The sequence below is a fragment of the Pseudophryne corroboree genome, chromosome 6, assembly GCF_028390025.1.
Source record: "Pseudophryne corroboree isolate aPseCor3 chromosome 6, aPseCor3.hap2, whole genome shotgun sequence".
Lineage (NCBI taxonomy): Eukaryota > Metazoa > Chordata > Amphibia > Anura > Myobatrachidae > Pseudophryne > Pseudophryne corroboree.
In genome coordinates this window covers 63,887,090-63,959,178 of record NC_086449.1, presented here as the reverse complement: position 1 = coordinate 63,959,178, position 72,089 = coordinate 63,887,090, and the positions used below count along the sequence as shown (strand labels likewise).

General features: G+C 46.3%; 1 protein-coding gene across 3 annotated transcripts; it reads right to left on the bottom strand.

Annotated features, from left to right (window-relative positions):
* Positions 1 to 36,174: 36,174 nt before the first annotated feature.
* Positions 36,175 to 67,685, bottom strand: LOC134936145 (gastrula zinc finger protein XlCGF17.1-like). Of its 3 annotated transcripts, none has more exons than XM_063931064.1 (3): positions 67,587 to 67,685; positions 64,864 to 64,971; positions 36,175 to 37,586 (listed from the first exon to the last, which is right to left on the bottom strand). In XM_063931064.1, the coding sequence occupies exon 3, from the start codon at positions 37,403 to 37,405 to the stop codon at positions 36,545 to 36,547; it is 861 nt and encodes a 286-aa protein (XP_063787134.1). In that variant the 5' UTR covers positions 37,406 to 37,586; positions 64,864 to 64,971; positions 67,587 to 67,685; the 3' UTR covers positions 36,175 to 36,544. The 3 variants fall into 3 exon arrangements, 2 of the variants coding, with proteins under 2 accessions (XP_063787134.1, XP_063787135.1); XM_063931065.1 differs by lacking the exon at positions 67,587 to 67,685 and adding an exon at positions 66,606 to 66,723; XR_010180460.1 differs by lacking the exon at positions 36,175 to 37,586 and adding an exon at positions 51,309 to 51,941 and having other exon boundaries at positions 67,587 to 67,681.
* Between the last annotated feature and the right edge of the window lie 4,404 nt (positions 67,686 to 72,089).

The window sequence follows — 72,089 nt, the reverse complement described above, 5'->3', positions numbered from 1 at the left end:
TACAGAGGCAAGATGTCCACCTCATCTTCACCCTCCGATATATCACCGTGTACATCCCCCTCCTCACAGATTATCAATTCGTCCCCACTGGAATCCACCATCTCAGCTCCCTGTGTACTTTGTGGAGGCAATTGCTGCTGGTCAATGTCTCCGCGGAGGAATTGATTATAATTCATTTTAATGAACATCATCTTCTCCACATTTTCTGGATGTAACCTCGTACGCCGATTGCTGACAAGGTGAGCGGCGGCACTAAACACTCTTTCGGAGTACACACTTGTGGGAGGGCAACTTAGGTAGAATAAAGCCAGTTTGTGCAAGGGCCTCCAAATTGCCTCTTTTTCCTGCCAGTATAAGTACGGACTGTGTGACGTGCCTACTTGGATGCGGTCACTCATATAATCCTCCACCATTCTATCAATGTTGAGAGAATCATATGCAGTGACAGTAGACGACATGTCCGTAATCGTTGTCAGGTCCTTCAGTCCGGACCAGATGTCAGCATCAGCAGTCGCTCCAGACTGCCCTGCATCACCGCCAGCGGGTGGGCTCGGAATTCTGAGCCTTTTCCTCGCACCCCCAGTTGCGGGAGAATGTGAAGGAGGAGATGTTGACAGGTCGCGTTCCGCTTGACTTGACAATTTTGTCACCAGCAGGTCTTTCAACCCCAGCAGACCTGTGTCTGCCGGAAAGAGAGATCCAAGGTAGGCTTTAAATCTAGGATCGAGCACGGTGGCCAAAATGTAGTGCTCTGATTTCAACAGATTGACCACCCGTGAATCCTTGTTAAGCGAATTAAGGGCTGCATCCACAAGTCCCACATGCCTAGCGGAATCGCTGCCTTTTAGCTCCTTCTTCAATGCCTCCAGCTTCTTCTGCAAAAGCCTGATGAGGGGAATGACCTGACTCAGGCTGGCAGTGTCTGAACTGACTTCACGTGTGGCAAGTTCAAAGGGCATCAGAACCTTGCACAACGTTGAAATCATTCTCCACTGCACTTGAGACAGGTGCATTCCACCTACTATATCGTGCTCAATTGTATAGGCTTGAATGGCCTTTTGCTGCTCCTCCAACCTCTGAAGCATATAGAGGGTTGAATTCCACCTCGTTACCACTTCTTGCTTCAGATGATGGCAGGGCAGGTTCAGTAGTTTTTGGTGGTGCTCCAGTCTTCTGTACGTGGTGCCTGTACGCCGAAAGTGTCCCGCAATTTTTCTGGCCACCGACAGCATCTCTTGCACGCCCCTGTCGTTTTTTAAAAAATTCTGCACCACCAAATTCAAGGTATGTGCAAAACATGGGACGTGCTGGAATTTGCCCATATTTAATGCACACACAATATTGCTGGCGTTGTCCGATGCCACAAATCCACAGGAGAGTCCAATTGGGGTAAGCCATTCCGCGATGATCTTCCTCAGTTGCCGTAAGAGGTTTTCAGCTGTGTGCGTATTCTGGAAAGCGGTGATACAAAGCGTAGCCTGCCTAGGAAAGAGTTGGCGTTTGCGAGATGCTGCTACTGGTGCCGCCGCTGCTGTTCTTGCGGCGGGAGTCCATACATCTACCCAGTGGGCTGTCACAGTCATATAGTCCTGACCCTGCCCTGCTCCACTTGTCCACATGTCCGTGGTTAAGTGGACATTGGGTACAACTGCATTTTTTAGGACACTGGTGAGTCTTTTTCTGACGTCCGTGTACATTCTCGGTATCGCCTGCCTAGAGAAGTGGAACCTAGATGGTATTTGGTAACGGGGGCACACTGCCTCAATAAATTGTCTAGTTCCCTGTGAACTAACGGCGGATACCGGACGCACGTCTAACACCAACATAGTTGTCAAGGACTCAGTTATCCGCTTTGCAGTAGGATGACTGCTGTGATATTTCATCTTCCTCGCAAAGGACTGTTGAACAGTCAATTGCTTACTGGAAGTAGTACAAGTGGGCTTACGACTTCCCCTCTGGGATGACCATCGACTCCCAGCGGCAACAACAGCAGCGCCAGCAGCAGTAGGCGTTACACGCAAGGATGCATCGGAGGAATCCCAGGCAGGAGAGGACTCGTCAGAATTGCCAGTGACATGGCCTGCAGGACTATTGGCATTCCTGGGGAAGGAGGAAATTGACACTGAGGGAGTTGGTGGGGTGGTTTGCGTGAGCTTGGTTACAAGAGGAAGGGATTTACTGGTCAGTGGACTGCTTCCGCTGTCACCCAAAGTTTTTGAACTTGTCACTGACTTATTATGAATGCGCTGCAGGTGACGTATAAGGGAGGATGTTCCGAGGTGGTTAACGTCCTTACCCCTACTTATTACAGCTTGACAAAGGGAACACACGGCTTGACACCTGTTGTCCGCATTTCTGGTGAAATACCTCCACACCGAAGAGTTGATTTTTTTGGTATTTTCACCTGGCATGTCAACGGCCATATTCCTCCCACGGACAACAGGTGTCTCCCCGGGTGCCTGACTTAAACAAACCACCTCACCATCAGAATCCTCCTGGTCAATTTCCTCCCCAGCGCCAGCAACACCCATATCCTCCTCATCCTGGTGTACTTCAACACTGACATCTTCAATCTGACTATCAGGAACTGGACTGCGGGTGCTCCTTCCAGCACTTGCAGGGGGCGTGCAAATGGTGGAAGGCGCATGCTCTTCACGTCCAGTGTTGGGAAGGTCAGGCATCGCAACCGACACAATTGGACTCTCCTTGTGGATTTGGGATTTCAAAGAACGCACAGTTCTTTGCGGTGCTTTTGCCAGCTTGAGTCTTTTCAGTTTTCTAGCGAGAGGCTGAGTGCTTCCATCCTCATGTGAAGCTGAACCACTAGCCATGAACATAGGCCAGGGCCTCAGCCGTTCCTTGCCACTCCGTGTGGTAAATGGCATATTGGCAAGTTTACGCTTCTCCTCCGACAATTTTATTTTAGGTTTTGGAGTCCTTTTTTTACTGATATTTGGTGTTTTGGTTTTGACATGCTCTGTACTATGCCATTGGGCATCGGCCTTGGCAGACGACGTTGCTGGCATTTCATCGTCTCGGCCATGACTAGTGGCAGCAGCTTCAGCACGAGGTGGAAGTGGATCTTGATCTTTCCCTAATTTTGGAACCTCAACATTTTTGTTCTCCATATTTTAATAGGCACAACTAAAAGGCACCTCAGGTAAACAATGGAGATGGATGGATTGGATACTAGTATACAATTATGGACGGGCTGCCGAGTGCCGACACAGAGGTAGCCACAGCCGTGAACTACCGCACTGTACTGTGTCTGCTGCTAATATATAGACTGGTTGATAAAGAGATAGTATACTCGTAACTAGTATGTATGTATAAAGAAAGAAAAAAAAACCACGGTTAGGTGGTATATACAATTATGGACGGGCTGCCGAGTGCCGACACAGAGGTAGCCACAGCCGTGAACTACTGTACTGTGTCTGCTGCTAATATATAGACTGGTTGATAAAGAGATAGTATACTCGTAACTAGTATGTATGTATAAAGAAAGAAAAAAAAACCACGGTTAGGTGGTATATACAATTATGGACGGGCTGCCGAGTGCCGACACAGAGGTAGCCACAGCCGTGAACTACCGCACTGTACTGTGTCTGCTGCTAATATATAGACTGGTTGATAAAGAGATAGTATACTCGTAACTAGTATGTATGTATAAAGAAAGAAAAAAAAACCACGGTTAGGTGGTATATACAATTATGGACGGGCTGCCGAGTGCCGACACAGAGGTAGCCACAGCCGTGAACTACCGCACTGTACTGTGTCTGCTGCTAATATATAGACTGGTTGATAAAGAGATAGTATACTCGTAACTAGTATGTATGTATAAAGAAAGAAAAAAACCCCACGGTTAGGTGGTATATACAATTATGGACGGGCTGCCGAGTGCCGACACAGAGGTAGCCACAGCCGTGAACTACCGCACTGTACTGTGTCTGCTGCTAATATATAGACTGGTTGATAAAGAGATAGTATACTCGTAACTAGTATGTATGTATAAAGAAAGAAAAAAAAACCACGGTTAGGTGGTATATACAATTATGGACGGGCTGCCGAGTGCCGACACAGAGGTAGCCACAGCCGTGAACTACCGCACTGTACTGTGTCTGCTGCTAATATATAGACTGGTTGATAAAGAGATAGTATACTCGTAACTAGTATGTATGTATAAAGAAAGAAAAAAAAACCACGGTTAGGTCACTGGTATATACAATTATGGACGGGCTGCCGAGTGCCGACACAGAGGTAGCCACAGCCGTGAACTACCGCACTGTACTGTGTCTGCTGCTAATATATAGACTGGTTGATAAAGAGATAGTATACTCGTAACTAGTATGTATGTATAAAGAAAGAAAAAAAAACCACGGTTAGGTCACTGGTATATACAATTATGGACGGGCTGCCGAGTGCCGACACAGAGGTAGCCACAGCCGTGAACTACCGCACTGTACTGTGTCTGCTGCTAATATATAGACTGGTTGATAAAGAGATAGTATACTCGTAACTAGTATGTATGTATAAAGAAAGAAAAAAAAACCACGGTTAGGTGGTATATACAATTATGGACGGGCTGCCGAGTGCCGACACAGAGGTAGCCACAGCCGTGAACTACCGCACTGTACTGTGTCTGCTGCTAATATATAGACTGGTTGATAAAGAGATAGTATACTCGTAACTAGTATGTATGTATAAAGAAAGAAAAAAAAAACACGGTTAGGTGGTATATACAATTATGGACGGGCTGCCGAGTGCCGACACAGAGGTAGCCACAGCCGTGAACTACCGCACTGTACTGTGTCTGCTGCTAATATATAGACTGGTTGATAAAGAGATAGTATACTCGTAACTAGTATGTATGTATAAAGAAAGAAAAAAAAACCACGGTTAGGTCACTGGTATATACAATTATGGACGGGCTGCCGAGTGCCGACACAGAGGTAGCCACAGCCGTGAACTACCGCACTGTACTGTGTCTGCTGCTAATATAGACTGGTTGATAAAGAGATAGTATACTACTAATATTATATACTGGTGGTCAGGTCACTGGTCACTAGTCACACTGGCAGTGGCACTCCTGCAGCAAAAGTGTGAACTGTTTAATTTTAATATAATATTATGTACTCCTGGCTCCTGCTATAACCTATAACTGGCACTGCAGTAGTGCTCCCCAGTCTCCCCCACAATTATAAGCTGTGTGAGCTGAGCAGTCAGACAGATATATAATATATATAGATGATGCAGCACACTGGCCTGAGCCTGAGCAGTGCACACAGATATGGTATGTGACTGACTGAGTCACTGTGTGTATCGCTTTTTTCAGGCAGAGAACGGATATATTAAATAAACTGCACTGTGTGTCTGGTGGTCACTCACTATATAATATATTATGTACTCCTGGCTCCTGCTATAACCTATAACTGGCACTGCAGTAGTGCTCCCCAGTCTCCCCCACAATTATAAGCTGTGTGAGCTGAGCAGTCAGACAGATATATATAATATTATATATAGATAATAGATGATGCAGCACACTGGCCTGAGCCTGAGCAGTGCACACAGATATGGTATGTGACTTAGTCACTGTGTGCTGTGTATCGCTTTTTTCAGGCAGAAAACGGATTATATTATGTACTCCTGGCTCCTGCTATAACCTATAACTGGCACTGCAGTAGTGCTCCCCAGTCTCCCCCACAATTATAAGCTGTGTGAGCTGAGCAGTCAGACAGATATATATAATATTATATATAGATAATAGATGATGCAGCACACTGGCCTGAGCCTGAGCAGTGCACACAGATATGGTATGTGACTGAGTCACTGTGTGCTGTGTATCGCTTTTTTCAGGCAGAGAACGGATTATAAATAAAAGTGGTGGTCACTGGTCACTATCAGCAAAACTCTGCACTGTACACTACTGAGTACTCCTAATGCTCCCCAAAATTAGTAAATCAAGTGTCTCTCTAATCTATTCTAATTCTAAACGGAGAGGACGCCAGCCACGTCCTCTCCCTATCAATCTCAATGCACGTGTGAAAATGGCGGCGACGCGCGGCTCCTTATATAGAATCCGAGTCTCGCGATAGAATCCGAGCCTCGCGAGAATCCGACAGCGTCATGATGACGTTCGGGCGCGCTCGGGTTAACCGAGCAAGGCGGGAAGATCCGAGTCGCTCGGACCCGTGAAAAAAAACATGAAGTTCTGGCAGGTTCGGATTCAGAGAAACCGAACCCGCTCATCTCTATGCAATACATGTATATAGTTATTGCTTAACTTAAGGGTTATTGTTAAGAGCCATCTTTGAATGAGGCTCAGTTTCTTGTTCATACTGTTAACTGGGTATAGTAAGTTATCACGAGTTGTACAGTGTGATTGGTGTGGCTGGTATGAGTCTTACCCTGGATTCCAAATCCTTTCCTTGTAATGTCAGCTCTTCCGGGCACAGTTTCCCTAACTGAGGTCTGGAGGAGGGACATAGAGGGAGGAGCCAGTGCACACCAGATATAGTACCTAATCTTTCTTTTAAGAGTGCCCAGTCTCCTGCGGAGCCCGTCTATTCCCCATGGCCCTTACGGAGTTCCCAGCATCCACTACGGGCTACGAGAAATAGAATTACCGGTGAGTAAATTCTTATTATTACATCACTATTATGCCTCATACACTAATATACACACAGCACTGTAATCCCTGATCACTGATATACTGCATATTACATCACTATTATACCTCATACACTAATATACACACAGCACTGTAATCCCTGATCACTGATATACTGCATATTACATCACTATTATACCTAATACACTAATATACACACAGCACTGTAATCCCTGATCTCTGATATACTGTATATTGCATGACTATTATACCTCATACCCTAATATACACCCAGCACTGTAATCCCTGATCACTGATATACTGCATATTACATCACTATTATACTTCATACACTAATATACACACAGAACTGTAATCTCTGATCTATGTTATACTGCACATTACATCACTATTATACTTCATACACTAATATACACACACCACTGTAATCCCTGATCACTGATATACTGCATATTACATCACTATTATACCTCTTACACTAGTATACACACAGCACTGTAATCCCTGATCTCTTTTATACTGAATATTACATCACTATTATACCTCATACACTAATGTACACACACAGAACTGCAATCCCTGATCACTAATAAACTGCATATTACATCACTATTATACCTCATAAACTAATATACACACAGCACTGTAATCCCTGATCACTGATATACTGCATATTATATCACTATTATACCTCATACACTGTCATATCTATGCAGCAATGTAAACAATGATTTGTATTATATTGAATAATATCACTAGCACCCATCATGTGGCACACACACCTATCCATGTATATTGCTGCATCATTTATCATCACCCTACTTCTTACGCTGCACTTTGCCCATTCAAGGCAATATAATCACCGGTCTGTATTATACTGCATATCCTATCACTATTATGCCTTCTGCACTGTAATATATACACATGCAGCCCTATGATGTCTGGTATGCATTATCCTATGTATATTATAAGGGCACGGTCATGCCCTTATATTAAGTCTGAATCGAACAAACGGAATTCTCCCATAGTGAACTTCTGAGATGGGGGCATGGTGTTTGAGGGGCTACACCTCAAAAGTGACTGGATGTACTGAGCTGAAATTTGGCATGGGCGTGTAGAATCGTCACCCGGTGCTGCATGCCATATTTCAGGGCAAAATAATTAAAAGTGAGGAATTGGGAGTAACCTAAAGTTTCAACTGTCAGGTTTTTTCTGTGACTTCCTGTATGGCTTTTTGACACCGTTTTCCCATATAGTGAATGAGATTTTTTTTGGGAAGACATAACTCAGGATAGAGGACGAATTAAGACTTGGGGTTTGTTTTATTTGATAGATCTTGTCCCAGTGTAGTTCCTTTAGGGGTTAAGGTTTTTCAGAAAGTTATATTTTTTTTACATTTAGTAAAATATGTCCCATTTTAAAGATAGGGCTTTTCAATTTGTTGCGGCCGCGCAATGGCCACCAGCAGGGGGTGTACAAAGAGTAGCTTCACTAAGTTGGGTGTAGGAAGATGGATGATGCTGTACATCTGTCTCTGTCATTGGTGGAAGGCTCTAGTAGCCTATACACTGGCAGTTGGGCACGAGGACAGCCAGCGGTTCCCGAGGTGTGAGGCTGTGAGTTCACTGAGGTTCATGAAGCGGGAGGAAATAGTCGGAGCTGCGCAGCGCTGGGTGAGTTCTGTCAGGCAGCACACCGCTGTGTACCCAGCTTCCCCTTACACTGTGTGTCCAGTTCCCCCCCCTGCTGTGTGTCCGGCCACCCTCCCCTCCCGGCCGCCCCCTCCCTCCCGCTGTGTGCCTGGCCGCCCGCGGACCGCCCCTGGCGGCTGGCTGCGTCTCCTCCCTGCGTCTGTGGTGCAGTGGGCTGCCCGCTGTTGTCGCTCCTGACGGGGTGTGGCTGGCAGTAGGAGGCATCTCGCACAGCCGCTGACCGCCGGTCTCCGTTCCGACTGGGAGCTCCCGTAGTACTGTCTGTCTCCTGCTGTGGACGCCGCCCGCCATCTTGCCCCCCCTGCTGTGTGTATGGCCACTCCTCCCTTCTCCTCCTCCCGCTGTGCCTGGCCCTTCCTCCCGTCCTCCCTGCTGTGTCCCCCCAGCTGTCCCAGCTGTGCCCCCCCCTCCGCCCTCCCTGCTGTGTCCCCCCCCCCGCCCTTCCTGCTGTGTGTCCACCCTCCGCCATCCATGCTGTCCCCCCTCCGCCCTCCCTGCTGTGTGTGTGTGTCCCCTCCGCCCTCCCTGCTGTGTGTGTCCCCCCTCCGCCCTCCCTGCTGTGCCCCCCCTCCACCCTCCCTGCTGTGTGTCCGCCCCCCCGCCCACCCTCACTGCTGTCTGTACGTCCCCCCCGCCCTCCCTGCTGTGTGTCCCCCTCCCTGCTGTGTCCACCCCCCCTCCCTACTGTGTGTCCGGCCCCCTCCCCTTCCTGCTGTGTGTCCGGCCACCCCTCCCTCCCTGCTGTGTGTCCGGCCACCCCTCCCCTGCTGTGTGTCCGCCCCCCCTCCCTGCTGTGTGTCCAGCCAACCTCCCCTCCTCCTGCTGTGTCCGGCCACCCCCCCTCCTCCCTGCTGTGTGTCCGGCTATCCTCCCTCCCTGCTGTGTGTTGACCTCCGGGCTCCGTTCCTCTCCTCACGGCCCGACTGGGAGCTCCCGCAGTACTGAATGTGTCCGGCCACCCTCCCCTCCCCTGCTGTGCATCTGGCCACCCTCCCCTCCTGCTGTGTCTCCTCCACGGGTCTGTGGTGCTGTGGGCTGCCCGCTGTTGTCGCTCCTGACGGGGTGCGGCTGGCAGTATTAGGCATCTCGGACAGCCGCTGACCACCGGGCTCCGTTCCTCCTGACTGGGAGCTTCCGCAGTACTGTCTATGTCTCCTGCTGTGGACGCCGCCCGCCATCTTGCCCCCCCCCGCTGTGTGTCTGGCCACTCCTCCCGCTGTGTCTGGCCACTCCCCCTCCTCCACTGTGTCCGGCCAACCCCCCCCCCCTGCTGTGTGTCCGGCCACCCTCCCCTCCTCTACCATTGTGTGTCCGGCCACCCCCTCTCCTCCATGCTGTTTGTCCGGCCACCCTCCCCTCCCCTGCTGTGTGTCCGGCCACCCTCCCCTCACCTGCTGTGTGTCCAGCCACCCTCCCCTCACCTGATGTGTGTCCAGCCACCCTCCCCTGCTGTGTGTCTGGCCACGCTCCCCTCCCCTGCTGTGTGTCCAGCCACCCTCCCTTCCTCTACCATTGTGTGTCCGGCCACCCCCCTCCTCCATGCTGTTTGTCTGGCCACCCTCCCCTGCTGTGTGTCCGGCCACCCCCCCTCCAATGCTGTGTGTCCGGCCACCCCCCCTCCTCCCTGCTGTGTGTCCGGCCAACCCCCTCCTTCCTGCTGTGTCCGGCCACCCTCCCCTCCCCTGCTGTGTGTCCGGCTACCCTCCCCTCCCCTGCTGTGTGTCCGGCCACCCTCCCCTCCCCTCTCGCTGTGTGTCCAGCCACCCGCTGCACTGCTGGACCATCCCTGGTGGCAGCCTGCGTCTCCTCCCCGGGTCTGTGGTGCTGTGGGCTGCCCGCTGCTGTCGCTCCTGACGGGGTGCGGCTGGCAGTAGGAGTCGTCTCGGACAGCCGCTGACCTCCGTGCTCCGTTCCTCTCCTCACAGCCCGACTGGGAGCTCCAGCAGTACTGTCTATGTGTCCTGCTGTGAACGCCGGATGCCATCCTGCCCCCCCCCCCCCGCTGTGTGTCCGGCCACCATCCCCTCCTCTACCATTGTGTATCCAGCCACACACCCCTGCCGCTGTTTGTCCGGCCACTCCCTCCATCATCTCCTCTCCCGTTGTGTGTCCAGCCACGCACCCTGCTGCTGTCTGTCCGGCCACTCCTCCCACTGTGTGTCCGACCACCCCCCCCCCTTCTGTGTGTCCGGCCACCCTCCCCTCCACTACCATTGTGTGTCCGGCCACACACCCCTGCCGCTGTGTGTAAGGCCACCCCCTCCCTCATCTCCTCTCCCATTGTGCGTCCGACCATCGCCCCCTGCCACTGTGTCCGGCAACCCTCCCCCCCATCTCTCCCATTGTGTGCCCGGCCACCCCCCACCGATGTGTGTCCGGCCACTCCTCGCTCCTCCCACTGTGTGTCCGGCTCCGCTTGCCACCACTGTCGGGATTCTGTGGTCGGGATTCCGCATCTGTATTTTTGACCGCCGGGATCCCGTCCAGTGGGATTTAGTACTGATCCCCTGTGTGTCGATCCCCCGTACAGTCCCCTGCTTGCTTGTTGCCCCCTTCAGTACAGTCCCCTGTGCCCTAAGTGTTGCTTTCCACTATATATAAATATATATATATATATATTTAAATTATATAGGGGTGTGAGGAGAACCACTGATCTGCAGTCATACAAGCAGTGCATACTGACAGGAGTCGTCGAAGAACGCTTACAGCAGAGCCGGTGAAAGGGCGCGCCTGGGATCACTCTAAAGAGGGAATGACCATCGGTGTACTCCTCCATGCCTGTTCCTGCTCCTTTTCACCAGGTGATTGCTGCCCAGATTGTTACAAGTCGCCCCCTGTACAGTCTCCTGCACCCTGTGTGTCATCCCCTCCCCCATGTGTATGGCCCCCCAAACAGTCTCCTGCCTGTCGCTCACCCTGGTAGTCCCCTGTGTGTCTCCCTCACCCATACATTGCCCTGTGTGTCCCCTCCCCATACAGTCCCTTATGCCCAGCGTGTTGTCCCGTACAGTCCCCTGCATGTCACCCCTCCAGTACAGTCCCCTGCGCCCTGCATGCTGCCCCACATACAGTCCCCTGCGCCCTCCTGTACGGTCCCCTGTGCTCTGTGTTTCGCCCCCTTCAGTACAGTTCCCTGCATCCTTCATGTCACCCTGCGTGTCCCTTTCCCCCGGTACTGACCTCTGCACCCTGCATGTCACTTTCCTCCAGTACTCTCCCCTGCGCCCTGCATGTCACCCCCCCTTACAGTCCCCTGCATGTCGCCCCCATTAAGTCCCATGCTCCATGTGTGTCGTCCTCTGTACAATCCCCTGCTCCTTGCGTGTCGCTACCCACATAAAGTCCCCTGTGCCCTGCGTTACACTCCTTTGCACAGTCCCTGTGTGTTGCCTCGCCATGCCTCGCCATACAACCCTCTGCGTGTTGGCCAGCACTGCACCATGTTTGTTGCCCCCCATACAGTTCCTTGTACCCTAGGTGTCGCCCCCCATACAGTCCACTGCTCCCTGTGTGTGTGTCCCCCTACACAGTTCCCTGCAGCCAGCGTGGCCCCCTTTTCAGTACAGTCCTCTGCACCCTGCATGTTGCTTTCCCCATGTCCTGTGCCCTGCGCGTCGTTTTCCCCTGCACTGTTCCCTGTGTGCCACACCCCCCTTACATGTACGGTCCTCTGTGTCCTGAATGTCACTCTACCCTCGTACACTACCCTGCGTGTTGTCCCCCCACCCAGTCCCCTGCCTGTCGCCCCCGTACAGTTCCCTGCATGTTGCTTTCACCCAGTCCTGTACCCTGCATGTCCCTTTCCCCTAGTACAGTCCCCTGCGCCATATGTGTGTCACGCCCACCGTACAGTCCCCTGCGCCCTTCTTGTTGCTCACCCCTGTGCAGTCAGCACCCTGCGTGTCAACCCCTTCAGTACAGTCCCTTGCGCTCTGTGTTGCCCCCTTCAGTACAGTCCCCTTCACACTGCGTGTTCCTTTCCTCTTGTACTGTCCTCTGTGCCCTGCATGTCAACCCCCCTGTACAGTAATCTGAGCCCTGCGTGTCCCCTTTCCATACAGTCCCCTGTGATTATTAGTGTCACCTCCCCCGTATAGTCCCCATGTGCCCTGCATTTCCCCCCTCCCTGTAAAATCCCCTGCGTCCCCCGTGTTGCCTCATGTACAGTCTCATGCGCCCTGCGTGTCAGCCCCCGCACAGTCCCCTGCGTCTTGCATGCCGTTCCCCCGTACAGTCCCCCCTTCAGTACAGTCCCCTGCACCCTGAGTGTCGCTTTCCCCCGGTACTGTCCCATGCACCCTGCATGTCGCCCCCCTTCAGTACAGTCCCCTGCGTGTTGCTTTACCTGGTACTGTCCCCTGCACCCTTCAAGTCACACATACCCCCGTACAGTCCCCTGCATCCTGAAAGTCGCCCTACCCCAGTACATTCCAGTGTATGTTGCCCCACCACCCGTACAGTCCCCTGCACCCTGTCTGTCGCCGCTCCCCCCCTGTACAGTCCCCTGGCTCTGCATGTTGCCCCACTTACAGTACCCTATGTCCTGCATGTTGCCCTCACTGTGCATTCCCCTGTACCCAGCGTGTCGCTTACACCCGGTACTGTCCCCTGCACCTGCGTGTCACCACCCCGTACAGACCCAGCGTCCTGCATCTTGCGTGTCAGCCCTCCCTAACAGTCCCCTGCACCCTGTGTGTCGCCCCCTATACTGCCTTCTTCGCCCTATGTGTCGTCCCCCTGTATAGTCCCCTGTGCCCTGAGTGTTGATCCCCCATACAGTCCTGTGCCTGCGTGCCGCCCCTGCCCAGTCCCCTGCACCTTGCTTGTTGCCCCCTTCAGTACAGTCCCCTGTGCCCTGAGTGTTGCTTTCCACTATATATATATATATATATATAAAATTATATAGGGGTGTGAGGAGAACCACTGATCTGCAGTCATACAAGCAGTGCATGCTGACAGGAGTCGTCGAAGAATGCTTACAGCAGAGCCGGTGACAGGCAGGGGAAAGACAACCTCCCAGCATCTGTGGAAGACAGCGCTCCTCAGGAGTGAGAGCTGATCTAGAGAGCTCGGTATGTGTATGTTGGGAAGGGGGGAGCGGCATTTAACACGCACGCAGCACCTGACACTCATACACGTGCAACACCTGACACACACAAAGGCAGCACCGGACTCACATATACACACATGCACAACATCAGACACACTAATATACACATGCAGCAACTGACACACACATAGAAAGGCAGCACCTGACACATACATAGACAGGCTGCACCTGATACACATATATACACGTGGCATTTACACAGCACCTGACACACACACTCATATACACTCGCAGCACCTATCACACATACACTCGCAGCACCTCACACAAACACACATATACACGCAAAGCACCTGCAACTCACCACATATACACATGCAGCACCTGCCACTCACACACACATACACACAGCACCTGATGCACACGTATACACGCGCAGCACCTGACACACACGTATACACACGCAGCACCTGACACACACACACACACATATACATGCACAGCACCTGTCACACACAGCACCTGACACACACACACATATACACGCGCAGCACCTGACACACACATATACACGCACAACACCTGAAACACACACACGCGGCAACTAATGCATACATAAGCAGCACCAGACACAGGGCCTAATTCTGAGTTGATCGCAGTAGCAAATTTGTTAACAGTTGGGCAAAACCATGTGCACTGCAGGGGTGGCAGATGTAACATGTGCAGAGAGAGTTAGATTTGGGTGGGGTGTATTCAAACTGAAATCTAAAATTGCAGTGTAAAAATAAAGCAGCCAGTATTTACACTGCACAGAAACAGTAAAACCCACCCAAATCTAACTCTCTCTGCACATGTTATATCTGCCCCCCCTGCAGTGCACATGGGCCCTCATTCCGAGTTGTTCGCTCTGTAAATTTCTTCGCATCGCAGCGATTTTCCGCTTAGTGCGCATGCGTAATGTTCGCACTGCGACTGCGCCAAGTAAATTTGCTATGCAGTTAGGAATTTTACTCACAGCTTTTTCATAGTTCTGGTGATCGTAATGTGATTGACAGAAAATGGGTGTTACTGGGCGGGAACTGCCCGTTTTATGGGTGTGTTCGAAAAAACGCTACTGTTTCCGGAAAAAATGCGGGAGTGACCGGAGAAACGGGGGAGTGTCTGGGCGAACGCTGGGTGTGTTTGTGGCGTCAAACCAGGAACGACAAGCACTGAACTGATCGCAGATGCCGAGTAACTCTGAAGCTTCTCCGAAACTGCTAAGAGGTGTGTAATCGCAATATTGCGAATACGTCGGTCGCAATTTTAAGAAGCTAAGATTCACTCCCAGTAGGCGGCGGCTTAGCGTGAGTAAATCTGCTAAAAGCAGCTTGTGAGCGAACAACTCGGAATGAGGGCCATGGTTTTGCCCAATTGCTAACAAACTTGCTGCTGTGATCAACTCAGAATTAGGCCCACAGACAAGCACAGCATCAGACACAAAAATATACACATGCAGAACTTCGTACACACATATACATGCATGTAGCATATAACACACATATTAACGCGCGGCACCTGACACAAACAAGTGGCACCTCACAAAACTGACACACACGTGTACGTACATGTGCGAAACCTGATGTGCACACACGTGTACGTACATGCGCGACACCTGACACGCACACACACATGTCTACGCGCGGCACCTGATGCACACACACGTGTACGTACATGCATGACACCTGACTCACGTGTACGTGCACATGCGACACCTGACGTGCGCGCACACACTTGTACGTACACGCGTGACACCTGACACACACACACACTTGTACGTACACGCGCGATACCTGATACACACACACACACACACACGTGTACGTACACGCGTGACACCTGACACACAAACGTGTACGTACACGCACGACACCTGATACACACGTGTACATACACACGTGACACCTAATACACACACTCGCGACACCTGACACACATGTTCATGTGCATGTTCATGCGCGACACCTGACACACACACAAACGTGTATGTACACGCACGACACCTGACACACACATGTACATACACGCGCGACACCTGACACACGTGTGCATACACGCACGACACCTGACGCGCACACACACATGTCTACGCACAGTACCTGACACACAAACACATGTACGTACATGCGTGACACCTGACTCACGTGTACGTACACGCGCGACACCTATATTTAGCACATCTACGATCAACTCAGAATTACCCCCACACATGGGGGGGAGGAAAGACAGATGGGGGGAAAGACAGTGGCACGGATGGTGTGGAGACAGAGCTGTGTGGATGGGTGGACAGTGCCGTGTGGATGAGGGGGAAACAGCAGCACAGATGTGGGAAGGGTAAGAGCAGTACAGATGGAAAGAAACGGCATGGATGAGGGGAATACAGTCCCAACATCGGAGTGGATAAGTATATTTACCTTCCTTTGGGGGGTGGCAGCTCGGCCTAATTCTTGGGTGGGTTGGATAGGGTAACCCCCCCCCAATAGTGACCCACGAAACTTACCTTCAGGATGACAGCTATATGAATAGGGTAAGAGTGGTGTGTATAGGGGGTAGATTAAGCAGCAAGGATGGGACGGTAGACAGTGCGTGCAGATGGGGGAAATGGTGCAGATGTGTTGAAAACACTGGCACGGATGGGTAGAAAACTGGTGCAGATGGGAGAGAAGACAGTGTGCCATGTATTGGAGGAGGCAGAGTGACGTTGAAGAAGGAAACACTGAGCAGCACAGAGAGAAGGAAACGGTGGTACAGACAAGGCACAGGTGGGTAAAGGCAGATGGTACAGATAAGTTAGTACAGACTAGCACAGATGGGAAAACACAGCAGTAGGGATTGGGGAAGACAGCAGCATGGGGGTGTATAGGGGAAGCAAGTGTAGATGCATAGACAGTAGATGGGGTATTATAGTTTTAGAAATTAACCAAGATATTTTGAGGGAGCTAAATGTGTATACTAAGTGAGATGGATGTATGGAGTGAGAAGGCTGTTGTAACAAGGTGGGATTGTTGTGGTGACCGAATGGGATGGTTGTGGGCACTGTGTGGGATGGGAGCACCACAAAACTGCTCAGACCTTCAGTTGCATAGACTGCCTGGGGTATATTTACTAAGATTCCGATTTTGACCGAGATGCCGTTTTTTCTTCAAAGTGTCATCTCGGTAATTTACTAAACTCAAATCACGGCAGTGATGAGGGCATTCGTATTTTTTTGGAAGTCCAACAAAAAAATTACGAATGAATACACCATCGGTCAAAACGCGGCTGTTTAAGTATGAATCTCGGTCATTTACTAAGAAGTGCAAAGCAAAAAAAAAAAAAAAACACTGCCGTGAAAAATTACAACTCGTAAAAAAGTGCTAAAAAAAAGCAGACCTGCTTTTTTGAGCCGTGATTGGATAGGCATGAACGGATCCATGAGATCCGTGCATGTATATCAGTGGGAAGGGGTGGGAAAGTGCTTATTTAAAAAAAAAATTGTGTGGGGTCCCCCCTCCTAAGCATAACCAGCATCGGGCTCTTTGAGCCGACCCTGGTTGCAGAAATATGGGGGAAAAAATGACAGGGGTTCCCCCATATTTAAGCAACCAGCATCGGGCTCTGCGCCTGGTCCTGGTTCCAAAAATACAGGTGACAAAAAGAGTAGGGGTCCCCCGTATTTTTAAAACCAGCACCGGGCTCCACTAGCTGGACAGATAATGCCACAGCCGGGGGTCACTTTTATATAGTGCCCTGCGGCCGTGGCATCAAAAATCCAACTAGTCACCCCTGGCCGGGGTACCCTGGGGGAGTGGGAACCCCTTCAATCAAGGGGTCCCCCCCCAGCCACCCAAGGGCCAGGGGTGAAGCCCGAGGCTGTCCCCCCCATCCAATGGGCTGCGAATGGGGGGCTGATAGCCTTTGTTGAAAAAGTAAAGATATTGTTTTTAGTAGAAGTACTACAAGTCCCAGCAAGCCTCCCCCGCATGCTGGTACTTGGAGAACCACAAGTACCAGCATGCGGCGGAAAAATGGGCCCGCTGGTACCTATAGTACTATTACTAAAAAAATACCCCCCAAAAAAACAAGACACACACACCTTGAAAGTAAAGTTTTATTACATACATCCACACAAACATACATACATACTTACCTATGGCCCCACGCAGGTCGGTCCTCTTCTCCAGTAGAATCCAAGGGGTACCTGTTGAATAAATTATACTCACCAGCTCCAGAGTCCCAGGCTCCTCGTAGAATCCCTTTGTAATCCACGTACTTGAATAAAAAAAAAAAACGGACACCCGAGCCACGCACTAAAAGGGGACCCATGTTTGCACATGGGTCCCCTTTCCCCGACTGCCAGAAACCCACTCTGACTTCTAAGTGGGTTTCTTCAGCCAATCAGGGAGCGCCACGTTGTAGCACTCTCCTGATCGGCTGTGTGCTCCTGTACTGAGTGACAGGCAGCACGCGGCAGTGTTACAATGTAGCGCCTATGCGCTCCATTGTAACCAATGGTGGGAACTTTCTGCCCTGCGGTTGACTGAAAGTGACCTCACCGCTGAGCAGAAAGTTCCCACCATTGGTTACAATGTAGCGCATAGGCGCTACATTGTAACACTGCCGCGTGCCACCTGTCACTCAGTACAGGAGCACACAGCCGATCAGGAGAGTGCTACAACGTGGCGCTCCCTGATTGGGTGAAGAAACCCACTTAGACAGAAGTCAGAGTGGGTTTCTGGCAGTCGGGGAAAGGGGACCCATGTGCAAACATGGGTCCCCTTTTAGTGCGTGGCTCGGGTGTCCGTTTTTTTTTTTTATTCAAGTACGTGGATTACAAAGGGATTCTACGAGGAGCCTGGGACCCTGGAGCTGGTGAGTATAATTTATTCAACAGGTACCCCTTGGATTCTACTGGAGAAGAGGACCGACCTGCGTGGGGCCATAGGTAAGTATGTATGTATGTTTGTGTGGATGTATGTAATAAAACTTTACTTTCAAGGTGTGTGTGTCTTGTTTTTTTTGGGGGTATTTTTTTAGTAATAGTACTACAGGTACCAGCGGGCCCGTTTTTCCGCCGCATGCTGGTACTTGTGGTTCTCCAAGTACCAGCATGCGGGGGAGGCTTGCTGGGACTTGTAGTACTGCTACTAAAAACAATATCTTTACTTTTTCAACAAAGGCTATCTGGCCCCCATCCGCAGCCCATTGGATGGGGGGGGGACAGCCTCGGGCTTCATCCCTGGCCCTTGGGTAGCTGGGGGGGACCCCTTGATTGAAGGGGTTCCCACTCCCCCAGGGTACCCCGGCCAGGGGTGACTAGTTGGATTTTTGATGCCACTGCCGCAGGGCACTATATAAAAGTGACCCCCGGCTGTGGCATTATCTGTCCAGCTAGTGGAGCCCGGTGCTGGTTTTAAAAATACGGGGGACCCCTACTCTTTTTGTCCCCCGTATTTTTGGAACCAGGACCAGGCGCAGAGCCCGATGCTGGTTGCTTAAATATGGGGGAACCCCTGTCAATTTTTTCCTCATATTTCTGCAACCAGGATCGGCTCAAAGAGCCCGAGGCTGGTTATGCTTAGGAGGGGGGACCCCACGCAATTTTTTTTTGAGATTTTACAGTGTTTAGTTTAAAATAAATAAAAAAATGAACCCCAGCATGGATCACACAGATCCGGCCGAGATTCATTGTAAAAAAGTCGGCAGTGTTTTGCTAATCACTGCCGTAAAAAATGTAAAAAAAACACGAATGACATCGACATCGGAACAAATGAAAATGCAGAATACGACAGCTTAGTAAATTAGTCGTAATCAATTCAAAAAGTTGCAATTTTACACTTTCAATGTCATTCGTGATTGAACTTTGACCTTTTTCTGAAAATTACGAATGTTAGTAAATATACCCCCATGTGTGTATTCCAATGAGCACACAAATCTGTGAATTAGCAGCTCCACCATTGTGTGAGTGACAGCAATCTCACTCTGTGAGAGTGCTGAATCTGCACTTACCCACAGGCTGTGATGGCATACCATATCTGTATTGCGCAAGGAACACGTCCATTAAGGCGTCAGCCTTAATGATCGGAATTTCATTGCTTTTTGTAGTTTGAGTGGAAGAGTTACAACAGGTTTCTGAAATGGGACATGTGAAACCGTAAGGTTTTTGTCTATGGAATATACACATATATATATATATCTGCATATAGTAGTGGAATGAAAGTAAGGGAACCACCAACCTATCAGGGGAGGGGAGATAAAACTAAAGGCCAAGATAGGGTACTGTATGCTGAACATGTCATAAATCATTAAGGAGGGGGTGGGAGGGCAAAGTGTTATAGCTGTGGATGCAGGGCTCTTATGAGGGAAGTGCCAGGAGGAGGGCTGCATAGATTGTGGAGCTTCTACCCTTACAGCAGCTGGAATGCTTTGATCTTAGCTATTTATGACCTTCTCTACATTTGTTTGTCCATTTAATGTTAAGCTCCTGGAAAAATAGAGCTAACCAGGAACTTACTGTACTTGCAAAACCCAATGTGCCTGACTGTATTGAACAGTAAATTGTTGATGCTATACTTAAGGATGGAGTGATAATTAGATCAAGCTTTTAACATATCTTATCTACAGGATAACATATCCATACCCTCCAACATGACCCGCCCCACTAGGTACAAAATGCTCTGTTTCTGGACTTCCCTCTTAATTTATTATTGCCATCGCCTGTGAAGAAACAGTTTTCTTATCATTTAACAAGTTTAACACAGGTGATGGAAATCATAAATTAAGAGGGAAGACCAGAAACAGAGCATTTTGTACCTAGCGGGGCGGGTCATGTTGGATTGTCTGCATATCCAGAAGTAACAGCAATCCTTAACTATTGCAGATAGTACATAGAAATTCTCTCATTCTCTGCCTGAGAGAAACTGCCCACTCCTTTTTGCTGCTCCTTATCCCTGCATCCAGCTCCCACCCCTACCAAGTGCAGCCACACTGCCCTATTGGCCAGCAAGATGCCCTAAGTGTTAGCACAGGGACAGGCTTACTCACCTGTCCCCCTCACTTTTGTGCAGCTGACCCGCAGGCCGCCTCGTGCCCGTCCCCCTTACCAGGCTCCAGTGCCATTGCAGCATCCTTTGCTTACAAAAGCATTCCCCATAACAAAATGCCTTTGGAATATGAGCCATCCTTGTTTTCACTCTAACATGCACTCTGGTCTCAAGTGTACACATAAATGCTTCTACCAATACATCCCTGTGCCTCTGCAAATGCACATGCTGTAACTCTTGTGCACACATGTACATATGTCCGCTTATGTGCACATATATCTCCCTACTAGTGATGTGCACCGGAAATTTTTCGGGTTTTGGTTTTGGGTTCGGTTCCGCGGCCGTATTTTGGGTTCTGACGCGTTTTGGCAAAACCTCACTGAAAATTTTTTGTCGGATTCGGGTGTGTTTTGGATTCAGGTGTTTTTTCAAAAAACCCTAAAAAACAGCTTAAATCATAGAATTTGGGGGTCATTTTGATCCCATAGTATTATTAACCTCAATAACCATAATTTCCACTCATTTCCAGTCTATTCTGAACAACTCACACCTCACAATATTATTTTTAGTCTTAAAATTTGCACCGAGGTCGCTGGATGGCTAAGCTAAGCGATACAAGTGGCCGACACAAACACCTGGCCCATCTAGGAGTGGCTATGTTTTTATTAGAAAAATTGCAACAACAAAACAAAGCAATCAACAAACACGAGAAAAAAAAAATAATTTACATAAACAAGGTGATACCAGCCAAAAGCCATACTTAAATAATATTGTCCAAAGTCTATAGTCCGACTACGATGACATAATATATAAGATTAGTGTATGAAGAGGCAATGTCAAATAAACTCAAAAGTCCACAGCACTGGCAAGATTAATAATAGTTTGTCAAATAGACAGTCAATAGCAATATACAGACCAATATGTACAAAATCAAGCCTTAACACACAACAAAATCCAAACATAGAGAAAGTGAGGTGAGCTTTTAGTCGTATGTTAAAACCATAGCATAAAAAAAACTATAACACAAAATCTACGGGGGGTGAAAGAAAAGAAAGCCAGAAGGATGGAAGGAAGGAAAGACTTCAGCAACCCACTCAAGGGGGTCTCAGATGGCGCCAAAGCCTGGACCAACTGACGGCATCCATCCTCCCTCGATCCATATCCATCATCCTCTTTACCTCGTGAAGAATGGTACTAACCACCTCAGTACAGGGAAGGACTAACCTTCTAAGGGAAACTAGACACCGTGCACTCCAAGTGTGGTACCTGACCGCTAAACTAACTAGGTAAATGGTGACTAAATCAAATCTCCCAAACCTCTTTTTGAACGCCCCATACGCCCACTCAGGGTAACTAAGCCCCGAAAGGCACGGAAGGCGTAAGGCGGCTGAAACGGCTTTGTAAATTTTTACATTAAAGGGACACTCGAGCAAGAAGTGGTCCACAGTCTCCACCACCCCAGGACACTCCTCACGTGGGCAAACACGATCACTGGCACCTCGAAACCCGATCTTTCCCTAACATAAAGCTTCCCTTGAAAAAGAAGTCAGGCAATGTCCCTGAACTTCAGTGGGATCCTCCGAGAATTAATCCGATTCAATCCAGCTGAGTACACATTGCCCGGGCAGTCCCTTAGCGATGGCTGGTCATAAAAATGAGATCGCAAAATGCTCCTCTCCAACTCCCTTCTAGAGAAGCCTTTGACTTCACTCATCAAAATTCCCCATAGCCTTGTCACCTTCAAGCACAAGATGACGTAGATCGGGAGGTATCCGCATTTATCAACTCGGAGGTTTCTCACCTGACCGCCATCTATCCATGACCTGAGGAAGGGGTGCACCCAAACCCTAAAGCCTTCTACCCACCGAGGGGGGGCCTCCAAAAACAGACTCCCAAGATGTAACTTTACAAAAGTGGATGTGAAAAACACCACATGGTTGACCATACCAAGTCCACCCTCTGCCCTCGGTCTGTAGGTGATGCCTCTCTTAAAGAGATTCATCCTGTTCCCCCACAACAACAGGAAGAACAAAGAATAAATCCTGGACCACAAAGATTGAGGCAAACAGCACACATAACTGACATAAAGAAACACCGGGATCAGGTGAGTCTTACACAGGTCAACCCTTTCCCTGAGAGAAAATTTCCATCTTCTCCAGCTCTCTACTTTACGGGCAGCAACTTCCAGCTTACTCACCCAATTTAGAGTGGTATAATCACCACGACTAAACCAAATCCCTAAGATTTTGATTGACGAATTGGCCCGGGGAAGGCTGTCCGGAAGGCTGAACTCCTCACCTTCCTCCCCCATCCAGAAAGCTTCACATTTGTCTTGGTTTATCATGGAGCACGAGGCCCCAGAGTACTCGCAGATAAGGTGTTCCACATCACGTGCCTCAGTCGTAGACGATACGACAATCGTGACGTCATCTGCATAGGCCACCACCTTCAGCAGACACTCCGGCCCCAATTGCACCCCCTCGAGTGCACCACTTTCAACCCTCCTGACGAAAGGGTCGATTGCGAACACATACAGAAGGGAGCTCAAGGGACAACCCTGACGGACACCGGAGTTGACCGCGAAGGCAGGACCTACCCAACCATTGACAAGCGGGAAACTCTTGGCCTGATTATAAATAACGCGAAGCCAATCCACCACCCTCACTGGAAGTCCATACCTTTCAAGCAAGGCCCACAGGTACTCATGATTGACTCTATCGAAAGCCTTAGACTGATCCAATGCCAGCAAGTACTTTCCCCACTTCTCAGCACTACACCGCTCCACAGCCTCCCGGACGCCAAGGACAGCACTAAAGGTGCTACTGCCTTTCACGGTACCATGCTGAGAAGAAGAAAGCAACAGCCCGGAAACTTCCATCAGCCTATTGAAGAGCACCTTTGCCAAAATCTTCCTGTCTGTATTGAGAAGAGCGATGGGGCGCCAGTTCTCAACACGAGATGGATCCTTACCTTTGGACAATAATATGAGGGTGGACAACCTCATGGAGGGAGGGAGCAAACCCTCAGCCAGGCTCTCATCAAAAACCTCCACAAGATGAGGAACCAAGAGGTCCGAAAATGCCTTAAAAAATTCAGATGTTAAGCCATCCGGGCCCGGAGATTTCTTTATAGACAAACCGTCTATGGCCTTCCTGATCTCCTCCGCTGTCACATCACTTCCCAAAGAGTCAAAAGAGGCATCAAGGCACCGAGCCCAGGTGTCTCCCTAAGAAACCTTTCCATCCTCTCTCTGATGAGTGGCTGCTCGGACAAAAGATCGGAGTAGTAGGATCTGATGACCCCCAGAATGCCCTCCCTATCCTCACGAAGGACACCCAGAGAATCAACCAAACCCCGCACCTCCTTCAGATCAACCGACTTTCTACAATTCTGACAGGAATCAGGTGAGTGGTAAGCTCCATAATCCCTCTCCAAAATCAAGGAAGCCATGCGACTGTATTGATATTCCCTCAACCGAGCCTTCACCCGAGAGATCTCCCCACTATCTCCACACTCAGAGATCAAGAAATCAAGTTTCCTTCGCAAGTCATAGTAGGCATTTTGTTTTATCAAGTTTTTCCGGGCTACGAGCCTACGGAAAAACCCCCGAGTACGCTTTTTACACTCCTCCCACCACTCGGATCTACTCCAACCTGCCTCCAAAAGAGTCTCTTGTAGTTGAAAGAAATCTCTAAAGGACTGTCTCACCATCTCCTCCTTCAGGAGCCCCGAATTCAGCCGCCATAGACCCCGCCCTTTCTGAGGGGTTTCCGAAGCATTCAAAGCAAAACTCAGAATACAGTGATCGGAGAACTCTACTAGCTTCACCACAGTAGGCAAAGTTTTCGCGGACTCCTTAACAAAAAACCTATCTATCCTAGACCTACGACTACCACAATAGAAGGTGTAACCCGTGAGGTCTGGAAAATGGCGAACGTGCACATCCACCACATCCACCTGACCAGCCTCCCTAGTCATGCTAGCTAAAAAATTGGAATCATGACCCAGGGTTGTCTTTGTGCCCCCCCTGTCTTTTGGCCTAGTGATAGCATTAAAATCGCCACCAAAGACAATCTGCCGAGCTGAAAAAAGAAACGGTTTTATCTCCGTGAAGAGACATCTCCTGTCCCTTGGGGACTGGGGCCCATAGATGTTAATTAGCCGTAGGTTCTGTCCCTTCAAGTTGATATCCAAAACCATACACCTACCTACCTGTAACTCTACAATCCTGTGCACGGTTACCATACCGGTAAAAAGCACCGCCACCCCACCGTACGGCTCGGCCGCAAGAGACCAGAAAGACGGTCCACGCCTCCATTCACGCTTTGCTCTATATAGAACCGCCAGATCACCAATCCTGGTCTCCTGCAAAAATAAAAAATCAGCCTCAATTGTGCTGAAAAAATCAAAGGCCATAAAACGAGCACGTTCGGACAAACTGGAAGCCACATTAATTGTGGCACATCGTATAGGCTGGGGATCCATGTTTCATTGGATTGTAAGGTAGGACCCAATCACTTTCTCTTTGCTTGCCTACTTGACTCCTCATCGGAGCCATACCTTTTAAAACTAGTCCCCAAGGGAAGAGGATCATCCTCCCCAACAAACACCTCCTCAGTATCTCTCTCACCTGCAGTGGGAGAGACAGAGAGGTCCATGCCCCGAGCCTCCCCCAAAACAGCAGAAATATCTTGGCCCAAATCATCATGAGGAGGACCCGGATCAGGAGGCTCCGCTCCTGGAGAAGCGGGAAAGGGCCTAGGGTCCACAGGGACAGGGGGAGGATCCACGAGATCCTGGGGCAATGAGGAAAGGATTTGAGGGGTACAGGAAGGCATGAAGGAAAAGTCCCCCACATCTTCCCCGACTGAACTCTGAGGTTTCCCATCAGTGTCTGATGTTACCACCGATCTAACTTTTAATGACACATGACCAGAACTATCAACCTCATTACTTCGTCTCCTCCTTTCACTCCTCCTACACCCCTTCCCCTCCACCACGGACGCTACTTCCCCAAAGGAACTCTTAACAGAGGACCTCCTTCTTTGTTTCTTGGGTTTATCTTTTGGGACCTGGACAAGCTGCCCTTCAGATAAGACGATATCACTGTCCTCCACCTCAGACTCTTCCTCAGAGTTAAACTGAAATCTATTAACACAAAAAATACCAGGGTCTGAATCCCTTCTTTTGGCCAACCTTTTCCTTGACTTAGATTCAACCACCTGAAAGCCATCTTTATCCACCTCAGCAGGCACCTTCCTCACCACACTGTTCTTCTCTACCACCGCCCTCACCTCTTGCTTTTCTACAACCTCCCGTCGCTCCTCCTCAAAAAGACGACCCATTTCCCTCTCTAGCTCTTCCCCCATAACCTCAAGGTTATGGGAGGCTTTGGGGCACCTACTATAAGGATGTCCTTCGCACCCACAAAGGTTGCAGGTTACGTTGCCACAATCCCTCGCCACGAGCCCAGTTTTCCCACAGAGGGCACATTTCAGGACAGTACAGTCACTGCTTAGGTGACGAAAGTCTCCGCAGCGGTGACACTGTCTAGGTTGACCAGGATAAAAACATTGGATTTTGTCTCTCCCAATGAAAGCAGCAGAGGGAACATGGCAAGGCACCTGACCATTATGCCTAAGCCTGATCACAGCCGACCAGGCTCCACCCCACACACCTTTCGTGAAATCAATCTTCACCAGAGGAGACAAGATGTCGCAATATCGACTTAACCAATAGCCAATATCTGCAGCAGGGAGGGATTCATTCCTGACCAATACAGTTGCACGGACTCTATCCTGGCGAGTAACAGCCGCCGCTTTATAGCGACAATACGGCTCACACCCCTTCTTTAGCTCCCACTGTTCCCAGAACACCCACATCCCTTGATAAGATATGAAACTAAGGTCGTAGTCAGGGGTCTTTACAGGGTGGATGCAAGCAAAAAGATCAGGGGCATGGAAACCCAATGAGAACACAATTTCCAGGAAATCCCCTTTAGAAGGGGATTCCTCAACCCCTATCCACTTAAGTGAAACCACGTTGCGACGCTTACCAGCCTGATCAGGAGCCGAAAACACCTTTGGAGCAACAATCCTATTGCCACTTGAGACAGCACCCGCATAAGAGGACAAGCCCGGCTTAGGAACTACCTGAGGCGAGGCCTGCCCAACAGAGCCCACAACATTACCTCGCCCCGCACCCTGCCCAACAGATACAGAACTAGCATTTTTATTGGCCAAAGAGGTTCTAATAACGGATATAGCTGGCAAGGATCTCAAAGGTACGCCCAAGCTACCATATAGACCATCAACAATAGCCCACTCCTCTGCAGATAAATCTTCTTTCCTTAACGCCGGAAGACCTTGGGCAAGTCCACACGATGACACTGGACCCACCGACACACTCTTAACACCAGTCTCGGCAACATGTTTTGTTTTAGCCCTAGCCTTAGAGCAAGTGACACCATCAACATTAGTGCCAGTGGCGTCTTTGGCACCACTCACCCCTGCCACCATGCTTGGCTTGCTAACGCCACCACCCGTAGGCAGATTGGGGAGACTCGCCTCAGCAATCTCACCGGCACGCGCCGGACCCACCATGGACGCAACCTGCTTCCCAGCAGAGGAGGTCAGATCTTGGGAGGTCGACCCCGAGCAAGCAACACCAGCCTGAACAGCGACACCTCCCAGACCACCATCCAACCGCTGTTCCACAATCAAAAGAGGAGATGCCTCCTCCACCATAGCAACATTACACTCCAGGCCCTGATCCATCGCAGAATCCACAGCATCTTCACCAGCAGAAGCACCACCATCACACCTTGGATCCTCTTCCTCAGGCACGGTCGATCCACTTGGCTCACACTCAATTTTCTCCTCTTCCTCCAGCTCTTTCTGAAGTGCTAGCATCCTGGCCTCCAAACACATACATTCAAGCTCCAACCTGCGTATGTCCCCCTCCATCCTCTCCCTTTCCCATTTTGGACAAGTGTTCCTCCTCCTCTTCTTCTCCGCAATCAAAATCCCCTTCTTAACAACTAACATTTTCAACTCAGCAATGTCAATACTTGATTCACCAGTGCTAGCAAAGTCCTGCATCTCCATCTCCTTAGTATCCTCATCGATAATTGCCATGCTAGTCCCACAAGAAGATTGGGAGTCGCCAGACGACAAACCCGTCTCACAGACAGACTGCTCTGTCACTTTGTCCTGGACCTCTACAGGCAGGTCAGAGGATACACTCCGGGCACCAGCCGCCCTACACTCCAACTTAATTGTCGCAGGGAGATTACCCCCAATTGCAGCAGATGAGAGTTGTGCTTGCGTTTGTTCGGTGTCAGAGGATACCACATCAAGCAACGATCCTGACTCCACCAAGACATCACACTTCAGCCCCGGCTTCTTTGTTTTTGACACAGAGGCCACAGTGGCTAATTTCTTGACATCACCGATCCCTGAGCTACCCACAATAAACTTTGCAGGGGCTACCACAGGTTTAACAGCTCTGGACCTGGTCACCGGTCCCACGGTAGCATCGGTAGCAGCCACTGACTTTCCCTCACACACCAACAAAGCAGATCTAGATGGCACGGAAAAGTGGGGACTTAAATTCACTGTACAGGGGGTCATCTTCACTAGACACCCCTCAATTTTCAAAGCAACCGAGCCCCCAGTCACTTTTTCCTTAATCATAGATGTCTCATCACCAGTTGGGCACACAGGATTTTTTTTAAGCACAGCAGATGTAGAAATAGGCGCCACTTGAACGTCACCTTCCTTAATCATTGTCACTGATTTATTGGCAGCCGAACTTAACATGGGGGGAACCACTTTAGTAACACCTGTTGGCATGGATGGAACATTACTAGCATGGGGCTTTATTCCCTGATTGTCCTTATCACCATCCAAAACCTCCTCCACCTCCTTTTGATTTTTTACATTAAGGCTGGCAGCAGTGCACACTGGTGCAGCAGACCCAGAGGCCACTATACCAGCCCCTGCATCTACAGAGCGACGATAACATGCAGGGAACCCGCCGACGGCCGGACTTACTAACCTCTTCACCGTCGCGTCAGCAGGGGCTCCAGCGGCAGAAAACTCTCGTTCCAGCTGCTTCACTTCCAGACGCCGGGTCTCAACGCCATTCACAGCACTTGCAGGGGGGAGCTCAGGGCTGCCTATTAAGGTCTTTACCGGCTCTCCTGACCACCGGACTCTGCCGCTAGCACCCGCTGAAAAGGGAGCACAGCCCCCGGTACTATGCAGCGGCTCCACATAAGATTCCATGCTCTGGCCATTAACAGATGCAGCAGGGGATCCACTAGTAGGCAAACTAGAAGCAGTCTTTGCAGGATCAGGGAACACTGGTGTAGATAAACCAGCTGTTGTAGATTGGTCAGTAATTGCAGTTAAACCACAGGCTTTAGACACACTGCTGGGGATTTCCACAGTGACCTCCATAGCAGACTGCATGCAGCATGATTTTACAGAAGTCTTTGCAGGATCAGGGAACACTGGTGTAGATAAACCAGCTGTTGTAGATAGGTCAGTAATTGCAGTTAAACCACAGGCTTTAGACACACTGCTGGGGATTTCCACAGTGACCTCCATAGCAGACTGCATGCAGGATGATTTTACAGCAGACTGGGACACTGGACTTGAATACCCAGCACCTGAGCCTTTGCACAGTATAGGTTCCCCTGGGTCAGGCTCCATAACCGGGGGAAACTGCTTCTCCTTACCCCTGGGAGGCTCCATCCCAGCTGGGAAGGGCTCCAGGGATCTTGGGTGCAATCCAACACTCGAGTGGAACTCAGGAGCTCACAACACACACGTCTGACCAGGCCCATCTAGGAGTGGCACTGCAGTGTCAGGCAGGATGGCACTTCCAAAAAATACTCCCCAAATAGCACATGATGCAAAGAAAAAAAGAGGTGCACCAAGGTCGCTGTGTGACTAAGCTAAGTGACCCAAGTGGCCGACACAAACACCTGGCCCATCTAGGAGTGGCACTGCAGTGTCACGAAGGATGGCACTTCAAAAAAATAGTCCCCAAACAGCACATGATGCAAAGAAAAAAAGAGGTGCAATGAGGTAGCTGTGTGACTAAGCTAAGCGACCCAAGTGGCCGACACAAACACCTGGCCCATCTAGGAGTGGCACTGCAGTGTCAGACAGGATGGCACTTGAAAAAAATAGTTACCAAACAGCACATGATGCAAAGAAAAAAAGAGGCGCAATGAGGTAGCTGTGTGACTAAGCTAAGCGACACAAGTGGCCGACACAAACACCTGGCCCATCTAGGAGTGACACTGCAGTGTCAGGCAGGATGGCCCTTCAAAAAAATACTCCCCAATTAGCACATGATGCAAAGAAAAATGAAAGAAAAAAGAGGTGCAAGATGGAATTATCCTTGGGCCCTCCCCCCTCCCTTATGTTGTATAAACAGGACATGCACACTTTAACGAACCCATAATTTCAGCGACATGGTCTGCCACACGACTGTGACTGAAATGACTGGTTGGTTTGGGCCCCCACCAAAAAAGAAGCAATCAATCTCTCCTTGCACAAACTGGCTCTACAGATGCAAGATGTCCACCTCATCATCATCGTCCGATTCATCACCCCTTTCACTGTGTACATCCCCCTCCTCACAGATTATTAATTCGTCCCAACTGTAATCCACCATCTCAGGTCCCCGTGTACTTTCTGGAGGCAATTGCTGCTGGTGAATATCTCCACGGAGGAATTGATTATAATTCATTTTAATGAACATCATCTTCTCCACATTTTCTGGAAGTAACCTCGTACGCCGATTGCTGACAAGGTGAGCGGCTGCACTAAACACTCTTTCGGAGTACACACTGGAGGGTGGGCAACTTAGGTAGAATTAAGCCAGTTTCTGCAAGTGCCTCCAAATTGCCTCTTTTTCCTGCCAGTATACGTACGGACTGTCTGACGTGCCTACTTGGATGTGGTCACTCATATAATCCTCCCCCATTCTTTCAATGGTGACAGAATCATATGCAGTGACAGTAGACAACATGTCAGTAATCGTTGGCAGGTCCTTCAGTCCGGACCAGATGTCAGCACTCACTCCAGACTGCCCTGCATCACCGCCAGCGGGTGGGCTCGGAATTCTTAGCCTTTTCCTCGCACCCCCAGTTGCGGGAGAATGTGAAGGAGGAGCTGTTGACGGGTCACATTCCGCTTGACTTGACAATTTTCTCACCAGCAGGTCTTTGAACCCCTGCAGACTTGTGTCTGCCAGAAAGAGAGATACAATGTAGGTTTTAATTCTAGGATCGAGCACGGTGGCCAAAATGTAGTGCTCTGATTTCAACAGATTGACCACCCGTGAATCCTGGTTAAGCAAATGAAGGGCTCCATCCACAAGTCCCACATGCCTAGCGGAATCGCTCTGTTTTAGCTCCTCCCTCAATGTATCCAGCTTCTTCTGCAAAAGCCTGATGAGGGGAATGACCTGACTCAGGCTGGCAGTGTCTGAACTGACTTCACGTGTGGCAAGTTCAAAGGGTTGCAGAACCTTGCACAACGTTGAAATCATTCTCCACTGCGCTTGAGACAGGTGCATTCCACCTCCTTTGCCTATATCATGGCCAGATGTATAGGCTTGAATGGCCTTTTGCTGCTCCTCCATCCTCTGAAGCATATAGAGGGTTGAATTCCACCTCGTTACCACCTCTTGCTTCAGATGATGGCAGGGCAGGTTCAGGTATTTTTGGTGGTGCTCCAGTCTTCTGTACGCGGTGTCTGAACGCCGCAAGTGGCCCGCAATTCTTCGGGCCACCGACAGCATCTCTTGCACGCCCCTGTCGTTTTTTAAATAATTCTGCACCACCAAATTCAAGGTATGTGCAAAACATGGGACGTGCTGGAATTTGCCCAGATGTAATGCACACACAATGTTGGTGGTGTTGTCCGATGTCACAAATCCCCAGGAGAGTCCAATTGGGGTAATCCATTCTGCGATGATCTTACTCAGTTGCCGTAAGAGGTTTTCAGCTGTGTGCATATTCTGGAAAGCGATGATACAAAGCGTAGCCTGCCTAGGAACGAGTTGGCGTTTGAGAGATGCTGCTACTGGTGCCGCCGCTGCTGTTCTTGCAGCGGGAGGCAATACATTTACCCAGTGGGCTGTCACAGTCATATAATCCTGAGTCTGCCCTGCTCCACTTGTCCACATGTCCGTTGTTAAGTGGACATTGGGTACAACTGCATTTTTTAGGACACTGGTGACTCTTTTTCTGAGGTCTGTGTACATTTTCGGTATCGCCTTCCTAGAGAAATGGAACCTAGATGGTATTTGGTACCGGGGACACAGTACCTCAATCATCTTTGGCTCTGAATTAACGATGGATACCGGAACCACGTTTCTCACCGCCCAGGCTGCCAAGGCCTCAGTTATCCGCTTTGCAGCAGGATGACTGCTGTGATATTTCATCTTCCTCGCAAAGGACTGTTGTACAGTCAATTGCTTACTGGAAGTAGTACAAGTGGTCTTCCGACTTCACCTCTGGGATGACGATCGACTCCCAGCAGCAACAACAGCAGCGCCAGCAGCAGTAGGCGTTACACTCAAGGATGCATCGGAGGAATCCCAGGCTGGCGAGGACTCGTCAGACTTGCCAGTGACATGGCCTGCAGGACTATTGGCTTTCCTGAGTATGGAGGAAATTGACACTGAGGGAGTTGGTGGTGTGGTTTGCGGGAGCTTGGTTACAAGAGGAAGGGATTTACTGGTCAGTGGACTGCTTCCGCTGTCGCCCAAAGTTTTTGAACTTGTCACTGACTTATGATGAATGCGCTGCAGGTGACGTATAAGGGAGGATGTTCCGAGGTGGTTAACGTCCTTACCCCTGCTTATTACAGCTTGACAAAGGCAACACACGGCTTGACACCTGTTGTCCGCATTTGTGTTGAAATAATTCCACACCGAAAAGATGATTTTTTTTTTTGTATTTTGACTAGGCATGTCAATGGCCATATTCATCCCACGGACAACAGGTGTCTCCCCGGGTGCCTGACTTAAACAAACCACCTCACCATCAGAATCCTCCTTGTAAATTTCCTCCCCAGCGCCAGCAACACCCATTTTCTCATCCTGGTGTACTTCAACACTGACATCTTCCATTTGACTATCAGGAACTGGACTGCGGGTTCTCCTTCCAGCACTTGCAGGGGGCGTGCAAATGGTGGAAGGCACAAGCTCTTCCCGTCCAGTGTTGGGAAGGTCAGGCATCGCAACCGACACAATTGGACTCTCTTTGGGGATTAGTGATTTCGAAGAACGCACAGTTCTTTGCTGTGCTTTTGCCAGCTTAACTCTTTTCTTTTTTCTAGCGAGAGGATGAGTGCTTCCATCCTCATGTGAAGCTGAACCACTAGCCATGAACATAGGCCAGTGCCTCAGCCGTTCCTTGCCACTCCGTGTCGTAAATGGCATATTGGCAAGTTTACGCTTCTCCTCAGACGCTTTTAATTTTGATTTTTGGGTCATTTTACTGAACTTTTGTGTTTTGGATTTTACATGCTCTTTACTATGAAATTGGGCATCGGCCTTGGCAGACGACGTTGATTGCATTTCATCGTCTCGGCCAAGACTAGTGGCAGCAGCTTCAGCACGAGGTGGAAGTGGATCTTGATCTTTCCCTATTTTTTTAACCTCCACATTTTTGTTCGCCATATTTTTTATGAGCACAACTAAAAGGCACCACAGGTATACAATGTAGATGGATGGATAGTATACTTTATGGATGATGAGTGACGACACAGAGGTAGGTACAGCAGTGGCCTACCATACTGCTATATACAGTATAATGGACCTGGTGGACACTGTCAGCAGACTGCTAAACTAGTACTACTAGTATAAAAAAAAGCCACCACAGGTATACAATGTAGATGGATGGATAGTATACATTATGGATGACGAGTGACGACACAGAGGTAGGTACAGCAGTGGCCTACCGTACTGCTATATACAGTATAATGGACCTGGTGGACACTGTCAGCAGACTGCTAAACTAGTACTACTAGTATAAAAAAAAGCCACCACAGGTACACAATGTAGATGGATGGATAGTATACTTTATGGATGATGAGTGACGACACAGAGGTAGGTACAGCAGTGGCCTACTGTACTGCTATATACAGTATAATGGACCTGGTGGACACTATCAGCAGACTGCTAAACTAGTACTACTAGTATAAAAAAAAGCCACCACAGGTATACAATGTAGATGGATGGATAGTATACTTTATGGATGACGAGTGACGACACAGAGGTAGGTACAGCAGTGGCCTACCGTACTGCTATATACAGTATAATGGACCTGGTGGACACTGTCAGCAGACTGCTAAACTAGTACTACTAGTATAAAAAAAAAGCCACCACAGGTACACAATGTAGATGGATGGATAGTATACTTTATGGATGATGAGTGACGACACAGAGGTAGGTACAGCAGTGGCCTACCGTACTGCTATATACAGTATAATGGACCTGGTGGACACTGTCAGCAGACTGCTAAACTACTAGTATAAAAAAAAGCCACAGGAGTGTTTTTCAGGCAGACAAACGTATACTGGTGGTCACTGTCAGCAAAACTGTCCACTGTACTCCTGCTATAGCTGCTCCCCAGTCCCCACAATTAAGCAGTGTGACCACTCAGCACAGATATATCATGCAGCACACTGAGCACAGATATGGTATGGAGCGTTTTTTTCAGGCAGAGAACGGATAAAAAACTAGTGGTCACTATCAGCAAAACTCTGCACTGTACTCCTCCTAACAGCTGCTCCCCAATCCTCCCCACAATAGTAAAATAATTTAACATACAAAGCTATTAGATCAACTGTCTCGCGGAGAGGACGCCAGCCACGTCCTCTCCCTATCAATCTCAATGCATGTGTGAAAATGGCGGTGACGCGCAGCTGCTTATATAGAATCTGAATCTCGCGAGAATCCGACAGCAGGATGATGACGTTCGGGCGCGCTCGGGTTAGCCGAGCCATATGGGAGAATCCAAGTATGGCTCAGACCCGTGTAAAAAAGGTAAAGTTTGGGGGGGTTCGGTTTCTCTGAAACCTAACCCGCTCATCACTACTCCCTACATGCCTGATGTAAATATCCATGATGTGATGAATCATTAGGTAAATTCCTTATCTATTAAAACTTTTAGCCCTTATGACACCAACTCAAAATAAATAACCCTCAGATTTTGGTTACAAGCTTTATATTGCTATGTTATTTAGTAATTTTGTAGCATGGCCTGTCCTGCGCTTATAACCCAGGAGACAGAACAGGGCTGCATCAGTGTACAAAAGTATTTTGTCTGAGCTGGGAATGAGGGGGGAGGATGAGGATGGTGGGTGATAAGAGATGATGGAGAATGGGTAGCCGGAGTGGTATATACAGTCCTCATTGTATATGCCTATTCCACATCCTGGTAAAATGACATGCAATGTATTGAGATTTTATACTTTCTAACAGATGTGTAGATAATGCATCATAAGCCCTGCTGACACCTCTACAACCTCCTAAAATGAATTTAAATTAGTGGATGCAGCTTGCATATCTTACAGGCTGCTGCGTAGTAAAATCTTTTGTGCTGCTGTGCCCTTATCATGAGTACTGGGGTGAAGGAGGAGGCTGAAAGAGGTCTGGAATGCTATCTAGGCACCATTTTAAAGCAAAATGAGCAAGAAATCAACCCAGGCAGTTTTCCTCTAAATGTTATCTCATCCTCTGGTAGTTCACAAACTGGGGGGGATTTCAGTAACACCCCACACCCACCCCGTGTATTAGGGTCAGGGGGTGAGAGACAAAGTCAGCGGGAGAGAGACAATGAGAGACAGAGTCAGGAGGAGGGCTAATGAAAACATAATTAGTTGACTCTTTGTGGAAAAAGTTAAGTCGCTACAAATTAATTCCTCCCTACCCCTGTGCGTTGAGTCATGCAGTGGGTCAACATAAAAAAGGAGATGAGAGCAGGAGCGGATCGAGTATTTGTGTAGTTGTATGAAATAAATGGTTTTCAAGAAAATAATTATATTATTAAATTATAGAAATCTATTCTTGAATTAATTAAAAACAAATTATACACAGACAATTGGATTTGGACCCCAAGCAGCTACTATGATATGCAGTGACTTTACCAATACACCACAATACCTGAAGGTGATAAGCCACTGTCTTTTGATTTCTAAATGGTCAAATAAACTGACACTGACCATTTTACACAGCTGCAGTATACTGTAGTGTTCTGAAAATGCTACCTGCACTGTATTTCAGCCCCTTTACATATGGCTAGACATGACAGAGTAGAATATCTTGTGCCATTATTGGCAGGCCATGGCAGAATAGTCAGTAAGGTGTATGTGGACATATCTGTTTGTGTCTGAATGATTAGACATGTGAATAGGGAGGTGAGAGTACAGATTGGTTTGCTTATAAAAAGCATGTTGAAAGCATGTGGATCTACTGCTGCAGCTACCTAAAGCCTGACCCCCTGATAGTGTAACCAGTGCAAGGTGTCATGTGTTCCTGGGATACAATGGGAGTTCACAAAAAGGTAGAGAGTATTAAAGAATACATGGTAAATGTGACAATTGCAGAAAACAAGAATACCAAAGAAGAAACCCAAGTTGCTACCAAGAAACCCAATTTACTTTGTGTTTCAAGAGACATGGACAATCTACATTTGGGTATCTCATCTCCTTGAATGAGATTTTCTAGAAGTTCTTTATGCCTTTTATATTTCACAAATTTCTATTGAGTTTCTACATTACAGTATATACATGCATCAATAAGATTTCACACACATGTGGCCTGCATTATTTATTACATTTACTCTATTCCTGTGGATAGAGACAATATATATTCTCTCTTTACTTTGTGCTCACCTGAGCTGATTAATATATGCAATCATAGCTGTGTTCTATCATTGGACTATATTTGCCTTGTTAAAGCTTCAGTGAAGTGATCATCTCATATGTAATCTTTTTTGTGAAAATATTAATGGACATTGAATGTTTCTCTTCTCCAGTCTTTAACAAAATTGATTATATGGTTACTCTACTGTGTGACTCCTCTGATGTTTAACAAGATGTGACTTTTGGGTAAAACACTTGCTGCATTCAGAGCATTTAAATGGCTTCTCTCCTGTGTGACTCCTCTGATGAGTAACAAGGTTTGACTTTTGGGTAAAACACTTGCTACAGTCAGAGCATTTAAATGGTCGCTCTCCTGTGTGACTCCTCTGATGTATAACAAGATCTTGCTTCTCGGCAAAACACTTGATACATTCAACGCATTTAAAAGGTTTCTCTCCTGTGTGAATTCTGTGATGTATAACAAGTCGTTGCTTCTTTGTAAAACACTTGCTGCATTCAGAACATTTAAATGGTTTCTCTCCTTTGTGAGTCCTCTGATGTATAACAAGATGTGAATTCTGGGAAAAACATTTGCTGCATTCAGAACATTGAAATAGTTTCTCTCCTGTGTGAATCCTCTGATGTATAACAAGTTCTCTCTTGGAAAAAAAACACTTGTTACATTCAGAGCATGTAAATGGTCTCTCTCCTGTGTGACTCCTCTGATGTCTAACAAGTTCTTGCTTCTTTGTAAAACACTTGCTACATTCAGAGCATTTAAATGGTTTTTCTCCTGAGTGACTCATCTGATGTATTACAAGATGTGAATTACGGTAATAACATTTGCTGCATTCAGAACATGTAAATGGTTTCTCTCCTGTGTGACACCTCTGATGTTTAACAAGATTTTGCTTAAGGGAAAAACACTTGCTACATTCAGAACATTTAAAAGGCTTCTCCCCTGTGTGACTCCTCTGATGTGAGATTAGTTTTGATTTATATTTAAAGTGTTTGTCACACTCAGAGCACAGATGCAGTTTCTCTCCAGTGAGACTCATCCTGTATTAGCCTAGATACAAATTAGCTGCAGAAGGTTTCTCCTATTCAGACAATGAAAATAGTTTGTGTAAATCCTCCAGAGGTGTACGGAGAAATTACGCCTTTAGCTTGCTTGATTGTCCCTTTCCACAATGTCTTCTAACATGCGTTAAGGGAATCCTGCTTCTTATTTGTCATGTACTGTAAGAAAAAAGACAATATTTAAAAGCATAAAAAATTACTGATGTAAAATTACTTTTACAGTAATAGTGTTATTTTGCAAATGGAACATGATGTATTTTAATGTACACTAACAAATATTTATTTAATGATAGTTTCTTAGCTAGTTCAGAATATTCCTTTGCACTTTACAACTGGAACAACAGCAATAATACAAAACTGGGTGATAACAGACAGTCATAGATGTAGAAAGGCCCTGATCGCAAGCTTACAATCTATTTGAAAATAGACATTGAGACACAAGAATAGGTGATACATAGTGCATAATGGTTAAGCTTGATTGCAAAGGTTCTTAATGGCCTGTATATTATAATTAAATAACAATGTTGGCTTCGGTTCAGGAGTATGTGAAAGTGAAGAAAGACAAAATATGTGAAGTTGTGTGGACTGTATATAAGGGATATAATTGTGAAGGATAGCTTATAAAAGTTATGTGGGTGGCTCTGAAATCTAATAAGCTTCTCTGAATATGTGGGTTTTCAAGAATTGCTTGAAGGTTTGGATACTACAGGAGAATCTTATTGTTCATTGAGAGCTGCAGCCAAAAACAAGTTCTGTAATTGTGAGTGGGAGGGAGTAATGCGTCTGGATGAGAGATGCAGGTATTGGCCCTCGTTCCGATTTTCACTGCGCAGCGATCAGATAATAAAATTGCAAAACTGCGCATGTTTATGCACCGCAGTGCGCACACATGTCGTACGGGTACAAACTGCATTGTTGCTGTGCAATGCTTCTAGCGACGAATCCATTCGCACAGCCGATCACAAGGAGATTGACAGGATGAGGGCATTTATGGATGTCAACTGACCGTTTTCTGGGAGTGGTAGGGAAAACGCAGGCGTAACCAGGTGTTTGCAGGTCGGGAATCTGACATCAATTCCGGGACCTCGGTCGCTGAAATCATCACACAGGATAAGTAACTACAGCGCTGGTCTTTTTTTTTTGCACAAAATGTTTTTGTAAAGCTCGGCTGCACATGCGATCGCACACTTGCAAAGCAAAAATACACTCCCCCGTGGGCGGCGACAATGCGTTTGCATGGCTGCTAAAGGTAGCGAGCGATCAACTCGGAATGAGGGCCATTGTGCAGAGCAGAAACGTTTGGGTAGGAAGATATAAGAAGATAAGCAAATAGATGTTAGATTACTGTATTTTGGTAAATAGCCTTATGTATAAGCAAAATGATTTCATATTGAATATGGTAGAATACCAGTAACCAATGGAGGGACTGACAAAGTGGATCATCCAATAATGAATGGTTGAATAGGAATTTCAGCTTTGCAGCTGCATTAAAAATGAGTTGCAGTGGTGAGAGTTTAGTTTCGGGAAGACCAGTAAGAAGATACTCAAAATTGAGTCCATGGTTTAGCGTTTTTGCAGTGTCTTGTGTAAGATGGTCAAATTTTGTATGTTTTTAGATATATGTGCTGTAAAATGATTTTGAGACAGATTGAAAGAGGGGATCAAAGGACAGTTCAAGGGTGACATGTAGACATGTCTTCTACTTAAGTCCAATGGTGTAGGCTGTGCAAAGCCGTTTGGTTGTGCATTTTCAATCGAAGCGTGCTTTTTATCAAAGCGTGATAAAATTGACAAATAACAGCAGCGTTCAATCAGCGTTATCTTCAGCTGATATCGATTGTGAATTGACGTTTCTTCTCTTCTTGTCACCTACAGGTAATTACAATTGACTACAGCTACCATCATATTCTGCTGCTGTTAGGGTCTCCTGCCCTGTGCTGCCACGTCGTCATGGCAACCGGGAGACAAGTGCTAGCGGAGTAACCTGAGCGCAGCTGATACTCCGGTTCGGGTCTTTTGCTGTGCAGTGGTTATAGGCTCTGTGCATGGCAGGGGATCCGGTGCTGGTTTTTGTGCTCACAGTCTGTGAGGTCTGAGTGGGGCGTGGACAGCACCTGCTTTATAAGGCCTCTTTTCAGGGTAAGCAGATGCTGCTGAATCTTTGTTGGTTAGTCAGTTTCTGAAAGTTAGCCAGTACTGTGTAGCTTTGTATTTGTTTGTTGCTTACTGCAAATAGGCCTGGGGATTTGGTATTACACTCTGCTAATCCAGACCTAGCAGTAAGACTGGAGTCAGTCGTTTAGCTTGCTGGGGTTCTGTTACTACTCTGTGAACTTAGCAAGTTTGCGGCTGTATTCTAAGACTTGCCTGTCTAATCCTGTCTCACTGTGCTAGGTGTCAGGGGTCAGTTTAGTGGCAGTAAGCTGAACCTGTGCACTGCAAGTGAGAATTAGGATTGTGGAGACTCTCCTTGTGTCTATCATTCCATCTCTGACCAAGGAGTTTACTGCCACACCCGTTGGTAACCCTTTAGGGTTTTGCTGTTGCCCTTAGCAACAGCATTTCGGGTTCTCTACGTATTAAAACACAACATATTGCTTTTCCCATCTGAGCAGTTCTAATACAAGGGAGATACCCAGTTCCTTAGCCTCTGGGCTTCTCTGTTCACTTTGTGTGTATTTTGTTACCCTACCACCTTCTGTGTACGTTATGTCATATTCCCTAGTCTGTCTGTGAGTCCATTTGTTTTGCATAACAGTTCAAACACCAGTACATTCCTGCAGGCACTGGAGTGCATAACAGTCCTGACACCAGTACTTTCCTGCAGGCACTGGTGTGCATAACATATTCAGCAGCCTAATACTCCTGTTGAAATTTTGTGGGAATATGGAGCATACCCCTCAAAATACGTTGCAACAGGTGGTCGATCAGGTGCAGGTCCTGACTCGACAATTTAATGATTTGTCCATTAAAATGCACACCTCCCAGGCTGCTGGCGGAGCTCCCGCAGCAGCAGCACCTGCAGGGGTTAAGGAGCCGAAAGTAAATCTCCCGGATCGTTTTTCTGGAGATCGCTCGCAGTTCTTTTGTTTCAAGGAGAGCTGCAAGCTATACTTCCGGCTTAGGCCTCAGTCTTCTGGGTCGGAGATTCAGCGGGTGGGCATAGTGATTTCCTTGCTACAAGGAGACCCACAGGTCTGGGCATATGGGTTGCAGCCTGACTGTCCGTCGCTTAAAAGTGTTGATGCTTTTTTACGGCACTGGGCATGTTGTATGATGACCCTGACAAGACGGCCTCAGCCGAGGCTCAGATTTCGATCCTTAAGCAAGGGCGAAGGCCAGTTGAGGTTTACTGTATGGAGTTTCGGAGGTTGGCCCATGATACCCAGTGGAATGACCCAGCCCTGAGACACCAGTACCGAAGAGGTCTTTCTAACCAGATAAAGGACCAACTGGTACAATATCCCTTGCCTGATGGCTTGGATCAGCTCATGCAGTTATCCATCCGGGTGGATAGACGGCTGAGAGAGCGTAGGCTTGAAAAGGAGACTGAGATTTCCTTCCTTCCCAAGGGAACCTCAGACTCTGAGGAATTTTCCGAGGAGCCTATGCAGATTGGGGCTACCCGCCTCTCCTCGCGTGAGAAGACGCGGAGGAGACAGCAGGGGTTGTGTTTGTACTGTGGGAATAAAGGTCATGTGGTAGTATCATGCCCAGAAAAGCCGGAAAACTTCAGGGCCTGAGGGTGATGGGAAATATCCTGTCAGGCCAGAAGTCAGAATTTCCCAAGAAGACTTTTATCATTCCGGTGACCTTGAAGATCTTCGGTCAAACTGTCAAGACTGAGGCCTTTGTGGACAGTTTGGCCGACGGGGTTTTTATGGACCGCCAATTCGCCCTGAAACACTCTGTTCCCTTAGTACCCTTGGCATCGGAAATTGAGATTTGTGGGTTAAACGGGGAACCATTATCCCAAGGTAAAATTACCTCTTGCACTAGCCAGATTTCTTTGTTTATTGGAGCCACACACTCTGAAAAATTGTCCTTTTATGTGACTGTCTGTACTTTTGCCCCATTGGTGTTGGGGTTACCCTGGTTAAGGGCCCACAATCCTCAATTTGACTGGGTCTCTGGGGAGATTCTTAGTTGGGGTACTGATTGTTTCAGGAGTTGCTTGAGCCTTCCAGTCAGGTTCTCGCAGCTAAGTTTGCCTGGATTGCCAGGGTGTTATGCAGATTTTGCGGACGTGTTCTCCAAAAAAGTTGCAGAGGTACTACCTCCCCATCGCCCCTATGACTGTGCCATTGATTTGTTGCCAAATGCTAAGCTTCCCAAGAGCAGGTTGTACTCCCTGTCACGTCCTGAGACTCAGGCTATGGCAGAGTACATTCAGGAGAACTTGGCTAAGGAATTTATCAGACCTTCACAGTCTCCAGTTGGGTCGGGGTTCTTCTTCGTGGGTAAAAAGGACGGTTCGTTGCGACCCTGCATCGACTTCAGGGAATTTAACCGTATCACGATTAAAAACTCATACCCACTGCCTCTCATTTCGGTCTTGTTTGACCAGCTTCGTACTGCCACCATTTTTTCTAAGATTGACCTACGCGGTGCGTACAATCTAATCCGAATAAGAGAGGGGGATGAATGGAAGACTGCCTTTAATACCCACTCAGGGCATTATGAATATTTGGTGATGCCTTTTGGGCTCTGTAATGCCCCGGCAGTCTTCCAGGATTTCATGAATGATGTGCTCAGGGAATATTTGGATAGATTCTTAGTTGTATACTTAGATGACATCCTAATCTTCTCCCATTCCCTGGAGGAACATCGGAAGCATGTACGCTTAGTCCTCCAGAAACTCAGAGACCACCGGCTTGGGGCGAAGCTGGAGAAGTGCGAATTTGAAGTTCAGCAAATTGCATTTCTAGGATATATTATCTCCCCAGAAGGTTTCCAAATGGAGGGTTCCAAGGTACAGGCAGTCCTGGATTGGGTGCAGCCCACTAGTTTGAAGGTGCTTCAGCGTTTCCTGGGCTTTGCGAATTTTTATAGACGATTTATCGCTGGATTTTCGTCTATAGTGGCGCCCTTGGTGGCACTCACTAAGAAAGGGGCGGATGTCGCTCACTGGTCTTGTGAGGCTAAAGCGGCTTTTGCCCGTCCCAAAAGGGCATTTTTTTCGGCCAAGGTGCTGCGACACCCAGATCCAGAGCATCCTTTTGTGGTGGAGGTGGATGCCTCTGAGATGGGTATTGGGGCAGTGCTTTCTCAGATGGGAGTGTCTGATAATCGCCTTCATCCCTGTGCTTACTTTTCCCGTAAATTTTCACCTGCCGAGATGAATTATGACGTGGGTAACCGGGAATTGTTGGCTATTAAGGATGCACTCGAGGAGTGGAGACACTGGCTTGAGGGGGCTAAGTTTGTGGTCTCAATTCTCACTGACCATAAGAATCTGGCATATTTAGAGTCAGCGAAGCTTCTCAATGCCAGGCAGGCACGATGGGCTTTGTTTTTTGCTCGCTTTAATTTTTTGATAACATATCGCCCTGGGTCAAAAAACATCAAGGCTGATGCGCTCTCGCAGAGTTTTGCTCCAATCCAGGAGACCACCGAGGAGCCGTTGCCCATTGTTTCCCCATCATGTATTAAAGTGGGCATTACCCAGGACCTCTTATCATTAGTCCTTAGAGCACAGGAGCAGGCTCCTCCAGACCTTCCGGTAGGTCTTTTGTTTGTGCCTCCTAGGTTAAGACAGCGAGTGTTCCTGGAATTCCATGCCAAGAAGTCTGCAGGTCACCCGGGTATTGCCAGAACTCGGGAGTTGCTATCTAGGGCAGTGTGGTGGCCCTCGGTGGCTAAGGATGTGGATCAGTGGGTTCAAGCATGTGACATCTGTGCCCGAAATAAGACTCCTAGAGGGGTTCCTGTTGGCCCATTACATCCACTCTCTATCCCATCTAAGCCATGGACCCACATTTCAATGGATTTTGTGGTGGACTTGCCCAAATCCTCGGGGATGACAGCCATCTGGGTTGTCGTTGACAGGTTTTCGAAGATGGCGCACTTCGTTCCACTGGTTGGGCTGCCATCGGCCAGACGCCTGTCTGAATTATTTATGCTGCATGCTGTGCGTCTCCACGGGTTGCCACTTGATGTGGTCTCTGACCGCGGATCCCAGTTTGTGGCCAAATTCTGGAGGGCATTTTATTCCGATCTCCAGATTTCTGTCAGCTTGTCGTCGGGTTACCATCCGCAGTCTAATGGGCAGACTGAAAGGGTGAACCAGTCCTTGGAGCAGTTCCTCAGGTGTTATGTCTCCAAGTGTCAGACTGACTGGGTTGCTCATCTGTCCATGGCGGAGTTTGCCTATAACAACGCGGCTCACTCTGCTACAGGGATCTCTCCCTTCCTTTGTGTGTATGGGCATCATCCTAAGGCCAATTCTTTTGACCCCCTGGACTCCACGCCTGGGGGTTCCTCTGTGGTTTCGGTCCTTAGAGGTATTTGGTGGAAAGTGAAGAAAGCCCTTGTGTCTGTGTCATTAGTGACCAAAAGGGTTTTTGATAAGCGGAAAAGACCCTGCAGCTTCAAATTAGGAGACTTCGTCTGGTTGTCTACCAAGAATTTGAAGTTGAGACAGCCATCTCATAAGTTAGGCCCCCGGTTCATCGGCCCTTATAAGATCACCAGGGTTATCAATCCGGTGGCATTTCAGTTAAATCTGCCCCGTTCTTTGGGTATCAATAAAACATTTCATTGTTCCCTTTTAAAACGGGCGATTAGTAATCCTTCTTCCAGTGGAAGACCTTCCCCTCTTCTGATACGTGGCCAGAGGGAGTTTGTTGTTGAAAGGATTCTTGACTCCAAGGTGGTTCGGGGTCGGCTGTCATTTTTGGTGCACTGGAAGGGGTATGGCCCGGAGGAGCGGTCGTGGGTGCGCAGTTGTGATCTTCATGCCCCCAGACTGATAAGCTCTTTCTTCTCGCAGTTCCCCGATAAACCCGGTGGTAGGGGTTCTTTGACCCCTCGTCAGAGGGGGGGTACTGTTAGGGTCTCCTGCCCTGTGCTGCCACGTCGTCATGGCAACCGGGAGACAAGTGCTAGCGGAGTAACCTGAGCGCAGCTGATACTCCGGTTCGGGTCTTTTGCTGTGCAGTGGTTATAGGCTCTGTGCATGGCAGGGGATCCGGTGCTGGTTTTTGTGCTCACAGTCTGTGAGGTCTGAGTGGGGCGTGGACAGCACCTGCTTTATAAGGCCTCTTTTCAGGGTAAGCAGATGCTGCTGAATCTTTGTTGGTTAGTCAGTTTCTGAAAGTTAGCCAGTACTGTGTAGCTTTGTATTTGTTTGTTGCTTACTGCAAATAGGCCTGGGGATTTGGTATTACACTCTGCCAATCCAGACCTAGCAGTAATACTGGAGTCAGTCGTTTAGCTTGCTGGGGTTCTGTTACTACTCTGTGAACTTAGCAAGTTTGCGGCTGTATTCTAAGACTTGCCTGTCTAATCCTGTCTCACTGTGCTAGGTGTCAGGGGTCAGTTTAGTGGCAGTAAGCTGAACCTGTGCACTGCAAAGGAGAATTAGGATTGTGGAGACTCTCCTTGTGTCTATCATTCCATCTCTGACCAAGGAGTTTACTGCCACACCCGTTGGTAACCCTTTAGGGTTTTGCTGTTGCCCTTAGCAACAGCATTTCGGGTTCTCTACGTATTAAAACACAACATCTTGCTTTTCCCATCTGAGCAGTTCTAATACAAGGGAGATACCCAGTTCCTTAGCCTCTGGGCTTCTCTGTTCACTTTGTGTGTATTTTGTTACCCTACCACCTTCTGTGTACGTTATGTCATATTCCCTAGTCTGTCTGTGAGTCCATTTGTTTTGCATAACAGTTCAAACACCAGTACATTCCTGCAGGCACTGGAGTGCATAACAGTCCTGACACCAGTACTTTCCTGCAGGCACTGGTGTGCATAACAGCTGCCCTATATCTATACATGCAAAGCTAATTCTGCTGGGTAATTACAATTGACTACAGCTACCATCATATTCTGCTGCCCTATATCTATACATGCAAAGCTAATTCTGCTGGGTAATTACAATTGAAACATTATTGCATAGTATGTGATTTTGAAGTACTTTGTAAAGTTTTGAATGATATAGACCCAGTTTTATCTTTGTTTAATGCCTGGTTGTTGTTTTTAAGGTAATTTATTGCCTGGCATTTGAGGGGGTGGGGTGTGGTTGCAGATTTCAATTATTGGTTTCACTTGTAATAGTCTTCTACTTAAGTCCAATGGTGTAGGCTGTGCAAAGCCGTTTGGCTGTGCATTTTCAATCGAAGCGTGCTTTTTATCAAAGCGTGATAAAATTGACAAATAACAGCAGCGTTCAATCAGCGTTCAATCGAAGTGAACAAGAAGGAAAACAGAAGCACATCAATCAAACAAAACAAACAAAAAAACTGAAGAACTAAAAACAAATGTGAGTCACTTACTCCTCAGATCACTCACCTCCTGATTGTTGCATCTGATGAAATAGCACGTAACAACCATACTTGGACAATTCAAAAACCATCCATTTCACCTACAAATGCTTGTATCTGTACTATTGTAATTTTGATTTTTATGCACAGCTGCACCAATGCAATTTTACCTGCAAACACTTAAAAAAACTAACATAATTACCATTGCTACTTAAACCTCTCACAATCCTTTCATTTCTTACACTCCAAATACATTTCTGCACCCACTTTATCTACACTTTTGACTCATTTCATACTAAATCTACACCCCGTGAGCCTACACTGCTTTTCTCACCTGCATTTCTGCAATTCTTCTGCTCGGATTCCCTTAGTCTCCTCTCCTACTTCCACTTTCCCTCAACCTATTCACCTACTTAACACTATGTCAAGGCTTTCCTATACTCCCCACATCACTCAGTGTCTACCTAATAATGTATCTTTATCCTTACCCCCTAGGCTCCTACACCTCCTCCTCTCTCCCCTCCTCTGTCTCCCCTCCATCCCTCTGTTTCCTTCCCCCACCTTTCCTGTTACCCCACTTTCATTCACCTCTGCCCCATGGTCCTGCTACCCCACAACTCAGCCCTGCTCCCTCTCTCCCTTCCCTGTCACCTCCCCACACCCCCATCCACATCACACTGACCTCCCTCCCTGCCCACCTCCTGCAGTTTCCCCTCCTAGCTCAGGCACTCGTACCATCACTACTCTCTCATCATCCCTGCCCTCAAAGTTAATCCCACCTCATCGCTACAGCAACCCTGATAATCTCTTTCACATCTCTCCCACAGACTTATACCCCCTATCCTGTGCACTCTGGAATGCCAGATCTGTTTGTAACAAACTGGTCCCCACTCATGACCTTTTCATTTCCAAATCCCTACACCTACTAGCCATTACTGAAACTTGGATTACGCCCTCTGACACTACTTCTGCTGCTACTCTCTCTGCTGGGGGCCTCACATTCACACACACACCCCGACTTGGGGGTCGCCATGGGGGTGGTGTCGGGGTCCTTTTACCTTCTAGTTACTCCTACCAACTCATACCACCAGAACCATCCCTTATATTCTCTACATTTGAGGTCCACGCCATACGCCTCTTCCAACCAGTCCATCTTAGAGTAGCTGTCATTTACCGCCCCCCTGGCACGGCTTCCAAATTCATCGACAACTTTGCTTCCTGGCTTCCCCACTTCCTCTCTTCTGACATTCCCACCATTATCCTAGGTGATTTCAACATCCCTATTGACATCCCCACACAATCCCCTGCCTCTAAACTCCTTAACCTCACCTCCTCACTTGGTCTCTCCCAGTGGACCTCCTCACCCTCCCATGTGAATGGGAGCTCACTGGATCTGGTCTTCACTCACCGCTGTGATATCTCTGATATTTCCAACTCCCCATTTCCCCTCTCTGACCACCACCTGCTCTCCTTTAACCTATCTCTCTCTGCTTCCCCATCTCTACCTCCTAAGGCTACCATCACTAAGCGTAACATTGAAGCTATTGACACCACATTCCTTTCCTCCCTGTTTGACTCACTTCTCTCTCATATTCTCTCTCTCTCATGCCCTGAACAAGCCACTTCCACATACAATGCTTCTCTTACTTCTGCTCTTGACTCTGTTGCTCCACCAACCACTATTCACCCTCGCAAATTAACACCTCAACCCTGGCACACCAAATGCACCAGATATCTGCAAAAATGCTCACGTACTGCTGAGCGACACTGGAGGAAATCACGCTCTAAGGCAGATTTCCTCCATTTCAAACTTATGCTCTCATCCTTCAGTGCTGCCCTTTCTCTTGCTAAACAGTCATACGTCAAGAACCTCATCTCCTCCCAGTCTTCCAACCCCCGGCGCCTCTTTGCCACTCTCAACTCACTCCTCTGCCCACCTCCACCTCGTCTCCCTTCCTCACTCTCTGCTCTTGACTTTGCCACTTACTTCACATCCAAAATTGACTCCATACGTCAGGACATCACATCACACCAGACCATCAGTAACCAGCCTTCTCCCATCCCTTACCAACCCTCCCCATCCCTCACACCAACTCTGTCATCTTTCTCCCATGCATCTGGAGAGGAAGTCATGGCCCTCATTCGTTCCTGTCCCCTCACCACTTGACCCTATCCCCTCCCGCCTACTCCGCTGCCTCTCTTCTTCTGCTTGTTCCCATCTTTCCCACCTTCTCAATCTCTCCCTCTCATCAGGCACTGTCCCCTCTGCCTTCAAGCACGCACTCATCTCTCCTATTCTTAAAAAACCTACCCTTGATCCAAACACTTTCCAACTACCGACCCATCTCTCTCCTCCCTTTTGCCTCCAAACTCCTTGAGCGTATTGTCTACAACCGCCTTACTTCCTTTCTTTCCTCACACTCACTACTTGACACATTCCAATCTGGCTTCCGTCCTCTCCACTCCACTGAAACTGCCCTTACAAAAGTATGCAATGACCTCCATGCTGCTAAATCTAAGGGACACTACTCTCTACTTATTCTACTTGATCTCTCTGCTGCTTTTGACACTGTGGACCATCCTCTCCTACTGCAAATCCTTCACTCCATTGGTCTGCGTGACACTGCCCTCTCTTGGTTGTCGTCCTACCTTTCTGACCGTTCATTCTCTGTCTCCTCTCATGACTCCACCTCCCCCTCACTTCCACTAACTGTAGGGGTACCCCAAGGTTCTGTCCTTGGTCCTCTTCTCTTCTCTCTCTATACGTCCTCACTAGGTAAGCTCATTAGTTCTTTTGGTTTCCAATATCATCTCTATGCTGATGACACTCAAATCTATCTTTACTCTCCAGACCTCTCCCCTACTCTCCTCACTCGTATCTCCAACTGTCTCTCTGCTATCTCTTCCTGGATGTCCCAGCGCTTTCTTAAACTTAACATGTCTAAGACCGAGCTGATCATCTTCCCTCCCTCCCGTATAACCTCACCTCCTACAATCTCATTATCTATTGATGGCACTACTATCTCCTCTACCCCCCAAGTGCGCTGTCTTGGAGTAATCCTTGACTTCTCCCTCTCCTTCAAACCACACATTCAGCACCTCTCACAAACCTGCCGTTTTCATCTAAAAAATATTTCCAGGATCAGACCCTTTCTGACCCAGGATGCTACTAAGACTCTTATCCACTCACTGGTCATCTCCAGACTGGACTACTGTAATCTCCTCCTGACTGGCATTCCTGACAAATACCTCTCTCCACTCCAATCTATCCTCAATGCTGCTGCCCGGCTCATTTTCCTCACCAAACGCACTACATCCACCTCTCCTCTCTTACTAGACCTTCACTGGCTCCCCTTCCCTTTCAGAATCCATTTCAAGCTTCTCACACTTGCTTACAAAGCCCTCACCCACTCCTCTCCCATCTACATCTCTGATCTTATCTCGCTTTACACTCCCACCCGTCCTCTTCGCTCTGCTAATGCTCGCCAACTCTCCTGCCTACGGATTACTTCCTCCCACTCCTACCTCCAAGATTTTTCACGTGCTGCACCACTTCTCTGGAATTCCCTACCTCTCCCTCTCAGACTCTCCACAAAACTTCAAACGGGCTCTCAAGACCCACTTCTTCACCAAACCTAGCCAAACCTCATCCTAACCCTCTGTTCTACACTCTCTATGTACCCCAGTTGTGTCACCCCTGTCTGTCTACTCCTCCCCTTTAGAATGTAAGCTCTCACGAGCAGGGCCCTCCTCCCTCATGTCCTTACCCTTTTCTTACTTTAATAATCTTCAGCTGCACCAAATCCAGCAGTCTTCTGCCACCTGATACTTATTCAAGTGTCATGTGCTGATGTAGCTATGTTTATTTACCCTGTACTTGTCCTATATTGTAGCCAACTGTAAGTTGCTGTTTTCCTAGTTGATTATTTGTTTATGTACTCTGTAATTGGGCGCTGCGGAACTCTTGTGGCGCCATATAAAGGATAATAAATAATAATAATAGGCAGTGAGCTTGCTTGGTAGGATAGATTGTTGAGTTTTCAACAGTGATAAAGATATCAGCTTGGTTACTACTATTGGCAGGTGGAAAAATAATTAATTCTTTTTTGGAAATATGAATGCCCTTATTTATCAATGAGGGATACATTTCATTGTGATCCCTAAATGGCATCAGCCAATCAGCTTCTAACTTCCATGTCACAGGCTGTGTTTGAAAAATGACAGGAGTGGATTGGCTGGTGCAATCTATCTTTCACAGTGAAATGTATCACTCATTGATAAATAAGGGCATAAGTTTAAAGTTGTTATATGACATCCAACATGAAATTACAGTAAGGTATTAAGAGACATGGACCAATACATATGGTGAAAAATCTGGGCAAAAATCTGTATCATCCAGGCTAAGATGTTACTGAAATCCAAAAGAGCTGATTAGTTTTCTAAAAGATATCGTATTGATTGAGAAAAGCAGATGACCTAAGCCTGAACCTTGCAGTAGAGAGGCAGTGAAGAGGAGGTGTACTCAAAGAGGAGGTTGATAAGAAATTAGATACTTTATCTTCATTTGTTTGATCAAATGAAGAGAAGGTGTCAGAGGTTTCAAGTAGGGAATTGAGTTGGTCACTGACTTTGGAAGAGCATACCATTTCATATTGGATCTTATCACCCTTGTGTTTGAAATAGGAAGCAACATTTCGTGCACAGATAGTGGCTATAAGAGCTAGGGTGCACAATTAAGCAGCCCTAATGGATCAAGAGATGTGAGGTTACACCATAGACCACAAAAACTGGTTTTGAAGGACAAGATATCTCAGATTCATATAGGTAAAGAAATAGAAATCATATGCATCAAATTGGAAAAAAACAAGGTAATTTACTCCCCTGGTTTGGTGTAATTCTTTGGATGTCCCACTCATCTCTTTGAATGATGTATAACATAAGAGAATACACAGAGAGACCAAGATCCTTGTGTAATACTGTATGGGTAAATTGCACACTATAATGACAATTTTCACGCACAACACCACTAGTAGTGATTAATAATCTGTTTGGGTTTAACCCCTAAATCAAACCACTCACAAGGGTGAGTAATGTAATGAACTTATCACCACCTCACATCAGGAGAGATACTCTCACCAAGAAGGATTAGTTTCAGGGGATGCCCCCTTTAATAAAGAACTCACAGATGTGATACTTGCATGCAGACAGTAATAGACCTTTATCCTGTGTTCACACCACAGAAAAAGGTTTCAGGGGATGCCCCCTTCAGCAAAACACTCAAACAAAACCTTGTATAATTTGCAGAGGAGGTAGGTCTTTAAGCTTCCTTGTTACTGTTTTTTCGCATTCACCTCTCAGCTTAATTCCTCCAAATATAGAGTGAAATAATGGAAACAGGTTTTTACAGCAATATAAAAACCTTTTATTTTAAACAATCATCCATTAAAACATTTACTTAAATGTCACTTTGGGGAGCACACCCGGGTTGGAGATCGCACAGGGATGATGGTGGTGAAGATGAAAAACAGGGCCCCATTCTGTCAATCCCAAAGTCCTCTCCTTGCTGGATAGCGTCCCTTCTGTAACACAGACTCCCCTACCTACACATTTCAATTCTCTAGGGATCTTTTGTCAAGGTGCAGTCTGTTTGATGTGCAATATATACCCCCTATGTTAAAAAATGTATTTCAGATGTGTCTAATCAACACTTCACCCCTTCCCTCTGTATAAGGGAAAAGCTGTCCTTATGATAAATCAAGGTCCATATGAAGTAGCCGCATTCCCATATAGCGTCTATCCTTTCCGAAGATGGTGGCCGGCTCACTTCCGCTGTATTATCCAACTTTCTCACGTCCTTTTCCAATATGGCTTCCGGCACACTTCTGCTGTGTTTACCAGAAGTTGTCGTTATGTGTCCCACGGTGTTCTTCCTCCTCGAATTTAGACCGTCCGTGCATTTCTTAAGGCTCTCACCCCCATACATGCTTCCTGTTATGGGTTGTCATATTAACCCGCAGTTCATATAAATTACCTACAAAAAATATTTTTTTATACATACATATAAAAGAAAAAGAAGAAAAAGATGAGACATTTAGTAGCTTCTATTATGAAAAAAATATTTTACAGCCTAATGTATAGTCAGGTACATGGTGTTGTGATCATAATCTCCTTTAAAGTGACATGCACTACATTAAAACTTATGTCCTATAAAAAGAGTTGAAGAACAAGGAGAACATGATGACTTCAATCCTAAATACACTGTAGTCATATAGTGCATAAAACAATATTTAGAAAAAGATAAAAACAAAGTATGAGTCAATAAAATAAAAAGATTAAAAAAAAAAAGATTGCTGCATGTTTAACTTCATATACTATAAAAACCACTGCAATTCAAAATCACTGTTTAAACATGTAGGTATCAAAGTTTTGTATTTACAAATAGGGATCATTTCCATTTTTGCAAGGGTGCTTAAAATATTGCTTGATCTTTCTGGGGTTTTCAGTAGTTTAAGTCCATAGAAATGTTTTACCTCATGTAACAAGCATTTGTGTTTTGCTTTAAAATGGTTTGACAGTGCATGGGTCTCAAGACCTTTTTTAATGTTCCTACAGTATTTGATGATTCATACCTTTAAAGGTCATGTTGTGTGGCCAATGTAAAATTGATTACATGTACATTCTACTGCATAGATTATGTTGGCCGTATTGCACATTATAAATTCCTTCACTTTGTTCGTTCCCATTGATATTCACTTTATCATATTTGAAAGTGGTTAATCCATTGATGTTCCTACAACCAATGCAGGAACTACATCTGTAGAAGCCTTTTGAACTACTGTAGTTGGTTCGTTTGCTTTTTCCTGAATGCATTCTTCTATCTAATTGATTTTCTCTGATGTCCTAGTGGATGCTGGGGCTCCGTCAGGACCATGGGGATTAGCGGCTCCGCAGGAGACAGGGCACAAAAATAAAAGCTTTAGGACTAGGTGGTGTGCACTGGCTCCTCCCCCTATGACCCTCCTCCAAGCCTCAGTTAGGTTTTTGTGCCCGTCCAATCTAGGTGGCTCTCCTAAAGAGCTGCTTAGAAAAAGTTATTAGGTTTTTTTTTATTTTCAGTGAGTCCTGCTGGCAACAGGCTCACTGCAACGAGGGACTTAGGGGAGAAGAAGTGAACTCACCTGCGTGCAGGATGGATTGGCTTCTTAGGCTACTGGACACCATTAGCTCCAGAGGGATCGAACACAGGCCCAGCCATGGAGTCCGGTCCCGGAGCCGCGCCGCCGATCCCCTTGCAGATGCCAAAAAGTGAAGAGGTCCAGAAACCGGCGGCAGAAGACTTTTCAGTCTTCATGAGGTAGCGCACAGCACTGCAGCTGTGCGCCATTGTTGTCAGCACACTTCACACCAGCGGTCACTGAGGGTGCAGGGCGCTGGGGGGGGGCGCCCTGGGCAGCAATGATAATACCTTGTTCTGGCTAAAAATACATCACATATAGCCCCTGGGGCTATATGGATGTATTTAACCCCTGCCAGGTCTCACAAACACCGGGAGAAGAGCCCGCCGAAATAGGGGGCGGGGCCTATCTCCTCAGCACACAGCGCCATTTTCCTGCACAGCTCCGCTGCGAGGAAGGCTCCCAGGACTCTCCCCTGCACTGCACTACAGAAACAGGGTAAAAAAACAGAGGGGGGGCACTTTTTTGGCGATATTGATATATTAAGCTGCTATAGAGGAAACACTTCTGTAGGGTTGTTCCTATATATTTGTAGCGCTTGGGTGTGTGCTGGCAAACTCTCCCTCTGTCTCCCCAAAGGGCTAGTGGGGTCCTGTCTTCGATAAGAGCATTCCCTGTGTGTCTGCTGTGTGTCGGTACGTGTGTGTCGACATGTATGAGGACGATGTTGGTGTGGAGGCGGAGCAATTGCCGGTAATGGTGATGTCACCCCCTAGGGAGTCGACACCGGAATGGATGGCTTTGTTTATGGAATTACGTGATAATGTCAGCACGTTACAAAAATCAGTTGACGACATGAGACGGCCGGCAAACCAGTTAGTACCTGTCCAGGCGTCTCAGACACCGTCAGGGGCTGTATAACGCCATTTACCTCAGTCGGTCGACACAGACCCAGACACGGACACCGAATCTAGTGTCGACGGTGAAGAAACAAACGTATTTTCCAGTAGGACCACACGTTATATGATCACGGCAATGAAGGAGGCTTTGCATATCTCTGATACTGCAAGTACCACAAAAAGGGGTATTATGTGGGGTCTGAAAAAACTACCTGTAGTTTTTCCTGAATCAGAGGAATTGAATGAAGTGTGTGATGAAGCGTGGGTTAACCCCGATAGAAAACTGCTAATTTCAAAGAAGTTATTGGCATTATATCCTTTCCCGACAGAGGTTAGGGCGCGCTGGGAAACACCCCCTAGGGTGGATAAGGCACTCACACGCTTATCAAAACAAGTGGCGTTACAGTCTCCTGAAACGGCCGCCCTCAAGGATCCAGCTGATAGGAGGCTGGAAACTACCCTGAAAAGTATATACACTCATACTGGTGTTATACTGCGACCAGCCATCGCCTCTGCATGGATGTGCAGTGCTGGGGTGGTTTGGTCGGATTCCCTGACTGAAAATATTGATACCCTGGATAGGGACAGTATTTTATGGACTATAGAGCAATTAAAGGATGCTTTTCTTTATATGCGAGATGCTCAGAGGGATATTTGCACTCTGGCATCGAGAGTAAGTGCGATGTCCATATCTGCAAGAAGAAGTTTATGGACGCGACAGTGGTCAGGTGATGCGGATTCCAAACGGCATATGGAAGTATTGCCTTATAAAGGGGAGGAATTATTTGGGGTCGGTCTATCGGATTTGGTGGCCACGGCAACAGCCGGGAAATCCACCTTTTTACCTCAGGTCCCCTCCCAACAGAAAAAGACACTGTCTTTTCAGCCGCAGTCCTTTCGTTCCTATAAGAACAAGCGGGCAAAAGGACAGTCATATCTGCCCCGAGGCAAAGGAAAGGGTAAGAGAGTACACCAAGCAGCTCCCTCCCAGGAGCAGAAGCCCTCCCCGGCTTCTGCAAAGCCCTCAGCATGACGTTGGGGCTTTACAAGCGGACTCAGGGGCAGTGGGGGGGTCGACTCAAGAATTTCAGCGCACAGTGGGCTCACTCACAGGTGGACCCCTGGATCCTGCAGGTAGTATCTCAGGGTTACAGGTTGGAATTCGAGAAGTCTCCCCCTCGCCGGTTCCTAAAGTCTGCTCTGCCAACGTCTCCCTCAGACAGTGCGACGGTATTGGAAGCCATTCACAAGCTGTATTCTCAGCAGGTGATAGTCAAGGTACCCCTCCTACAAAAGGGAAAGGGGTATTATTCCACACTATTGTGGTACCAAAGCCGGACGGCTCGGTAAGACCTATTCTAAATCTGAAATCTTTGAACCTGTACATACAAAAATTCAAGTTCAAGATGGAGTCACTCAGAGCAGTGATAGCGAATCTGGAAGAAGGGGACTTTATGGTGTCCCTGGACATCAAGGATGCTTACCTGCATGTCCCAATTTGCCCTTCACATCAAGGGTACCTCAGGTTCGTGGTGCAAAACTGTCATTATCAGTTTCAGACGCTGCCGTTTGGATTGTCCACGGCACCTCGGGTCTTTACCAAGGTAATGGCCGAAATGATGTTTCTTCTGCGAAGAAAAGGCGTATTAATTATCCCTTACTTGGACGATCTCCTGATAAGGGCAAGGTCCAGAGAACAGCTGGGGGACGTAGTAGCACTAACCCAAGTAGTGCTGCAACAGCACGGGTGGATTCTGAATTTTCCAAAATCTCAATTGACCCCGACGACACGTCTGCTGTTCCTGGGAATGATTCTGGACACGGTTCAGAAAAAGGTGTTTCTTCCGGAGGAGAAAGCCAGGGAGTTATCCGAACTTGTCAGGAACCTCCTAAAACCAGGAAAAGTGTCTGTGCATCAATGCACAAGAGTCCTGGGAAAAATGGTGGCTTCTTACGAAGCGATTCCATTCGGCAGATTCCACGCACGAACTTTTCAGTGGGATCTGCTGGACAAATGGTCCGGATCGCATCTGCAGATGCATCAGCGGATAACTTTGTCTCCACGGATGCAGAGTGCTCATCTGTTAGAGGGCTGCAGATTCGGCATACAGGACTGGGTCCTGGTGACCACGGATGCCAGTCTGAGAGGCTGGGGAGCGGTCACACAGGGAAGAAACTTCCAGGGAGTATGGTCAAGCCTGGAGATGTCTCTTCACATAAATATACTGGAGCTAAGAGCGATTTACAATGCTCTAAGCCTGGCAAAACCCCTGCTTCAGGGTCAGCCGGTGTTGATCCAGTCGGACAACATCACGGCAGTCGCCCACGTAAACAGACAGGGCGGCACAAGAAGCAGGAGGGCAATGGCAGAAGCTGCAAGGATTCTTCGCTGGGCGGAAGATCATGTGATAGCACTGTCAGCAGTGTTCATTCCGGGAGTGGACAACTGGGAAGCGGACTTACTCAGCAGACACGATCTACACCCGGGAGAGTGGGGACTTCATCCAGAAGTCTTCCACATGATTGTGAACCGTTGGGAAAAACCAAAGGTGGATATGATGGCGTCCCGCCTCAACAAAAAACTGGACAGGTATTGCGCCAGGTCAAGAGACCCTCAGGCAATAGCTGTGGACGCTCTGGTAACACCATGGGTGTTCCAGTCAGTGTATGTGTTTCCTCCTCTGCCTCTCATACCAAAAGTACTGAGAATTATACGGCACAGGGGAGTAAGAACGATACTCGTGGCTCCGGATTGGCCAAGAAGAACTTGGTACCCGGAACTTCAGGAGATGCTCACGGAAGATCCGTGGCCTCTACCTCTAAGACGGGACCTGCTTCAGCAGGGACCGTGTCTATTCCAAGACTTACCGCGGCTGCGTTTGACGGCATGGCGGTTGAACGCCGAATTCTAAGGGAAAAAGGCATTCCGGAAGAGGTCATCCCTACCCTGGTAAAAGCCAGGAAGGAGGTGACTGCACAACATTATCACCGCATTTGGAGAAAATATGTTGCGTGGTGTGAGGCCAGGAAGGCCCGACGGAGGAATTTCAACTGGGTCGATTCCTACATTTCCTGCAAACAGGATTGTCTATGGGCCTCAAATTAGGGTCCATTAAGGTTCAAATTTCGGCCCTGTCGATTTTCTTCCAGAAAGAATTGGCTTCAGTTCCTGAAGTCCAGACTTTTGTAAAAGGAGTACTACATATACAGCCCCCGGTTGTGCCCCCTGTGGCTCCGTGGGATCTTAATGTAGTTTTGGATTTTCTCAAATCCCATTGGTTTGAGCCACTCAAATCGGTGGATTTGAAATATCTTACATGGAAAGTAACCATGCTACTGGCCCTGGCTTCAGCCAGGAGAGTGTCAGAATTGGCGGCTTTATCGTATAAAAGCCCATATCTGATTTTCCATTCGGACAGGGCAGAACTGCGGACGCGTCCTCAGTTTCTGCCTAAGGTGGTTTCAGCGTTTCACCTGAACCAGCCTATTGTGGTGCCTGCGGCTACTAGCGATTTGGAGGATTCCAAGTTGCTGGACGTTGTCAGGGCATTGAAAATATATATTTCAAGGACGGCTGGAGTCAGAAAATCTGACTCGCTGTTTATACTGTATGCACCCAACAAGCTGGGTGCTCCTGCTTCTAAGCAGACGATTGCTCGTTGGATTTGTAGCACAATTCAACTTGCACATTCTGTGGCAGGTCTGCCACAGCCTAAATCTATCAAGGCCCATTCCACAAGGAAGGTGGGCTCATCTTGGGCGGCTGCCCGAGGGGTCTCGGCATTACAACTCTGCCGAGCAGCTACGTGGTCGGGGGAGAACACATTTGTAAAATTCTACAAATTTGATACCCTGGCTAAAGAGGACCTGGAGTTCTCTCATTCGGTGCTGCAGAGTCATCCGCACTCTCCCGCCCATTTGGGAGCTTTGGTATAATCCCCATGGTCCTGACGGAGCCCCAGCATCCACTAGGATGTCAGAGAAAATAAGATTTTACTTACCGATAAATCTATTTCTCGTAGTCCGTAGTGGATGCTGGGCGCCCATCCCAAGTGCGGATTGTCTGCAATACTTGTACATAGTTATTGTTACAAAAAAATCGGGTTGTTATTGTTGTGAGCCGTCTGTTCAGAGGCTCCTACGTTTGTCATACTGTTAACTGGGTTCAGATCACAAGTTGTACGGTGTGATTGGTGTGGCTGGTATGAGTCTTACCCGGGATTCAAAATCCTTCCTTATTGTGTACGCTCGTCCAGGCACAGTATCCTAACTGAGGCTTGGAGGAGGGTCATAGGGGGAGGAGCCAGTGCACACCACCTAGTCCTAAAGCTTTTATTTTTGTGCCCCGTCTCCTGCGGAGCCGCTAATCCCCATGGTCCTGACGGAGCCCCAGCATCCACTACGGACTACGAGAAATAGATTTATCGGTAAGTAAAATCTTATTTTTAATATTTTTGGCTTTCCTGTATATATGTACAGGTTTATCAGGTAACAGATTTCCAATCACTGGATATCTTTGTCAAATCTGCCAGTTCTTTTTAAAAGCCTTTTCTATATCCCTATGTTGTGAATGAAATTTGGTAATGAACGCCCATTGTAATTTTTCGTCTCCACTTTTCTTTTCTTTATTTTGTAACACGTCTTTTCTATTTGTGGTTTGTGCTTTTAGAAGACTTTCCTCTACTTGAATTTAATCATATCCACATGCTATGAAAGTCTGTTTCATACAGTAGTTTGTGCCTGTTCTTCAAATATTAGTTTTTTTTGTACAATTTTGTCTCAGGTGCTTAAATTGATCACCTGGAATAGAGTCCTGCTTGTTTGTGTTTTGCTGAAGGGGGCATCCCCTGAAACCTTTTTCTGTGGTGTGAACACAAGATAAAGGTCTATTACTGTCTGCATGCAAGTATCACATCTGTGAGTTCTTTATTAAAGGGGGCATCCCCTAAAACTAATCCTGCTTGGTGAGAGTATCTCTCCTGATGTGAGGTGGTGATAAGTTCATTACATTATTCACCCTTGTGAGTGGTTTGATTTAGGTGTTAAACCCCAACAGATTATTAATCACTACTAGTGGTGTGCATGAAAATTGTCATAGTGTGCAATTTACCCATACAGTATTACACAAGGATCTTGGTCTCTGTGTTTTCTTTTATGTTATACATCATTCAAAGAGATAAGTGGGACATCCAAAGATCTATACCAAACCAGGAGAGTACATTACAGACAGTGAATAGTGGGTTCGGTAAAGGAGGGATAACAAGTGATTTAAGTATATTCAAAAGTTGATTGGGGTTAGACGCTCGAGTAGAGTTTGAGGATAGGAAATATGTTGGTTTGTCAATATCCAGAGCATTATGATTAGAGTAGTAGATAGATATGTGAATTAGTCACTTGGAATATGAAATTTATGCTGCAGATGTTCTAGTTTACTTGAGTGTTTTTGTGTTTTGTGAATTTAGAGTGCCATGGTTCACATACTGTAAGTCTACATGAATTGGGATGGGTAGCTGGATCCACCTCATTAAGGGTTATTTCTTGAGTCTGGTTCAAGTGTGATACAGTAGTCTTAGGAGAGGTGAATGTATAAAATAGTGAGAACAATTGCTATAGAGAGGTGGATAGTTGTTAAAAGATTAATAGCTGTAATATTTCTGCAGGTTTGAGGAGGCATGATAGACTTCAGTGACATTGAGTTTGAAGTAATAGAGGAAAACGTGCAGGTGATAAGATTGTGATCTGAGAGAGGGAAAAGTGTGTGTTAATGAATTCAGAATCTGAGCATAGTCTGGTGAATACAATATCAATGCAGTGGCTCTTGATAAGAAGAGGAGTTAGTCCATTGGGAGATGCTGATAGAGGAGGTTAGAGAAAGTAGTTTGGAGCTGTGTGCAGACATGGTTTGATGAGTTATTGTGGAAGAAATTAACTGGCCCGCACAGAGCCCTGACCTAAACCTCAAGCACATTTGGGATGTACTGGAACAGATAATGAGAGCCAGACCTTCTCTTCCAACATCAGTGGCTAACCTCATAAATGCTCTACAGAATTAGTGGGCACAAATTCCCACAGAAACACCTCAAAATCTTGCGGAAAGCCTTCCAAGAAGAGTGGAAGCTGCTATAGCTGCAAAAAGGGGACAAACTCCATATTAAAGTACACCTATGTGAATACAATGTCATTACAGTCCCTGTTGGTGTAACGGTCAGGTGTACAAATACTTTTGTCCATAGAGTGATGTAATATATGACCACAAGTCCAATATATGCTAAACAGCTCTATGTGGAATATTAAGAGATGGACCATTTAAAGTACAAATGTATGGTGAATCCAGGCAATACCTATATCAAGATACTTGTGCTATTTGACTGTGATATCTAGAGGATTTACATTGAGGTTTACTGCATATGTGTGATTGATTCTGGGATTGCACATATCCCATTGTCAGTTGACCTTTGTGTAACAATTTTTGTCTGAATAATTTGTGCAATATTATCCTTCATGTCAATAACAAGGCAACTGCGCAATTATCATACATTAACACAGTAGTTCCCAATCTGTGTTCCATGAGTGCCTCTGGACACTTGCAGGGGTGCCTAGGATTGGTAGTCCAGGACCAATTCAAATTATTTATGGTTAATGTAATAGGCAAAAACAGTGCTAGTGGTTACCAGTCATAACATATGTGGACAAACCAAAGTCAATCATGTCCCTCACCCAATAATTAAACCTATAGATGATATCTAAATGCAATTTACTTAATTTAATATTTTTATCTAAAAATTTTTACAAGAAACTCTTGGCCAAGAGCCAGAGGTGGAACTACCATTGATGCAGCAAGTGCATTGCACAAGGGCCCCTAAAGACTAAGGGGCCCACTGCTGCACAGACCAGCAATGAGTTATCCCCTGGAACCCCCGTAGACCATTTTGAGCAATGTCAGGTGATAGGCCCAGTGAAGAGAGCAGAGTGGGCCCCACTGCCTTAGGGACCTGCCCCTTAGGGAGGCAAGTCTGACCTTGTGTGTGCTGGACTGGTAGGCATCCTGCCATCTGTCAGCGCTGATGGTCACAGTCATATGCTTCTCTAATTAAGACAGATGTACATTATTCTGATTCACTGCTGTCTGTGAATTAAGGACAGCTGAAAACCAGTCAGGGACGGTTCTACATCTTGTGGTGCCCAGTGTGAAAGTTTCCGCTGGTGTGCCACCCACTCCCCCACGGCAAAACAGTTAGTGCGCGCCAAAGACGCGCATCAAAAAATAGGAATAGGGGCTTGGCTACAGTTATGCTCACAGTATTTGTGCCCTCAGTAGCTGTGCCCCCACTAGATTTGCCCCCAGTAGATTTTCCCCCTGTAGATATGCCCCTAGTAGAGTTGCCCCCAGTTGATTCACCTCCAGTAGATTTGCAACCTGTAGCAATGCCCCATGTTGCTGTGCCCCCAGAAGTTGTGCCCCCTGTCGCTGTGCCCCCAGTAGCTGGGCCCTTTAGTAGCCACTTACAAACACACACAAAAAACTAAAATTCCAATACTTACCACTGCCCTGCTCCTGCTTCCCGAACGCTGCTGCTGCTGCGTCTGGCCGCCTGCGTCTCCTCTCTATGGGAGAGACATCATGACGTCTCTCCCATAACAACTCCGCACAGACACTAGATATACTTAATAATGACCTCTAGCATCTGACAGGTGCACCGGCTGCAGTGGATGCCCACGGCATCTGTTGCAGCTATGGAGCGGGGTGAGGGTAGGTGTCGGGCACCTGCAGTGTGACTGCGGTCGCACCCCCAGGCCGCAGCGCCCCGGGTGCAGGCACTGCTTGCCAGCACCAAGAACCGCTCCTGCAACCAGTGTAACTGGCACTGTCAGCATCTGCCTGGGTGCCAAACTGAGAAAAGCACAAGAGGTGGGGACTCCTATCACAGACAGAGCAGAGGCTGCTGTGTTCCTGCCCCCACCAAGTTACATGCCCCATGTCCTTCACACCTTGCAGAACATTGTGCTAGTTCCCCTGTCACCCACTGTCTCACTTCCTCCCCTGTATTCTGCTGTCACCTTCTGCCTCCTCTTGCTTCTGTTGTCACCCTCTGTCTCCCCTGTCTTACGCTGTCACCATCTGCCTCTCCTGTCACCCACTGCCATGCAGCATATTGCTAACTTGGTTGCAGAGGAGGAGGGGTGCCCAAAATATATTTTTGCAACTGGCCCACCACTCACAAGTCCCGCCACTGCCAAGAGCTGCCATGAAAAAAAATGATACTGTGATTCAAAAAAGTTTGGAAACCACAACATTAATTGCTTGTGCCATATGTGTTACACCAGATTGAATGTGATTAGAATTATATTATATAGCTCTTCATAACTCATGTGAATGATCTACACCTCTATGTCATCACATACCTGTGAGCATTTTATAAATCTGTATTTTGGCATGGCTATGTCACTTATTTGTTTTCCACCATAAGCATTGCCTGCATTGAAACTGCAATATTGTGTAAATGACTCACTGCATAAATTCTGGTCTCTCAGGGATCTGATACAATGAATTGACTGACTTTTGTCCAAAATATTGGGATCATTTTTCAATGAGTGATAAATTTCACTGCGAGTGATAAATTGCACCAGCGAATCTGCTGTTATTTTTCAAACAGTCTGCCACATGGCATTTTGGAGCTGATTGGCTGGTGTAATGTATCACTCACAGTGATATGTTTCACTCTTTGTTAAATAAGCCCATAAATCAGGTGAATTATCACTAAATGTGCTGCAAAGGTTTAAAGATTAAGTTATCACCTCTCCACTACTGTAATTAACGAATTTTCTGCCTGCTACCATTAGAATAACTTTATAGAACTAATTTCTCCATGTTGGTCTGAGACGCATGACCTTTAATATTACCTATTTTTGAAATTGCAATCATTAAATATTAAAAGTAAAGTATTAATTTTTCTAAAAGAGCGCCCCCCACAGACTATTCAGGGACCACAATAAAATCTTATAAGACACTTTACCCCACTCACATAAGCCTTATATCTATGGAAATGTTTAATCTTTGATTACCAAGGCATAAATTATTTCAAACCAGTATTAACTTGCAGCAGTGTTCATTACCTATGCACCAATTAATGAAAAGCATATCAAATATTATCCAGTCAATTACCATTCTTTTAAAATGCTTGTATGTTGTCAAATTGCTATATGCCCATTTCCAGTTACATGTGCAGTACAGAGACCTCTACATTCCTGCAGCAGATACCAATACTTTATATATTAGATTAAATCTAATGTTTCCATAATGATTGTATAATCCTCCTACTCTCACCTCAGAATATGCAGATTATACATTACTGACCTCCTGCACTGACCATAGATGGGTAACACATGCTACTGATCCTGTCACACCTACTGTCAGCTGATGCACCAGGATGCTGCCATTTTCTCTGCGCACACCATTATAATGGGGAAAATGTGATCATATGACAGTAAAAGTGGGGGAACTACTGAAGACAATAGAGAAGGTTACCTCCAGATGCCTGACCTGAATAGGGCAACCTTCTCCATTGCCCTTCCTGTTTCTGCCATAGTAGTTGTAGAGCCCCCTCTGGATTCTGGAGGATCTGCAGTGCAGCAGGCTAATAAGAGTCAGGTGCACATACTACAGTGTATGTCCTGCCTTACCTCCTCTACCTGCTCATCATCCCTCCATGGCTCTTACTCACAAGGTGGGCCCTGGTTCCTCTGATCTGGAGGTGAGAACAGTGAGCATGGGGCAGCCAGAAGGTTATATCCCTGTTCAGCAACAGGTGGTGCATAGAGCGGTAGGTGTAGGGTGTCTGTAGGTGTTGTAGTGGGGTGTCTGAGTGTTTTTGGGGTGTTGATAGTGAATGAAGAGGGTGTCCACTTCTGGGCTTATGGTAGTGAAGTGGTGATGAGTGTCGGGTTGCTCATTTGTTTTTAGTGAATAAAAGGCGAGAAAGATTGTCTGAGCACAGCAGGGGTGTTGGTTCTAGTGAATGAGGAGGGGTGATTCTGGACTGGGGGTTGATGGTGAATGAGGGTTGGGTGATTGGGTACTGCTGTGGTATTTTTGGGGGAATAAGTTAAGTGTGGAGTCAGTGTTTAATGAGGGGAAGATCTGGGTGCTTCTGGGTTGTTGGTAATTTATATGTGCATACTTATGTGTGTGTGTGTGTGTGTGTGTGTGTGTGTGTGTGTGTATGTGTAAGTGCTGGCAAACACCAATATTTCACCTCCAGGCACCTCTTGAAAACTTATGTGCCTACCCAGTCATTCTGCTCAGTGTGAAATTTCTGTGAAACACGCTGGGTCACTGACAGAGTATATACAACTGTATTATACACAAATGATACATGACTGATAAACAATGTATAGCTGTCACACAAATGATCCAATGATTTGGGCCTACATTTTAATAATTGCTCAGCAGATTATTTGTTTATAAGACCAAGAGACAACTAAATTGTTTCTGCAGGTTTTAGGAAACAAACCATAAATGTTCATCAATATAGTTATACACATAGTATGAGCTTACATTCATTTGTATAATGCTTCATGATTATCTAACTAGCCTGTGACCCATAAAAAATTTAGATAATTTAATATAAATGGTGTATCTGGTTATTTTTGTGGGGTTGCTGCAATATAATTTTAATAAATAATACATGATCTAGAATATAAATCTTAGAGTAGTGGATCCTTTTTCAATATAAACAATTTATATTGCTATATTAAACTACTGTATATTACCATTGCTAAGGTAAACATTTTTAAGTATTGATAACTATAAAATGTCTACAATATAATGTCTACAAATGTTTTATACATATAAATATATTATTATGTATAATATAATCACCTTACTCTGGAGATTCTTCCTCTGTCTCTTACTGCTCCATCCGTCCAGCTCTCCAACCAGTAACTCATCCAGCAGCTCCTTCATCAGCTATCAGTGGCCTGATACAGCCTATTTATATGTAGAGGGAGAAAGGGGATAGGGGAAACTTGAGCACAGGTGGTGAAATATGATATGACACTGAATGAATTGGAAAAAACCACAGTAGTTTAGAATGTAATCCTTCATTGAAGGATACTATAGCAGTAACTCATGTGGAGGTGCACCCCTGAGAGTGAACACTAGTATACCAAAAAAGAAGAGGAAAAGACTCTCGTTTTTTGGGGGGCACTCATTGAAAAATATTGCATAAAATCTAACTTATATTAATTACCATTAAAAGCTGTTGCCACCAACCAGGACTGGGACAAAAACACACACAAATACAAAAATGACAAAACAATAGAAAAAAAAAATGAAAAAAAAAAAAAAAAAAACACACGTAGGTTTGCGTGTGGTATGAACACGCCATTGGAAGCTATGCCTGACGCAGTCAGGGCCAATATGATAAATGCTGACACTAGTTCCTGCAACAGTTAGCCTTAACAGTTCCCTAACAGAAGGAGACAAATAGTGGGCAGGTATAGTCGGCTAACACAGGAAACAGAAACACTGTAGATAGATTTATCATCAATACTTCAGTCTCTCGTAATAAATGCTACTGGCGTAGAGTAAATAAGTAACAATGATGGTTTAGTGTGTGTGTTCAAACTTCATAGTAAGTGCAGTCTCCCCATCGATTGCATGTCATTGGTTCCTATAAAGAGGTAGTAGCGAAATAATCATAGTATTTATTCAGGATCTAGGATATAAATATCCATAATATAAACAAAAAATAATAATAATCTTGTAAATGTTACAGTGCAAATACTGTTCATTTTCTCAGTGCAGTAAAGCCTTATATTAGTAAATAATTTCTGGGCATCGAGTATCCACTATAAATAACACCCTGATCCGTATCTCAGGTACAGGCAGGCTATTACTAATTGAAGTTGTCTGGGCAGACGTATCTAGTATGCCTCAAAAACAAGCTGTAGCAAATATATATATATATATATATATATATATATTTATATATATATATTGCTCTTCATATATATCCATCATTTCAATATGCAGGAATCAATGTAACCAGGGTAAATATCCAATCTATCCTCTGACACGTGTCATATTGGTGAGTTAGAGAGGTGAAGAGCAAATGAGCTGCTGCAAATTGCAGAAAAGGGGAAGAAAAAGGCACTCCTATCATAGATGTAGTGGGGTGGCTACTGTTCACTGTGTGACATGCATTAATACAGTGAATGAGCGTGTCCCATCTGCACCTAAGGGTTAGAAACAGGTAGAATGCTTCTGCTTTTGAAAAGATCACCCACGGGCACCCTGATGCAACAGCGCAGGATGTCCTCTGAGTTCTCCTTGCGACAATGAGAGAGCATTGAAAAAAGGGAGATTTAAAGATACGTGTTATCAGTAAGATGAAATAAAGAGCACCAATACCCTTATGAGTGTATGCTGCTTCCTTGCATGTGTAAATACATTGATGCAAGGTGAGCGGTACCTCTTTTTTGCCTATAGTGACTGGAAGAAAGTAGTTTGGTAACAGTGCTGGGACCCTAATGGTAGTAACGGTCCTGATGCCGCAGGGTATTACAGGATCCGTTACCCACCATGTGGACCCGCCGGCTGTTACTCTAATGGAAAGGTACCTAAGATTGCGCGTGGATATCAGGGTGTGCGGTTCCAGCAGTGGCTGCACTGCACGGAGTCTCCTCAGACAGCTGTTTCACTTTCTGGCTTCCTCAGTGAGACACCCTGTAACCGGGTGTTGGAGTTGTTTATAACTAGGTAATGTACAATCAGGAGCAAAGGTGTGTGGCTATCAATTAAGCCTGTGCTAGTGCCTGATGACACCTGGTGTGTGCATTACGTCCAGGTGTCAATATTAGTCTCCCATTCCCTATCAATTGGGAACAAAATTCTAAAAAGACATACAAATTATTCAATCCATTAGTATCCAAAAATGCCTCTTGTGAAAGTATAAATAGACAATGGCAATAACATGAAAATGTTACAATACAACAGTAAGTTATAAGGCGGTGGAAAGTATATGTTAATATATAAGATTGGAAAAAGGAATTCTTTTAAAAAGATTTCCCTAAGAGAGTATATGAAATAATAAAAATAAAAATAAATAAAAAATAGTAATAAAATACACTGCTGATGTAATAATGTTGAAAATGCGGAACACTATAAGGGAAATCAGGGATATATTTGTATATAAATAAAATATCTCGAATGGCCCTTATATAATATAAAAATAATTATACAGGTCCCGTCAGATACAGAAATGATGGGATAAAAATATATAGACCTTTTGTTTTATAATACTTCATGAATATCTAACTACACTGTGACCCATAGAAACATGTAGACAATGTAATAAAAATGTTATATCTGATTATTTTTGTGGGGTGGTTGTTGCAATACAATATTAATAAATAATACATGATATAGAATATAAAGCTTAGAGTAGTGTATCTTTATATAAACAAATTATATTGCTATACTAACTATAAAACCATTGATAAGGTAAACCTTTTTAAGTATTGATAACAAGAAATATCTACAATATTATATCTACAAATCTTTTATACATATAAATATATTCTTAAATATAATATAATTACCTTTCTCTGGAGGTTACTTCTGTATCTGACTCCTCCATCCAGCTCTCCAACCAGTAACTCATCCAGCAGCTCCTCCATCAGCTATCAGTGACCTGATACAGCTTATTTATAGTCACTCCTCCCCCATCTCTCCCCAGTAGTTCCCAGGGTGGCCAGAAGGAATTCTTACACTGAGAGGTGACATGTAAATTAGGGTCTCATAACATTAGTATATAGTCATTCAGCACATCAGCTTCTCGTGCCCAGCTCCTTGTCTTGTAAATGTGGTGTAAATATTCCTAAAGTCCCTTACTACAATGGTAAATGCTAATTACACCCTGGCAGGGGTAACACCTTGTATTCTAATTACATCACAGCAGCCTCTGGCCTCCTGTTATGTCACCAAAGGGACCTTTTGTTTAGGAGTCACCTATTGTCCAGACAGTTTCAGCAGAAAGACCTGTTCTACATATCAGCAGGAACTTCACAATGATTCACGGCTAAACTATAACATAAACAAACACATATACTGTATATATGTTCTATGAACAGTAGCACTTATCATACATTACACGCATTATTTAGTGTGTCTTAACATATTGTATCACATTCTATTTTGTTTTTAGAATAATTTTATAATCAATTGTCTTGCCACATATAGTACAATATGAGCACTTTGTGGCAGAGACACAATGGAGACAGATGATTATGTTGCCTGTATGATGTGTTTACTTCACAGTGCCCTGTATCCATGGTTACAAGCTGCATCCCCGTGCCCACAGCCGCTGCAGAGGTGCCGGCGGCTTGTTTACATCACTTCCAGGGGTGTGTCGCTCGGACGTGTCCGGAAGTGATCTTTATTCAGTACAGACAGACAGCTAAGTTGTGGGCAATATGGCCGGTGCAGAACCGGATCCTGGTGATGCACTGTCATATGTGCTACAATGTGAAAATTATGACACACTTAGCTTTTCTGACATAGAGGCTGAACATATATTACTGAAAGAGCCGATTTTTGACGAAAGCATTGAGATGTCCAATGGGGACTGATTTCATGAGCTGTTTAAATTGAGAAAGAGAGAAATCTGTTTCATGTATCACGGGAGGACTTTGTCCGATTATTGTAGAAGTAAACAAATCCCCCTGGGATTCCGCGTGCAGAAAGCCCCCTACTATCGGGAGACATAATGTAACATTCTGTAAATGCCGGATCTCAGTGCTTAATAAGTGTTCCATGGATTTGATGTTATTGGTGATAGAGGAAGTCAATCTCACCAAAGAACAATGTAAAACATTCGAGGACACACATTTACGCACTTTACTGGATGATAAATTCGTTATCTGGCTAGAGAAATTGAAAACGCAGGTGGACGCTTACCGAACCAAATTGCTTAAATACAAAAAGGAAAAGTTACGGAATATTCAAATAGATTATAAATAACATCGGTATTGCAGAATACTATTTACCCTGCAAAAGAATGCCCCACGGGTTCCTGGAGGAGTAGACCATATAAACCTCCTTAGAGCACTTCAGCCAGCGAAACAGATGAGACAGCCACGTCGGACACAGCCATTACCCCACAGGGCGTCCCTTTAGGGGTTACAACCCGGGCCATAACAACAGGCAGAAGAAAAAAGATGGGCGGCTAGTCGAGGAGGAAGGAGGGGAGGAAGACCGCTGAGGATACATCAGACCTAATTTTCAATTTATCGTCAACACTGGAATGTGGTTAAATGGAATGTGGAGACCTATAAGCGTTATAGGACATTTATACTCAAAGAACACTTTGGGAAAACAGTGGAATAACCTAAAACTCATTCAGCAAAAACCTCAAATTATGACATTGGGACCCAGTTCTACTTTTGACCCTGTGTCTCATAACACATCCATTAAAACTTTTTCACGGTTGATGGAGAATCTACAGAATGAAACCCCCACTTCAATATTCAGAAATCTGACTAAGTAAGAAAATATAGCCCGTGATGCTCTAAGAGATAGAAAGGACATTATCATTCGTGGCACAGATAAAAGGGACACCATAGTGGTGTTAGATACCCTTGATTATATTGCCGAATGTGAGCGTCTGTTAAGTGACAGTGAGATATACAGCTCACTTAATGGAGAGCCCACTCATGAGTTGGACTCCATTTTGTTGGACGCTAAACATTAGTGGTTAATTTCTTCTGACATTTACAACAAATTGGTTTGTCCTTTTCCAGTTGTACCTATTTTTTATGCCATACCTAAAATTCATAAGGATGCACAGAGGCCCTCTAGCCGAGCTATCATCTCAGCCTGGGGGTCTCTGTGTGAGCCTGTTTCCATTTATTTAGACACATTTTTACAACCATGTATACAGGCCACCTTCACACATTTGAAAGATTCAACTACACTGTTACACAAATTGGACAACATAGACCGGGTCCCTAAGAATACCACATTAATTATGCTTGACGTTGCAATTTTATATACTTGCATACCACACGAGGCTGGCGTGACAGCAGTTAAAAGGCTTATCACTAACAACCCTCTATATGAAGGCCCAGATGTGGTCCTATTTTTGAGTCTATTAATTTTCACACTATCGTTCAATTATTTTCTGTTTAATGGCCGGTTCTACAAACAGAACACCGGGTGTGCGATGGGTTCGGCAGTGGCACCGTCACTAGCCAACACATACATGTGGGAAGTTGGTGACATCAGCATTTCCAATCATTGCCTGTTGTATTATCGGTATATAGATGATCTGCTTTTGTTGTGGGATGGAGATGTTATTTGTTTTAAAGTGTTAATTAAGAGACACAATAAGTCCTCAAGCCCCATTAAGTTAAGCATGACAACACATATGTCCAAGATATGTTTTTTGGACATAAAAATCAGACTCTGCGATGGCAGGATACAAAAGTCCATCTACTCCAAACCACTGATCACAATACAATGTTAAGATGACAACTTTCATCCAGCTGCAACGATCCATGGTCTCCCTTATTCCCAGTTCCTCAGAGTCCACAGGATCTCCAGTGAACCCGAGGATCTAGAAATCCAATTGAATATGATGGCAGATAAATTTGTTCAGGGAGGATAACCACTTAAATTACTAAAGCAGGCCAGAAGGACCGTTATGGCTCTTGATAGAGCTGAGCTCCTGCAATAACAGCAACCCAAGGCCCCCAGTCCCAAGGTTAGTTGGGTTAATGAATATAATACGGCCAACAATAGAACAAATAAAAAGGTAAAACAAATGTGTCCTATGGTCACATCAGACCCTAACTTGCCGTACTTGAAACAAAATAGAATCCTGCCATGCTACACACGGAGTTCAAATTTAATAGATCTTATAGTAAAAACTGACGTAACCAGCTTTAAAATCACCTCAGCATCCCAACGTTTTTTGAGTCGTAAAGCAGGGTGTCATAAATGTTTGGGATGCACCAGATGCAGTTATATGTTGACTGTTGATTATATTTCCCATTCTCATACAGGACATAAGATCTCCGTCAGACGGGCACTTACATGTAGTTCCACCTATAGAGTATATGTATTAATCTGCCCTTGCCGTTTATACTACGTCAGTAAGACCTAATGTTTATTTAAAGAGTGAATGACCCAACACAGGTCAGCTATTAGAGCAGTGCTACTCACTGGGAATAGCGACCAGCTGGTCGCATGCCAATTCGTACAGTAGAAACTCAGTTTGGCTTCCCTACGGTACAAGATAGTAGACCAGGTACCAGCCTCATTGCGGGGTGGTAACAGATCTCAACAACTGTTACAATTGGAATCCCGGTGGATTTACAGATTAGACACCATTCAACCGAGGGGCCTTAATGAACATCTCAATTTATGCTGTTTCCTTTCATTTCAATATTAGAAGCCCCTGTGTAAGAAATTGCGTTCTGGCTCTTCATATACAGAAGGGCTACAATATATCCTTCCCTATGTAAAGTTACAGTAGGGTTTATTTAGCAAAAGAGGGGACCAAGAATTTTAAATTGTTTTATACAATATATTTTTGATGAGTCAAACCCACGATATCTATATTAGTACATCTTTTGTCCTGCGTTCTGGCAGAGGTACTGTAGCTTTTAATGTTTGCCCAGTGTGTAAAATGAATGTTTTATTTTATTTATGTATGCTTTTTGCAATCAGATACAGGCACCTTGATGTTCTATGATCCGTAGTACTTATCATACATCACACACACATTATTTAGTGTGTGTCTTAACATATTGTATCACATTTTATTTTGTTTTTAGAATCGTTTTATAATCAATTGTCACATCACTGTTTTTCCATATACAGTACAATATGAGTACTTTGTTTGAAGCAGAGACGCAGTGGAGACAGACGATTATGTAGCCTGTATGATGTGTTTACTTCACAGTACACTGTATCCATGGTTACAAGCTGCGTCCCTGTGCCCACAGCCGCCCAGGAGGTATTGGTGGCTTGTTTACATCACTTCCGGGGGGGTGTCACTCGGCCGTGACCGGAGGTGTGGAATCTATGACCATTGACGGCAT

Coding starts and splice junctions, on each gene's coding strand:
- LOC134936145 (XM_063931064.1), bottom strand. CDS start 37,405: ATGAGTCTCACTGGAGAGAAACTGCATCTGTGCTCTGAGTGTGACAAA.